Raw genomic sequence first — 70,497 nt, 5'->3', positions numbered from 1 at the left:
AACAGAAATTAGCATCGGCTATCGCCAATTCGCGGCAACCAAGCAGTAAGCAGTAAGCTGCTAAAAACTGTTTTAATTTTGGCTTTAGCGCTGTTAAAACGTGGCTGGTTAAATTGTTTTGGGGAGATTAATGTTGTCTCATTGATGAAATTAACTGTGGCAGTGGCATTAGTTTGTTTGAATGAACAGTGAGCAGAGCTGCCTCTGGTCTGTATGGGTCTGTATTTCTATGGGGAGTCCTCGCCACTCAGTCGCTCTGGTCGGCAGTCGGGGCAGTGTGTTTCACTTTTTCCTTTCTCCCGACGAGAGGCGACAGACTCGTCGGCCAAAGCCGTCGGCGTCGGGACGCGTCGGGAAGCGCCGTGGCGGTGTGTTCCTGGCTTTAGTCGACATGAGGGTGAGTAGATAATGAGTGAAATTTGAATTTTAGGTGAACTATCCCTTTAAGTACTTCTCAATGAGTGTCTGACCAGTTCGTTTGTTGATTGACCTCCGAGCCTGCCTTGTGATTTTGTACTTCAGCCTGATTTACTGCTTGCTTTGTGTTCAATAGAACTGAAGAGGATGTTGTTATGATGCCATGTAACGCCCTTAGAGACAAACTGTTTGTAAAAAACAGGCTATACTAATAAAATGGCCTTGCCTATACAGACTACGCTTTTGCCTGAACCCCGCTGTCTCTGCATTCTGTGTCCAAGCCTGTGAGTGCTGATCCTGATACATTCAAGTGGTTTAATACCTCAAACGACAGAGCGATCGTGAAGACAACAGCCCAGACGGTCATGAGGATGAACCCTCCCATCAGCATGAACCTCCGACCTTTGCGCTCGATCAGCAGGTTCTGAAAAAACATTCAAATATTTACATCAGACTGTGTTTCTGCTCTTCATGCTGAGCGATAATAGAACACACACAGAGGCATCAGAGAGCTCATTGTTAGTTTCCACCGTTTAACAGCCACATTGAACTTCTCATCTCGTTTCTTGGAAACTTCGCAGTGTGAAGTGATACCACATCATGTTTCAGTGCTCTACAGGGACAAAGCGTTAACACAGCACACAGCGCTGCGTCCAGCACAGAAACTACACCGTTAGTCAGTTCTGAATCTTTCAGAGGAATGCAACCACCGGCCTCCCGTCGCCTCCAGCCGCTTACATAACATGTGTTCCTCTGGCAGATACTTACACACATTATACAGGCTATGAATTCACATGTCCCGGTGCCAATGGTGATATACTGGATTTTCTCATCAGCTATTCCGGCCTCTTTAAACACGTACGATGCGTAGAAGTAAATCTGGAAGAGAGAAGATCATAAAGAGACGTGAGAGTCCTGCAGAGCAACGTTACCGGTGTTTCTACTGTTGCTAAGCTGATTAAGCATTTTGTACATAGAGTAATTGTGTTAATACCCAACAACCTTTCTAAACCTGTCAGGCATGTGGTTACAGTAAAAGCCTTGAAACACGCTGTTATTCGGTCAGCGCTCTACACAAAGCTCTGAAAACCAGTCTAGATGTGTGATGAATATTTATACAGGGTAAAAAAATGTGAAAGGAAAATGACAAAGCGCTTTAGCCATGTACTGTAGTTCATACTGCACATAAAATCATCTGTACACATCATTCACTGTGTATTACAGTGAGGCATGATGCTCCATCAACAGTATGCATTATTAATATGACCTGCAGGAACGTAAAGAAATCCAGACATGACGCAAGCCGCTGATGGATCATCTCAAATTTCTAATCAACTGTTGGACGTTGCCGGAGGAAACCGTGTCCAGGGAAACATCTGATACTGTTACTGTGGCTCGGTATCATCAACACTGGTCCTCTTGGGTTACATAAGACGATTTTCTATAGAGAGACCCCGCTGCACCTTTTGGACACACACACACACACACACACACACACACACACACACACACACACACACACACACACACACACACACACACTGTGTTCTGTGTACGGTGCGCTCCGATGACATTTACTGTGTTGTCAGTTCCTCTTACCGAGTCGTTGCCGCAGAGCTGCATGGCGCTGCTGATGACCATGACGGAGATGAGCTGCCAGCGGACGGAGCGGTCGCTGAACAGCTCCCAGGGCCGGCTGGGCCTCATTCCTTTGATTTCAGCCTGTTCCTGCAGGATCTCATCCAGCTCGCTGCTCTGGACCTCACAGCCACGGAGACGTCTCAGGGCTGAGCAGGGACAAAAAACACACAACCTGAGAGAGTCTCTTATATCAGAATCTGAATATTATTGTAATATTATTGTATTGAATAATATTTATTGATCCCCAGAGGGAAATTCTTTGGCTGCATACAAACTCCCAATGGAAAAATGTAAACATGAAACACCGTATGCATGAGAGTTAGATAATAGAGGTAGATTAAAATCCAAAATAAATAAATAAAATAAAATAGAATAATAGCAAATACTACAATACCAACCACTTAGAATATACATATACCCAATAGCAGAAAAATGTGCTTTCACCATTCACACTGATAAGCATATTTGCACATTCTATGAGGTTTAAAGCACGACCGTGCTTGGTTGATGGTGGTGGAAGAAAGATAAAAAAGGAAATTATTTCCCTGTGAGTTGTAGAGCAGTAAAAAGGTAACTAGAAAATATACAGTATATGTAAAAAAAAAAAAAAAGTATTGGTTGACTGTCACGGTACAGTACCCACCATTAATACAGGCCTCTTTGTCCCCCCTGTCGATGAGCAGGTATCTGGGGCTCTCTGGGAACCACGGCAGGGTCAGCAGCTGAATGAGGCCTGGGATGGCATTACTGGCAAGGAGGTACTGCCAGCACGGTTCACTGCCCAGGATCTCTCTGTACACAAATAAACCAAAGCGTTAGTGGAGTCTGTAACTCTAGCTTTGAAATCAACCGCACAAATTCTGAAGTCATACCTGAGTCCAACTACCTGACCCAACACCACACCGAACGCTGTAAAAACCGCAGACGACAACGAGATCGCCCCCCGTAAGTGCTGTGGTGCACTTTCTCCAAAGTACATGGGTTGCACGTTCATGCTGATTCCTGCAAGACAAACAGTGAGTGGCTTTACATTTTCTTGAATGCAGGATGGATATATGATTCAATTAGAGTCTGATTAGGAAAGTGTCAGAAGGCAAACATATAAAGTCAATCTACTGCCATAACAAACATACCAGCGTTGATTCCCACCAGGACCCGTGAGATAATGATCATCTCAAAGGACATGGCAGCTCTGCTGGCCAGAGCCAGGAGTGCACCGCTCATGAGGAAAATGTTGTTCAGCAGCAGACATTTCTTCCTATTGAATGGGAAATAGAACATTATTGATAAATTGTTAATAACTTTTAGAGATCAATTAAGTGTAAATAAACACAGAGTCTGTTAACTCATGTCTGGCCATGTTGCAGTAAAGCCATGTGGGAAAATGATAAATATAAACCCAAAACCAGTGACGAGTAGATCCAACAGGTCTAATCTGTATAACTCACATCAATGTGCTTCATTGTTGCACAGCATCTAAGACTGAATGTGATTGGTATTGATGGGTCCTGCTGGTATAAACTACAGCAATAACTTAATATTATTCCACCACTGAAAATAGTCCCAACAATTGTATGTTATTCCTATTGAAGTTGGCATACAATCACATTTTCCATTTTTTTTAGAAAACATAAAGCGATATGTTACGAGACAAAGTTGTTTTCGAGGTAAAATCATGCAAACCCGCTGATGCGTCAGGGGTTTTTCGGCAAGCAGTCTCTGCATTTGCCTCTAAAACAACTCTGTCTCGTAACGTTCCGTTATTATCTCATAGCGTGGTGAATGTGCAGGTCACAACTTGTCCACCAGAGCGTTTTGGAGTTGTTGGATTGTGTATTTGATGAGTTTGATGAGGGAAACCAAGAAATCCCATGAGCCTCCGTAGTGTAGCTCTGAGCAGCTCACAGCTCTGCTCCGCCGTTCTAAAAATAGCTTGCACCGACAATTAAAGGTAACGAACCTACTGCTATGACTATAGGGATTATGGCAATGGGGCAATTTGCCAAAATGTTGGACTATCTCTTTAAAGATTTATATCTTCAACAGGTACCAGTGGACCACAGGCAGGGTAAAGGAAGTCACAAAGTCCTGAGAGGTGAACAAACAAACAGTAATTCTTTTTATGGGATTTGTTGACAATAAGAAAAAAAAAATGTATATCTTTTGAAACCAGTCTTTGCATGTGCTACTTCCAGTCATAAGCCATACTTGCTGAAATTGCAAGTTTTTGTTATCTTAGTTAAAAAAAACGTATTTCTGTTCAAACATCCATGTGTGTCTTCTTTTATTTTGCTGTGGTGCTGGAGCCAGGCCAGAACAGTTTCTGATCCAAAACACAATCACCAGAGGTTTGTACACATGTACACGTGATAGAACACAGTAAATGAACAATCTCTACTGTATATTCATTTATACATGTGCGCATGAACGAGTTGATCATTGCCTCTCTGCATGCTGCCGTGTGTTAGTCCCGATTCTTTGTATTGGAAGCCCAAGAACAAACCAGAGAAGTCTTTCGTACAAAAGTAGTAACGTTTACTCAGGTCACAGATAAAGTACATCAGCGCTGGACTCGTAGTGACAGAGCTCTCGCAGGATCTCGGTCAGGAGTGAGTCCAGATTTCAGGAAATGGGTCACATTTATCTTCTTGGGCTGGGCCTGCCCCGTACAGAGGTTGGATCTCGCGCAATAGCAGATAATTGGCTAGTTACCCTTGACATGGACAGGCCAACCACTGTCCACGCATGTTCTCAGAATGTGATAAGCAACATGATGTGTGTGTGTTGTTGTTCAGGCGTGTATCTAATGCAACAAACCTAACTGACAGATTAAGAGAACTCAGCAGTTACATTATGTCCTTGTTTATCAGGCTAGAGTCACACTATCTGGCTTCATATATCTCAAAACATATACATCACGTCATTGAAGTATAAAAACAAAGTACATAACGTCCCAGAACATATCCAATTGTAACACGTGAAAATCTCAATTTTCTAACCTGTGCATTCATATACTGTATATATTCATATATATATATGTGATGCAGCATCTCACCTTCCAAAGCGTATGGTCATAGGTCCTGCTATAAGAGCCCCTGCAAAGCCCCCTAATGAGAAGATGGAGACAATGATTGTCCAGACTAGCGTCACCTGGTAATCCTCCAACTGCATGTCCCAACGATCCAGGAACGTCTCATTGATAAAGGTCTGAATGAACTGTGAGAGAGGACCAGACAGTTTATCATTACCTGCTGTTTGCTGCTCTTGTTTGGATTCCAGTGTGTTAATCTGTTGCCACTAGCACGTTGCTGCAGACTGTGAGTGTGTCCTGTTTTGTTTTGCTCATAATGTTTATAGTAGACTGAAAATGAATTGCCCCTCTGAAATGAATAAAGTTGTGTGAATCTTAATCAGAATAATTAAAGTCTAACTGAGTTCAATAAACACACACACACACACACACACACACACACACACACACACACACACACACACACACACACACACAGAGGAACAGTTAAAGCAGACAAATATCATCTCTCATTAATTTATTGATGAAATTCTATAAAGCGAGAGAGGCTTGACTCTGAATCTAAATCATTTGCACTGTTTCTTATTATTCTGAATGATCACTGGCGGAAGTTTGTGCTCTTTTTTCATCTTTATTTTGTGTGTGTTTGTGTTTGTTTTTTTTGCCATCGCTGATGCTCCTGTTGTTTAAACCCTGAGGAAAGATCCAGCATCCATTTCCACAGCAAAAATCACACTGGATACAGTGAGAATGACTAATCACTGACACAAGTAGCCTAATTCTTGTTTGTGCCAAAACTGTGACCCAAATATGAAATAATACTGATGCTGGTCTGCCCAGCTCACACTAGCAACACAGAACACACATGCAGAAGAAGCATCGCTGGTATTACGTAATATGCCACAACGCTCAGAACTCAGCTGACAGTTGATTGGTTGGACCAATAATGAGCTCTAATACAACTGGATGATCATTTTTTGGGATGTAGCTTGCAATGCAGGGAGTGTCTCTGTTATTTGGCCTATTGTGATTGATTGGACAAAATAATAGAGACACCTACCAGTATAATGCAGCCTCATGAGCTACACCAATCAAAACGACCTTTCTGGTGAATCAACACTTCTCAATTTACAATATTAATTACACTGAGCACCATAATCTTCATAAAGATAGGGTTTCATGGGGGATTGCTGAATTAGACTGCATTAGCTTTAGCCACATGCTGCTAATAACCTGCCAAGTGTGTGTCCACACTGATGGCTGCTCAGCTCTCTGAACTTTCACCTGCCAGCCCTATACTGTATACAGAGTCACACGTGTGTGTGTATACAGTGGATAAACGTCTCCCCTTCCACTCATAAAAACACAAAGCACACATTGACAAATATATTAGAAATGACAAACACCTACAACTGTGGGAGAATTCATTATGGCCAGGTTGTAGCCATACTGCAGAGTTCCTCCAATGGCTGCAGATGCAACCATGAGCACCAGTACCAGAGGACTGCCCTGTTGATACACACACACACACATACACATGCACTTTTCATTTACATTATATACAACTGCATCTGATTAAGTATTTGTTCATTTACTTTTGTACAATCATAAAGAACCTGTCTGTTTCTTAGTTTGCTGCATGTCTACTGTGTGTTTCAAAGGAGACAGTTACACCTGCAGTATGTGACACTATGACAAACAGTTTTTTGTGTTAAATCACATTTAGAATAAAAATAACTTCAAATAGCAGAGCAATTTCTAAGAACGACATATACACGATTCTGAAACAACAGGGGAGTCAAAGTGTAAAAGTATCCAATAAACCAGTGAAAAGTATAAAACTCCACTTTACCTTCTGTGCACCTGACTGGGACATTGTTAATCGGACGCGGTGGTTAAATAGAAGTTAAAAGTGACTCTTCTTGATGAAGTCCCGACAGCTGAGAGCCTCACAGGTCAACCCACCTCCACCAGATCCACAGCACACACAGCACAGGCTCGAACACGCGCCTGCTGAGCGCGCGTGAGATGTAGTTAGGCCTCTTATGATTGGCTGCATTTGCGCAATCCCCGGGCCGGTTACGCACAAGTGGTCAAACACCGAGTTGATGTCTCACAGGAGTCCTACCTGCAATAACAATGATTGACCGAGGGGAACCGCTCTGTGCGCACGAGAGAGTGTGAGCAGAATTAATGCCACATAGGTAGCTATGTTGTCTGTCAGTAATTAAGAACAACTACGCACGCGCATTCAGGTTAGTGAGGTTTCCCATCAATTTTAGGGGTGGTCCCTGCACGTGGTAGTTGACGTCACACCCTAAAGAAATAAACAGAGTTGTTGTGGTTCAGGCTGATTTTATTGAATACAACAATTATCTTTTTTTTAATTCATTTTTTAGACATGCATCACTGAAGCACCTTTAACACTCTCTCTATAAATTTATATTCTTATTTTCTGTTTTACTTCAGGTTTGACAGTTGAATAAATGCTTTTAAGCCTTTAAAAGTAACAGTTCTTTAAGTACAGGCACCACTGACAGACAGTATCACATGTCCTGTTAACAAGCAGCAGCCTGAGCCTCTATGCATTATGTATGTAGCAGGCAGCGCTCCTGCTACCTGGCTCCAAGACGTCTGTCTGTGTATGTGCATCATCAACAGGGCAGCTTACTGATGCTGGTGCTAATGGCTGAAGAAACTTTAGTAAATAGCCTCAACTTTGCTACAACGAATTGGCATCAACAGTTTTTATCTCTATCTATCTATCTATCTATCTATCTATCTATCTATCTATCTATCTATCTATCTATCTATCTATCTATCTATCTATCTATCTATCTATCTATCTATCTATCTATCTATCTATCTTAACTAACTACATGTATTTGTTGATGTACAGTAGGCCTATAACCATTTTCTTGAACACTGTTCTGTAATCTCCATCTGAATGTTAATGCTGTTATTAAGCTTCATGGAAACAAGTGTGATTGTGGCAAAGTACCTGCTGGTGTCCAGCAGATGGTGCTGGTTTGAAATGTTGGCAGGCTGCTTCAGTATGGAGATTTGATCTTTTATTATTTCTTCTGTGAGTGACAGATCAGAGACCGGCACTAGTTAAAGAGAGGCCTGTGATCATCTTTAAAGAAGGTACATCATTACTGAGGGATCAAACAGGGATTTCTGTTGTCTGCATTTTGAACTTCAGGTTATGAAATGATTTCACCTAGCCTGATATTTTGATTTGGAGTTTTGTGGAAAATTAAAACAAGACTTTATTGACTGAGTGTTTAAAGAGGGGGGAATGTAGATAACACTTAAAATTTGAATCCATATGTATATTTTCTTCTGTTAATTTACTGGAGAGATAGGACACATTTTGGATAATTGGGATAAAAATGATTTTTGACTGTTGTGTCTGAAGGAAATGTAGAGGAGACACAGAGAGCACACTGTTTCCCATCAGTTTGGGAACAGCTCCACTGGACTCTACCCAAAACACTTCACTGCTGCAGTTTTCCAGGAAGGTTTGGCAGCTCTTGTGGACCTGACAGAGGGCTCTGTGGTGGAGAGTGGCACTGAATGGTCCTTCAGAGCTCATGAATATCCACTACAAGCTTCATCTGGCAATCTGACCAAGTTTCGTCAAGATATCAGAATCTGGACCAAACTGTTTGGACAGATGGGGATGCATGAGCTTTTCTTAGGCCCAGCTACTAATAATAAGATACGATACAAATTACTTTATGAATCCCTAAAGGGAAATTAATTTATCCATAATCTCATCTACAATTTGCAGAAGGGGCCTGGTGGCTGTAGGTATGAAGGATCTTCTGTATCTCTCTGTCCTGCAGTGAGGAGAGAGGAGCCGTCCACCACTGCTGTTTTTTTATTCCATCAAGGTGTAATGAAGTGGATGATCTGAGTTGTTCAGAATGACCTCTAACATCTTCAGTGTGCATCTCTCCACCAGTGTGTCCAACCTGGCTCCAATCACAGAGCCAGCTTCTTATTCTTCTTTTTTTCCCCCTAACTAATTTGTCTAGTCTCCTTATGTCCTCCTATGTGATGCTGCCTAGTGCCTCCCAGACTGCAGCTAGAACAATGGCTTTTAAAAAATAATTTATTAATTTTAGAACATATATAGAAGATACTACTAATAATCACAATACTACTAATAATTATTATTTATAATAATAATAATTCAGCTACATTCATATATCTCAAAATTAAATTAAATTTCTACAACATCTTAAGTTGGACAAAAGCAAATGAAGAGTTAATTTGCAAAAGCAGATAAATGCCATTTTGAAAAAAATGAGCTGATGCTTTTGAATTATTCTTTATATAGTGTTGTTTTCAATAAAGCTTTATTTTTTGAGTTACATTTGTTTTTGTAGGTCTCTTCTGCTTGGTCAAAGCCACTCAACTTTGGTTTGACTGATATCATAATAATTTAAAAAAAAGAGTTATCTGCTTTTGCAAATGAACTCTTCAAATGGAAAAACGTGTCATGCAGTTTCCCAGTTTATACTTTAGACTTAAAATTAAACTTATTGTAGACTCTTGTGCATTTTAATTTAAATATTTATTATTATCCAGGAAGTCCAGCTAATTGCTAGAAGAAAAAAGTCATATTAAGGTCATAATGAGACGGTGCCCCCTCCTCCCCCCTCCCTCTCCGCCTCTAATTGGTCAGCCTCTGACAGGATTACACGAGTTTCCTCAATTGAACACAGTGAAGTTAGACGGCCGTCCGACCTGCAGGAGAGGAAGGAGAGAGAGGAAGAAACACACAGAGAGATAAATAGAGAGAAGGGGATCGAGGGAGAACACGGGTCGAAGTGACCTGCAGACCTCAGCGTGTCAACTTGTCACTAGATCACATGTTGGTGGACGGAGCTGCTGTGTGATTGAATATTTTCTGTGCTGATGGTCGCTGCTGCCGCCGCCGCCGCCGCCGCTCGTCCTGGAGTCTGCAACACTAATGACTAATGTGGATTCTCATCACACGGCCGCACTCCACTGAAGCTCCACTTCAACTTTCTGCTGTTTAGGCTTCGATTCCGTCAGGATGACGCGGATATTCTGGGATACAATTTTCCTCATTAGCGGTGAGTAGAAGAATTGAGCAGGAAAAATGATCAGATCTTATTCTGAGCCCACGTCACTTCAGGTTGAGATAAATGTAGAGATTAGAGATAAAGGTTCATAGAGTAGAAAGTGAGATGGGACTCCTCAGTGCTCATGATGTGATGTTATTTAAAATGAATGCAGTAGATTACATTACCACTTTCATTGCAGTCACAACAATACTCCCATTAAATTCAAAGTGCATTGATCTTATCAGTTGCATTATCCTTACTGTGGCTCATGCTTTTCCTTGATAGTGGTGTCAGTATGCTCTTGAGTGACTCCATTTATTTAAACTGAAGTGGCTGTATTATTCCAATGGGTTCATGTGTTGTGCTCTATGTTTCTCTGTGGTGGAAGGATTCTGTAAAAGAAAGGCATACTTCTCACTTCCTTCAGATTTCAATGATCCTTTTTTCCTCAGCCTCTATAGGTTGTGTGGCTTCACAGGACATTGTGTATTTATAGTGCTTGGGTTTCATCCTTTTAGTGGATGCTTGACCCTGTTACTATTGTTGGGTACCAGTTACTCAATGAAGCATCGATATCACATTGAAGAGCCGGTCACATGATCACAGCAGCATAGTGACATATTTTCTAGGTCCTACCCTCAGGTTGTTCATCGTATACACTGTAGCTGACACCTGGTGTCACGTTATGCTGGTCTCTTGGGGTGGGGTGGGGAGGGGAGGGGAGGGGGAATCACAATACAGTAATATATATTTTCTATATTCCTATAGGTACTTTTAGTATGTCTGTGGTACTCAATGGTGAGTTTACAGTGAACTTTCTGGTTTTTCTGTTATCATATTCCTGCAGGGATTTGTTGTTCTTCCTATAATTTCTCACATCGGGACCGTGCTGTCATCTAACAGATGTTTGCTTTGCTCTCGGTAGGTTCCCTCTTTACGTTCGGAGCAGGGCCGAGCAATTCAACAATCATTGAAGCTCGTATCTCCATTGATACAAACTCCACCGCTGGTCCCAACACCTCCACCAGCAGCTCCGCAACAACCAGCAGTGCGAGCACAGCGACCACTACAACTGACATCCCTACTGCCAAAAGTAAGTCAGACTGTATGAAGGGGTTGCTCATCAATCTCTGTAAGATATTGCTGCAGGGATTTGTACCTCTTCCTGTAATTTACCTATCAGGCTGTATGATATGTTAACATCTGTCTTGTTTTCCTCTGTGCAGATTCCCTCTTTACATTTGAGAACAATTCAACGATTATTGATGTTGGCATTTCCATCACCACAAATTCATCTGCAGCTCAGAACAGCTCCACAAACAGCTCTGCAACTCTCAGCAGAAGTACCATCGCCACAACAACGACTGCAGCTACCACTGCCAGCGTCCCCCCAGTTAAAAGTAAGTGTTCGCACAGTTGTGCCAAGATGCAGGGAAGAGACCAGTGTCATTGTCATCTCAAGGAAAATTCATGCAGACTGTGCCAACTGTCCTCTTTGCAGCCCTTGATAAACTCTCACTGCAGCGTTGCCTCCACAGCAGGAGTCCTCCATACTGTAAAGCCTCCCACTGAGCTGCAGTGCATCAACATTATGCAGACAGTGTGGCGCACACTGATAATTGATCCTGTTAGCGTGAGTGAGGGCAGCAGTTGTGGTAAATGAAAGATTATGAACAGTATCTTCAGCATTTCCACAAAAGCTGCACCTACAGTACTGGGTTATTATGTGAAAAGCACCTTCCTCGCCCTAAAGGCCGGTTTCTGTCTCAATGTTCTCGTTCGACTGCCAAAATCACATGGAATGAGAGAGGGGTTGGTAGGCAGATGCCTCAGGGACAACAGAGGGCTTTCACAGAGTCTGAAAAAAGGAGACAATACATGTAGGCTGCAATCCAAAAGCCCATTTACCTTTGGAATGGAGTGTGTGACGAAGGCTGTTGTGCAGCTATCTGTCTGGATGTTCATGCTCGTCCCACCCTGAATGCCACACTGTGGCATCTGTTTCGACTGCTTGTGGAACACTGACGTCTGTTATGTAAGTTATGTAGGAATTTGTCTGACTGTACAGCTTGTGCGTTTAAAAAAAAAAAAAAAAAAGTCTGGTTTTGTCTAAATGGTTCATTCAATCTGATATTTTTGTCCAGTTATTTTGTTTGTCGGAATGAAAACTAATATAGCTGCTTGGAAGAAAAAAAAAACCTAAGCTACGGCAAAGGCTTTAATTTCTGCTAAAGAATAAAGGATCCTTCAGGGATGTTCTCTCCTAATGCAGGTTGATGGATAGAGTTTTTGTTTGTAGTCCCTCGGTGGGAGTTTTCTTTGACTTTTCTTGACTCTAATTGCCCCTTCCAGGAACAATGAGAGATGTAAGCCATCACACATCCACACGCAACTGCCAACAAAAGGCTTCAGTTCACCGGTGGTGGCGTGGGTGTCAGCTTTAGGATTTAGAACATGTCGTTTCAGGCCTCTGCCAGATTAAGGCTATTTTTAGATTTATGATATTGACCGTCTCATGATCCGTACGCTGACAAATGGCTGTTGAATTACATTTGATCATCAAGGCAGAATTTTGTTGAGCGCATCATGATATTAGGAGATGTTGCCCCATACTCAGGACTTAAGAGAGAACTGGCCACACAGCTGCACCAAGATAATTTAATCTGCATTGGTTCCACTGAGAAATATTAGTAGCTCATGGTCTGAGAAACAGCAGAAACACTGTCCTGAACTTTCATAAACCTTTTATATATACAGTATGTGTCTCTGAAGATGTCAACAATGCCTTGTTGTGTGTCTTCACAGAGTTTGTGGCTGCGGCAGTTCGGTCTCATTTCGACGACTGCCCAGACTCTCACCGCCATTTCTGCTTCCACGGCACGTGTCGCTTCCTGATATTAGAGGAGACGCCTGCGTGTGTGTAAGTCAATACTTGTCCAAATATGAAATATCAGCCTTGTTTTCATTTCATTGTTCAATTTTGTTTGGTTTCTGAACCATTAGAAATGGATGCAAATTATCCTGCGTGTCATTCCCCCCCTCTCTGCCTCCCATTTCCTGTCTCTCTCAACTATCCTGTCATTAAAGGCAAAAAATCCCCCCAAAATATATACGGTATATAGCCTATATAAAAAAATAAATAAAGAAATGGATGCAAATAAGCTAATATGTATGTAAGCTAATAATATCTCTCATAATGAAATGTGATAGAGTAACTCCAACCTTTCACGTATACTATATATGAAATGAAAGTTCAACATTTTGGCAAATTGGCCCATTGCCATAATCCCTATAGTCATAGCAGTAGGTTCATTACCTTTATTTGTTGGTGCAAGCTATCTTTAGAACGGCGGAGCAGAGTTGCGAGCTGCTCAGAGCTACGATACGGAGGCTAATGGGATTTCTTGGTTTCCCTCATCAAACTCATCAAATACGCAATCCAACAACACCAAAACACTTTTGTGGACAAGTTGTGACCTGCACATTCACCACGCTATGAGATAATAATGGAACGTTACGAGATGGAGTCGTTTTAGAGGTAAATTCATGCAAAACTGCTGATGCGCGTTGCCTTCAGGGACAGTTTTTCAGCAAGCAGTCTCTGTATTTACCTCGAAAACAACTGTCTCGTAACGTTCCGTTATTATCTCATAGCGTGGTGAATGTGCAGGTCACAACTTGTCCACGACAGCGTTTTGGAGTTGTTGGATTGTGTATTTGATGAGTTTGATTAGGGAAACCATGAAATCCCATTAGCCTCATAGCGTAGCTCTGAGCAGCTCGCAACTCTGCATTGACAAATAAAGGTTAACAACAAACCTACTGCTATGACTATAGGGATTATGGCAATGGGGAAATTTGCCATAATGTTGAACTATCCCTTTAAAAACACTCTTTTGTGTATTTGTACCTAGAACTGAACAAGAGCTGTCCATTGTGGTCTGATTTTGTAGAATTTACAAAATTGAATTTACTGATTTCAAAAACTTTAAAAATGTTAAAAAAAGAAAATCTGAAGTTGAGTGACTGTGGTGTCTTATATTCCAATGACGTTAACGCGCTGTTTCAGTAGTAGGACACTGCAGTCGTTTCTGTTTTCAGCTCTTTTCCACTGGATCGCTCCCCTCACACATGTTGGTCTTTTATTGTGATGCTCTTAGATTGTGGCAGTTTTATCATTCCTCTGACTCAGCGTGTCTCCACACAGATCTGATTTGTGCTTCATATAAAACTGATGAGCCAGAGTTTCTGTCCTCAGACCGATCTGACTCTGTGTTTCAGGTGTCATCCAGGCTTCATGGGGATGAGGTGTGAGCACGCGGACCTGCTCGCTGTAGTAGCAACTAATCACCGACCACAGACCGTTGCCACGGTGCTGGTGTTGTGTGTCATTGGGTGTGTTCTGATCATGGTGTTGTGTACACTTTTACAGTGAGTAAAGCATATTTCAATTGATTCTTACAACAATATCAATCTCTCCATCCTGTGCACCAGTCTCTGGACACATGGACGGAGCAGTATGAGGCCCGTTGATTTTTGTAGGATTTTTTTTATTACTCAAGTCTTTTATTTTCCAGCTGCTGGTGGAGGCAGGACTGTCAGAGACGGAGACACGCGCATCACTACGTCACCGAGAAGCATGCAGCGTCCTGCTACCCCTCTGAGAGCGGTACCTTTGTTTCTTTCTTATGTTTTTTACAAAAAGAAAAAATTGCATGTGCACCGTTGTGTTTGTTTTTGTCTGCCAGGTTTAAATAAATGAAATGAAGGCCTAACTGTTGATAGCTTTATGGAATTTGACGAATGCTGCTGGCCCAGTGCACGCTTGTAAATACAGGTATGAGTAGAATAAAGAGCTCTACATTTCAGCCAAAAATCAACAATGTGTCTGTTTCTCTATAATTTCCAACTTCCCTAGTGTTCTGGCACTGAGCTGTTTGTCCTTATTAGACGTATAAATAGGTCACATAATCACACTCTCTTAGAAAACTGTTACTCCAGCAGGAGTTAACAATGCGATGTGTAGGGGACTACTTTCAGCGGTGGATTAATGCACATTTAGTGCACTGGTATTTATGGCAGCATGACGTATGTGGGATCTACTTAAAATTACCTACAATGGCCACATTTAGGGTGAACATGTGACCCAGTTAGATGTCGTAGCTCAGTGAAGTTTTTTTTTTTTTACTCTTTAGTTTTTAGACAATAGTTGAGATCTATTGCAGAGATAATATAAGGTAACACTTGTTAGCAGGTTTAAATCGTTTTTGGCGGGATAGCAGGGTTATGGGATTTGTGAGCAATAAGAAAAAGAATGTGCCCGACCTTATACTTAAGAGATCTTGCATCCTCACAGGAAAGAAAGAACTTACCAACTCATTATTTCCCTTTCAGTGGTTTGAGACATCTTGCTGGAACACGAGCTGTTTGCATCATGGCGTGTTTAATTTTCCTCATCTGTCTGGTCCGCAAACCCTCAGGATTGCATCCAAAGTGGTATTCACATGTTCTACCCAAGCACACCTGGCCAGAGGCAAAGAAGCACTATCTGCAGTGTGGCGGAGGTAGGCCTGCTTCATATGGGTGGGTAAATGTTCCATGAGATTTTTGTTTTTTAACACTGACAGGGACTTTTGGACTGCACCGACATAGGAACATGTTTGCTTCACTTCTTGATTCTGTGGAAACACACGCAGAACTGTGAACACTCAGCCTAAAGCTGAAAAAAAGCTGCTGCCAAATCCTACATTGGAAGAGCTCCGCGTGTCCTGATTCCTGCTTATGGCCGCTCCTGGAGGACGTGAGAAACGACCTGCAAGGCCATTAATCATCTGGTGCAGACGTTGAATAGGAGAGGTGTTTATTTTTGGGCTGTGGGACGATAACAATTCATTGACTTAAGTCAGAAGACCCCAATTCCTATCTTTGTCTTTTAATATCTTCGCACACTTTTCACAGAGGACATTTTTTTAAAGAAATGATGGTGGGGAAACTGATGCTTTAAAAACATTTTAGTGTCTTTGTTTTTAAAGAAGGAACTCACGTCACCTGACGGGGGTAGGAATTGTACCTGGACTGACTGCTAATGGATTAACACCCCTGGACATTCATGGACTTCCATCGTTATTACTACACACAAAGGTTGCAACTGAAAATTGTTTCAAATACGATTTTCATATGTGTTGGAGAGAAAAAAAAATCATTCAGGTGATATTTCAAATGGTTTGATGACTCCAGTTTTGCCGCTGAAGTGAAAATATCTGTCAGTTTATTTTTATTTTTGTTTTGTTTTTTATTCCTGAGCCGTACTTGAACATGTTCATGCGTTAGAGGTTTTTATTCAGAGCTATAACTGTATTGACACATGCACATCCTGGGTGGCCACACTGTTTTTATGGTAGGCTACTTGCACTTTTCTGCAAGCTTGCTTACTGTTCATAAAGAAACCCCCCTGCACTTACTGTACATTGTAGTCACTTGAAAAAGCGTCCACATACTGAGAGATGCCAAATACACGTGTTTCCACCTTTGCCTCAATGAGCACTGACGGGATGAGACCCACGGTTTGTACACATCCTCTTAAGCATGCATGCACTTAAATCACACCGTCTTTATTATTATCATCATTATTAGCACTGCTTCTGCTTTGAATATAAATACTTTTAAAGTGAAAAAAAAAACCTCTGAAGTTTAAAAATTGAAGATATTTAAGATTTCCTTTTAAAAAAGACTTGGAAATATAATTGGTGAAGGAATAAGAAATATTATTACAAACTGACACAGATATGAAGTATACGCATGCTTTGTGTTATGAGACAAAGGAAAAAAAAAAAAAAGATCCACCGTAAAACCAATGTGATGGTATTTCTATGCCAAACGATTCTGAGGGGATGATTTGCTTGTCTTTGTTTACAGTATGTGATGATATGTGTTAATGTTTGTTATTACAGCATTGATGTGTAAATATCAACACACAGAGATATTCTGTGTATATATGTATGTATGAATATATAGTGTCGATACAAAGATCATCAGAGGAGGGGATCCTGCTGATGATTAACCCTTTACTCTTGTCACTGTTGGAAAGCCTCCATTAATGTGTTTTCCAATGAAGAAATTAAAAATGCAAGTATGTGTTGGTGTCGCTGTATTTTTTATGAATACACTTATTAATAATTTCTCCATCTCTTGAGCCCTATTTCTTCCTCTTTTTTTGATCCCTCGCGTGACCCTCTTTTCACTTGTAAAGCTCTTTGCTTTTTTTATCTCTCTTCAAAAACCCTGATTTCCGGACACTCAGCTCTTCTATTTTGCTCCTCAAGACGGAAATGCCAACATGAAACCCTGAACCTCAGGCACAATTGAACAAAGAGCCCAACTCTTGAGTGCTTTTATAGCTGAAGGAAATATTAGTCCTCCTTTATATTGCCTTTAAGTTTTATTTATTTATATGTCATTTAGGATTTATACCTATTCATGTTAAAACATTAGCTCGCTGTCCAAGACTGCGTCACACAGGTCCCATTTGTTTCCCGTGTCCACTGTGTGCCGTTGGGTTGACGTCGTCCCTGCTCTTTCCTTTCGCTCTGCATGAGGAGCTTCGTTTTTTTGTTTCGCAATCCCATTATGTCTGCAATTGGATTTCAGTGGAGCCCTTTAGAGCCGTCTGGCTGAGCTACTAAACCAGCTTTGAATTAAGCAGCTCTTGTGGGTGCTTCCCTAAAGATACACAATAGCCTTTAACATACAAAGCAACACAAGGGGGAAACAAATGAAAGCAAGGCAAGACAAATCAAAACTACTGACTAATAAAAATGGGTTCCTTGGTTTCCATGTTTTGTTTTGAAGTGGCCGGCAGTTTTATGAACATCAGGGGAGTCTTTTGAGTCTTTAAATCTGATTTGGACAAGTGTCAATCCCTATTCCCTATAAGAGGCTGGGGCCCTGCTTTGGACTGCAATGCCATTCTGTTTTTTTTTCTTCCTCTTGTCCTTTTGATCCCCAGCCCAACATTCTCATTATCTGCCTCTGACCAGATGGTTTGAAATAAGAGTATTTACAAAGGTATTAGGGTTAAGCAACCCTGCCATGTTCTCCTAACTGCTAAGCACTGAAACAAATCATTAGGAACGATGAAAGCTCTGCGCCTTCAGTTAAAAGGTCACCTCATGTAATTTGTACTGGTAGCTGCTCCTGAGGGCAAGAGGTCACAAAACATAGCCATTGGTTTGTTTTTCATTAAATCTTCATATCTTAATGATTATAAATTCTTAATTATGAATTCATTTGCTCTTTTGAGTCAGTTATTATGAATTTATTTTGGTGTGCATTCTGCATCTCCCCATGCTTTCCTGATCATCTGGTTAACGTTTATTTTGTCAGAGTTGACTTTAATCACTAATGATGGCGACCACTAATCATTGTTGAATATATTTCTTTTTATACATAACAGATATTTTAAATAAATACAAAGCCACAAAATACTTGGAAAAAAATATCAAATCTGGTTAGAGTTACTGCTCTAAAAGCATTAGAAAATAATGAAACTAGAATTACTGCCAGTGCCTTGTGGTTTGTGTTCCTCCAGCACTGGTTTCAGATTACAGACCCATTTATCCAGAGCCATAAAAGATATTGACCCTCTGTGTGGAATTCTGTTTGAGTTTTGCCATGTGAAGTTTTGAGTAATGGCTTAAAGGTGTTCCATGAAGGCACCATGCCCCTGACCCCCCCGTCACCCCCCACCACAGACTCAGTTCATGAATGTTGGTTGGGCCAGATTTGATGAGGCTGTGTGAAGGTGTTACTGATGCATCACGGTCATGAGAATGGGATGGATCAGTTTCACTTTCACATAATTCTAAAATGACATCTTTAGTGTTTTGTTTGTTTGATTAAAATTTTACAGATCATAAGGTCAAGGTTTAGTTATTCTTCTTGTCTTATACTTTGCCATCAAACGAAGAGAGACAATTATTTGATGTTGATTGCTTCTAGTTTATTTACAGTAAAAATGCATGATAATTACATAGTTTATATATTACTCTGGATTTCCTGTACATGTTTGTCAGGGCCACTTAAGTAAATGTAGTGTATATATATATACTGTATATCCCTGCCATAAGGTCCTTAACTGCACCACAGTGAGACACTTGAGCTAATGTCTGTTTGGCTTTAGTCCATGTGCTGCTGAAGCCGTGATGGCAGCTCCTCCAGCGAGCTGAGTCGATGCTCTCGAGGAACTTCAGGTCGGTCATGTTTGCCGTGTCGGTCTAACAGGAGCCCGTGGACGCCCACGGACCGAGAGGCGAGGTAATCATTCACGTAGTGGTCCCCGATGTGAGCAACGCTGCCGGCTGCTACGCCGCACCTCTGCAGCGCCTGGTTAAAGATGACTGGACTGGGCTTTGCTACACCTGCTTCTTCTGATGTTATCAAAAAGCTGAAGTCAGTCAGCAGGCCACAAGCACGTAAGATAGCTTCTAAGCGGATGTCAAAGTTGGAGACCACACCCAGCTTCAGTCCCATAGAAGAACAGGTCTCCAGGGTCTTCTTGGAGTCTGGAAATACCTAAAACAAAGGCATGTTACACAACATCAGTTGCTATTTTCTGTATTATCGGTTCACGTCTGCAGACAGTGATCATGAACAATGAATGAATTAATGAATCTCTTATTTAGAACATGTAAAATAAGTAAACATGTTGGAAAACAATGAGCAAGTAGCTGCACTATGCAGACTTGTTTTCTCATGTCCAAAAAGGAGTGGGTTGGAGTTAAAAACTAACATAGTCCCTCAACTTCTCCGTAACTCAACCAAAATTGATTAATCTTTTGGCTTCCTTCAAATGCTCTGCCATTAATTAATAATAACATAACTAATAGATATCAATATTTGTTCAATCCATATCAAATCCATAAATTATTTAAGATATAAGTTTTGTACGCAGTAATACTTCCAGTATGTAGTAAACCAAGGAGGACAAAACAAAAACAGTAAACCGACTACATAAATATACAATAAGTAAGTTAATAAATAAATAACAGATAAACTAAGTTATCCAGTAAACAATGCAAATAAAATCAATTGCTGTCAGTTTGTTCACTGAAACTTGAAATAAAATTACATTACCATACCACAAATCAAATAAACAACTCCTGGATCATGTGATCTGTAATTTACCTCCCAGTTCTCTGCGTTGCAGAAGTTATGATAAAGGTTGTGAGACAGTGTGTTGAGCAGGGCTGGGTCTTGCACTCTGCACTGGGAGAAAGTGTCCCTCACCACCCCTATCCACCAGGACTGTCCGCCCAGGCCCTGTGCCATGCCGTAGTTGGGATATCTGCTGGAATATTTTCGATATGCGAGGCGGAAAGCGGCGTCCACCTCTGCTGGATTGAGGCTCAGGCCCATTCTTTGAGCCTCCTTGCAGTACTGTTCTCCCACAGACAGACGCACCTTCAGCAGGGTGTCCTTCACATCCCATAGCACCCAGCGTAGAGGAGCTCGCATTACTCCTGGACAGGTAAGACCGCAGACATAAAACAGACTCTAGTTTAAAATCAGTTTTGTAAACATTTCTGTTAACTGTTTGCTGTTGTGTTTCCTGTAGTCATATTCTGAATGTGTGCATTAAACTGAATATAGTGGAGCAAGACTGGAAAAAGGTCCATGACCTGGGTATCTAGTTTTCACACACACAACACGCTACACAGTGAGTAGTGAATAGTGAGTCTGATTCTCAAGGGTTAATCTGAAAACTACACTTTATTGTGTGTGCTGTGATTTGGTTTGTAGTTATTTAATGAATGAAAACCACAAAACTGGCTTAAAGCAGAAGTAAGCGATCCGGTCGTTTTGGCTAACTTCTTGTCAGCCGATGGAGTTAGCAGTCCCTGCCCTCATCATGGATCTATTGGTCCTCGTCCCTACGTCACCACATTCACGCGCATCCCTTGGCTGCACACACAGAGAGGACCGCCCCTTTATGCCGTTCTCTCTCCTCATTGGATAAAGATTGTAGGATACAAGGAAAGTTTTCTCCTCGGCTTACAGCAGAGCAGAGTGACTGACAGACCCGTGTTTCAGACCAAACACTCTATATAAGTGATTGCTGTCGGAAAATATAACTATTTAAGACTTATATTAACACAAACATTCCGCTTACTTCTGCTTTAAATAATAAAGACGTCAATGTGGAACCTCTGTTCATATCTAGTTTACATATTGGATATTTCTAAATACATGTGACAGCAGCAGACCTATCAGAGGGTTCATCTGACTATAGATGGTACAGTTTTGATACAGGCCTTTTACACCGAGTGCATTTTAACTCTAGGAAGTTGTGTGGTTGGACGAAGGATTTGTGATGACTTCAAGGCCAGCTGTTTCACTCAGCACCAGGATCCTGTCACTAAGGCAGCCATGTGGAATTTAACGGTCTTAGTATTTATATCTGTGCCTGTCCTACTGTGGCAGTGTTTAAATATCAACAACACTGAGCAGTGACCAATGACACCATATTTTATATTTAGTTCGGGTGAGAATGTGACTGTTCACACATTCCTTCAACCTCAACTCTCATCTGGATTAACCTCTTTATGGGGCAATAATTTGTTGTACTTTATTCCCACAGCCAAGTACAGAGCAAAAAAAAAAAAAAAAATCTGATAGTGTAGGCTATTTATCCTTTATAGGTATAGTAATAAGTCATGTCAGAAGTTGATTGTTACCAGCTTCTAAAATGTCAACACTTGTAACTTTTTAACTTCTTCTCTGGAGGAGGGTCTGGGAGCGAGACAACTTTTTGACAATATAAAAATCTAATCATGTGGATCCAAATGATACCAAGGGCTTGTGTGTGTGTGCGTCTACTGGGCAGTTGCTTACAAAGTAGGCAGTGTTGGGCATGTTAGTTTAAAAAAGTAATTAGTTATAGTTACATGTTACTTTTCCCAAACAGTAAGTAATTGTATTACTACATTATATAAATAACTAATTACCAGGAAAAGTATTGTGTTACTTTTTTAAATAAAATGCTCAAATATGTCAAATGACTTGGACTCTCCCCCCATAAGCCCCTAACCGTAACTTAACCCTTACCTCCTGTTTATCTGCAACTAACCAATGATACTCATGAGTGAGTTGGTTATTCATTTTTTCCAACTAGTTTGGCTGGATTGAAAAGATGTGTACTGTAACATACACTTATTGACTTATTGAGTCAAGTAACGGCGAGTAACGGCGCATATTATCGTCAGTAACGGTATTAAAACGGGGGAAACAGTAACTTTTTTTGATTGTTCGTTATTGAAAAAAGTAGCACTGTTAGTAACGACGTTATTCCCATCACTGCTGTTAGGTGAGTAATCAGACATGCCTCTACCGCCCTCTACCCATGGATTTATCAACATTTTGATGTATACGACGTTGCCAACGTGACCAGATGTAAATATTTATATATTTCGGACCCGCCAAAATTTATTAAACAATTATTTATATACTATTTTTTTTTTTTTAAATCAGTAAAATTAATACTTTTATTCTGCACCCCTCTAGACATTCTGTGGATGCATTATTTTTGAAAAATTAATCCTTTTCATGAAAAAGTTGTAGCTATAACCTTTAAGATAAACAAGCGCATGGTTGGAATCGTCACAGTTGTCAAAGTAACGACGTCTGACATTAGCTGCTCTATGAAATGTCTGCCACTAACGTTAGCTAGTAGCAGTGTGCTATTCAGTAATACTATCAGGTAACTGTCAGCACTTCGGACAGCTAGTCGTCCACAGAGATGTCTATCTACAAGAGCTGTACCACAGAAAACATTACCGAGGTCAAGTCTTCAGACAGTCAGTCAGCGGATGTACACTGTGTAGGTAAACAGTGCTCCGGTCAGTCAGCTGCCTCTTCCTCTTCTTCCTTCTCCGCTTCTTCTTCTTTGGGGTTTTTACTGCAGCCGGTGCCTTTTAGCGCCATCACGACTCACTCTGGAAAATGGAAAAATAAAAACAAGAACCTTCGACTTGAACTGCTCTTCACAACACACGAGACACGCGTTTATTATTATTTTATTTTATTTTCTGTTTAACTGACTAGTTGAACTCACCTACGGCAAAGCGTCGTAAACCTTCCATCCATACATCCGGTCCAGCAGGCGGCGGTGTAGCCCCGTTGAATGTTTATAACTAGTGTCAGCCACATGCATTGCGTACATGGAAGTGAATGGAAGACGAACTCTGCCTTGGCTAAACTAACCTAGTGTATGATCTAAAAATGACCAAATCTGTATTTTTCAAGAAGTCGGAATGACTTGACATTAGAAACGCAATGGCTACTCCCGCTGGTCGCATGTTTAGGAGGTTAGAGGGTCTATTTTGTGTGTATAAAAGCCCCGGTGTTCACTGGAAACTCGTCCGGGATACCATCGAGTCAAACCTCCTTAAAGGTGAGAATAACACACCTCCCCCTCTCTGTGTTAGACGTCTGTTTCGGTAGTGAAATGGAAACATACTGGAGCCAATGTGCGGATTATCTTGTCTAACACATTCTTCCCTGCAGTTCAACGTGGATTTGAACACCCGCTGACCTCTGTGTGTGTTGGTTTACAGGTCTGAACGCTGCACCGTCCCTGCCCTGTCCAAAAGAGGTCCGTTTCCTGTCCCACCCGGGGAGTGATGCCGAGGCACCCAAGGGACTCACCCTGTCTGCAGCCTCTGTGCCTGCATTGTCCAAAAGTCCTCTGGGTATGTGTCCTGCATGTGTCTTCTATAAAATCACATAGTTTTGATGTGGTCACCAACACTGGACCAGTCTAAAGGACACATTTTCATTCAAGTCATTCTGTTTGTAGTAGATTTACATGTTGCATTGCGTTGTTGTGTGAGTTGTGATGTTTACTGTAATTACCCAATACAATACCTCGATTAAAAAAAAGGGAATTAATTTCTCCCTTGATGATGGTGTGTTAGGGCTGTTTCTTGGAAAGCAGCAGTGTCCTCTGTAGTATCCATGCTCCATTATGCAATGCGCCATGATATGTGTATGGTCGCATAATGAACATAGACTTTAAAATGCTCCAGTTATTCCTCAAGGCCTGCAGCTGTGTGATTTTAAAGCTTGCAGGGTCACTGTAGACTCGGCCACGTCACTGTTATGTCTCCACCTGAAAGACAGCTCACACATCACGTCCTCTGAGATCTCAGTATTCACATAAAAGCTTCTTGTAACAAGGTCATCTTGATCTTTTTAAGCTTGATGTCACACATCCAGTCTGGTATAATTAACTTCACTCTAAACTTTAATATATCCTAACTCCAATTAGATTTCATTGATGTCACTAGCCAAGAGGCTGACTGCCCTTTTGATGACTTAATTATGTTTTAGTGTGGACCAAAACTATAATTGTGTGTTCATGGTTTAAAAAAGATTGTTTGTTCACTATCGTATTTACACATTTAACACGGTCTAGTAACTTTGTATTTTTCTCATGTATTTTCCTGATTAGATTCAGTTTTGGAGAAATAAAAAAGATTTAAGAGATTCTGACCTGTTAGAGCAGCAGAGGCTCAGTCAGAACAGTTATTAATGATAGTAATGTGTTCACTGATATTAAAATTCAACAATTAACTTGATTATATGTCAACGTGTGTGCTCTGGAAGAGGTCTGCTCAGCTTGAGCTTCACCCACCCAGCGTGGCCGGCCCAGAACCACTGGTCTAATTTAAAATAGATAACGCAGGAGATGAGGTCTGATGGCCCATTAGTGACGTCTGAAGTTTAATTACAGCCGGTGTGACTGAATTACATTAAAGTGCAGCTGTTAGGTTTGTGCACATTCCTGACTGTACGTGAGTCAATAGCAAGTTTTTTTTCTGTTTCAGTGACTGGACCGGAATTCCAGCATATTCGAGTCGGGGTGGGACATCGCCTGGATGCCTTTTCCTCTGGTGTTCTAGGTGGGAATGTTGCATATTTAGTTCCAGTCATTGTCTTGTTATTACTTGTTGCCTCTCACAATGGGAGCGTACCTCTGTTCCCCGTTTTTCCCCAAAAGGGTCCTATGTTCGCTGCTGTCCAGTTGATGGACTCTCTCCATCTATTTTGCCTGTCTAGCCTCTACCTGGTCTTTTTACTAAACTTGACCAACCCCTTTCTTCATTGCCTAAACCCAACCAATGGGGCAATTCCTCTTAACACTCAAAGTCACAACTCTCCTTCCAGGTATGGGACCAAAAATTGTATGTTCCCTGGGTGACCAGGGAACATAGGAGGGTCACATACACAGCGGGGAACATAGGACCCGGGGAACATAGGGATGACCCCTCTCACAATATTCACTGCATTTTTTTCTTCAGTTCTTGCAGTGGGTAATGGCAATAAGGTCCTGAATGATCTCTACAGAACACGAGTCACCAGGGTAACCCTCGATTTCCATTAGTTTCATGTGATAAATGGCAGTACGGTGAAATGGAGGCACAGTGTAAACGGCTTTGATTCTGTGTGATATACTTCAGGACTACACGCTGGAGGGAGAGTTTGGGACTGCCACGGATGATTTCTCCTACACAGGTCGTGTGGTGGAAAGGTCCACCTATGGTAGGATGCCTCACCTTTTCACACAGTTGTATTTGTAACGCTCTGAGGCACTGACCTTTACAGCTGTAGACTGTGGTGGACAGTAACGGAGTAAATTTACTTGAGTACTGTACTTAAGTACATATCCAGAGGATTTGTACTTTACTTGAGTATTAGATTTCTTTGGTACTTATTACTCTTACTTGAATACATTTCCAAGACAAATATTTTTACTTTTACTCGAGTTAATTTCTAGGAAGGCTGAAAAGTACTCATTACTTTCAGGTCTGCTCTTGTTTTTTGTTTTTTTTCTAAAATCCTATTGGACACAAGCTGTGTTTGTCAAAGAAGGAAACCCTAACCCCTAAAAGCAGCACATCAGTGCAGCTGGTTTCATTGTTAATTCTCAGGAACAAGAGTTAAAAGGTCCTTAAATTCATTTAGAAAAAATTATAGTAATTCATTGATGTGAAAAATAAGAAATTTACTCTTACTCTTACTTAAAGTAAATTTAAAAGCATGTACTTTTGGATACTTAAGTACCTTTAAAAGCAAGTACTTTTTTACTCTTACTCGAGTAACATGTCGACTGAGCTACTTTTACTTGTAACGGCGTAAATTTTGACCAGTAGTATTTGTACTCTTACTCAAGTACTGGGGTCGAGTACTAGTATCTCTGGCTGTAGACAAGTTGCAGACAAACTTGTCCTCTCTCTCCAAAAAAGTCAGAAAACCGCCCTCATCTGTTTATCGTCGGGGCAACCCCCTCAAATTGCCCTGGCAACCTCTGAGCCTCAGGCCAGAGCCACAGCTCAAGTCAATTAATCAGGGACTCCTCTGATATCTGCTGTTAACCTCTATCTCCCATACATTTATATGAAACACAGCCACACAGACCAACACCCACTTATGCATGCACATACACACAGAGGTTGATTGTTCCTGAATGCCATTGCTCAGAGAAAGATGATCAAGTGTCTTTCTAATTAGCTCTGTCTTGACCTTGAAGTCGTGGGTTTGATTTCCATGTTGACAGAGAAGGCAGCGGCCCCTGTGGCACAGGAAATGTTTTAGTTACATTATATTATTATATATTGACCTCCTTATAATATGTGATTAGTTGCCTTTTATCTAGTGTACATGTGCATATTATTTAGTGCCACTGTATGCATGTTGTTTTACTCAGTCTATGATGAAAAAGGAAAAATCCGCACACCGGCAAAAAGCTCCAGAGCAATAAATAATTTATTATCACCCAAAGGGAGTAACATTTCGGGCTCAAAGACCCTTCCTCAGACTAACACAGGTGAAAGCAGTGAGCCTCTAATATACTCTTAGGTCACATGATCAAACAGGTGACACATCTTAAGTGCACAATATTCCAAAAAACATTACATTATAAAGCACTCAACAAGAAAAAGAAAAAATAGAAAAAAATAGAAAAAATATATATGTGCACAAGCATGCTATGGCAACAATAACATGACACTATCATCAGGTATACAAAGCACCATCATACAGTCAGGTGATAGACAAGGAAAATAGAAAAATAGAAAGTTAGAAAAAATCCATCCGATGTCACCAAAGTAACAGGAAACAGAGATCTCGAAGCAATGGTACATGTGTAATTAAACCATAAACCTGGAGAAAAATGTTACCATGTACCACTAATACATCCCATTACAGTCACATATACATATATAACAATAAAAATAAAAAACATATGAGGGTAATATCGCCCCACATTCGCATCCACATACCCAAGGACATCAGATGAATTACAGTAACTGTATATATACACACACTCTCATATTACATCAGATCTAGGCAACCATTACCACATTTGAAAGATCACGGGTGTGATGATCACACATATTATATAATCACACACATTAAAGAGAAGGTCTCAGATCAAAATCTTCATTTAAACCTCTAGGGGACAGTGTGTCTAAAGTGTAGATCCACAAAGCCTCTCTTTTAAGTAGAAGCGCATTTAAGTCACCTCCACGGCTGGGTTGTTTAACCAGTTCGATACCACAGTAACTTAAGGTTGACACACTGTGAGAAAAGGTTGTAAAATGAACAGCTACTGGACTTCTACTATCATGAGTCCGAATATTAGATCTGTGCTCAGATATTCTAGTTTTCAGTGACCTACTAGTTTTACCGATATAGGCCAAGCCGCAAGGGCATTTTAGCATATAGATAACATTTTTAGAGTTGCAAGAAATGACGCCCTTTATGTTAAAGAGTTTGCCAGTGCGTGGGTGAATATGTTTTACTCAGTCTAACCTTGAAATATTGTTTATATTTTCATTGTATATGTATTCTTCTCTGTGGCATGTACACAGCGATGATAAAGCAACTTTGAACTTTGTTTCCATTCAACAGATCACATCACACTGGATAAGCTGAACAGAGTACTGGCCATGCTGCAGGGAGCCAATCAGAAGGCCTTATTCATGTATGATAACTACATCTCACATGGATTCACATTCCCTCATTTACTGCTTTTGTCCCTGACTTCCTCTTTTTTTTTTTCCATGCAGGTATTCCAGTGTAGACATGCGCTCACAGGAAGCCTATGAGCTGGCTGTCCAGGGTTTATTGGGTCCGGAGGGGAAGTCGGAGCCTATTCTGACAGGAATACGCTGCCTTCACTTCCAGCCCCCGAACTTCACTTTAGGTAAATAATCTTCAGTCAGATACACTTTAACATCTCATTTTACAATGTAAAAACAAATGTTTTGTCTCATGTTCCTACAGAGGTGCAGTGCCTGAATGAAACTCAGAAATATTTGTGCAAACTTGTGCACGAGATAGGACTTGAGCTGCGCAGCACTGCAGTGTGTAAAGGAGTGAGACGCACCAGAGACGGACCTTTTACACTGCAGGACGCCCTGACGCATCACCACTGGACTGCCTCTGACATCACGCAGGCCATCCAGCAATACCGCTCCTCTTGGAAACACAGGCAGCGCTCCAAATCCCAGACGACGACACTAGGAGTACAGCCACCGGAGGAGAAGATGTCAGCAAGTCAACACAGTGAAAGCAGTGAAGAAGCAATGGCAGCAGAAATTAAAAATTAAATGAAATTATTTGCTGTCAGTGTTACTTATGGGACTGCTCTACTGACTTTCTGAGGGAGGAAACAGCATCACTTTAGGTTTAGCTCAGATGAGAATGTGATCTGAAAGAGAAAGTATCTCTATTTCCTTACATGATGCATCTATTTAATATGAAAACTGTCTGTTTATTGTCTATGTTCCAGTACTTTCACCAGAATGTATATATATATTTACCAAATCTTTATGTAAGTGTTTCATTTTTTTATCTTGAAATAAACTTAAAAATAATTTAGCAAATCTTTACAATTTCTTTTAATTGTGTCACTCATCGATGAATGTGAGCAAACAGGACGTGGAACACACTGCACTAGTAGAAAGTGTCTGGCTCCATGAGTGAAGCACTAATAAAGGTTTGTAGATGAATATTTCACCTGCTTTATCTGCTCAAATACTCCCCCAAGTGGCTGAAAGTGAAAGTAACTTTTATTTCAGTGACTTGTGTGATGTAGTTTTAAACCAGTCATTTTCTGGACAACAAGTTGTCAACAAGTTCCCCCACTGTCTTCTGGGTAGGAAGCAGTGAAGGGGAATTAATCATTTGGAAGTTTACTAATTGATCACTGTCTCTGTTTTCCCTGTAGTTAGTACCACACTACATTGTTCTCTCCAGACATTGGAGACAAAGGGAAGCCTGTGGGCTTCATCCAGACACTCACCCCAAGGATTCAAATGCAGTTATTGGGCCAAGCATTTTTTATTTTATTTTATTCTTTTAAACAGGGAACACAACTGTCAGTTTTGACCCAGTCTGTCTTCATCAGGAGAATGAAAATGTGGGGAATTATTTGCGAAGTCCTCTGACTAATCCACCACAGATCCATTCAATAAAGTGGTGACAGGTTTTCTGACCTTGCGTATTTTAACAAAACAGTTCCAGCCTCAAACAGGATAACTGTGGCAAAGAGAATATATTTCCTGATGCATAAATATAACGAGTCAAGTCAGCTGCAGCCACTAGTATCAGATTTGGTGCAATCATCTCGACTGTCTGATGATGTCTCAGCGTTTCTGTTTCCCACAAAAGCTCCTTTGGGGACGGGATGAGGTTATTCCTGTGGCGCCATTGTTGCCGTGTCCTTCGCACCACTAAAGAACTTGTTGTTCCAGTGGGAACACTGTCGTCTTTGTCAGTCAGGAAAACACATAACTTCCACAAGGACACAAATGAAGTACGAGAGCGCACGAGTCATTGTTCTGGAGGTTCATTAAGAATGAGACAGGACATTAGAACAACCTGATTAAAGCTGCTCAGTCAAACAAGTCAGGGAAATCAACAAAAATGTAAAATTATTTATATTGGAAGTCCAGAAATAATTTCACTTAAAAGTATCTTTAGTTGTAGAAGCAAATTTTATTTATGATTATAAGGCCAACCTGGCAGCTTTGTGACAAATGCAATGTGGACACTACTCATTTGATATAAATAATCACAATAAATTGATTAAGAATTTTTGGACCTTGTGTACTTAACAAAGCAACAAAAATAAAAAAGATTTACATTTGTTCTCTTGGTGTATTGCATGTTTTAATATGGAATGCTACACACTGTAGCCTCTGAGCTAATATGACTGTTAAAATGAAGCAGAGAGCAAAACGTAAATATACAAACTGCATTACATGTAAGTTTCATGACATTAAAATGTGCACTTAACCTCTAAGTAAAATCATTGCAGAACATTCAACAGCTGTACAACACAAGATTTTTTTCTATCTCAGACGTGAGAAAGTGCTAAAGTATTAAATGAGATGAATAATAGAATCTGCAAAGGTCCTCTATAAATATTCACTTTTCAATTGCACCAGTATTACACTGCAAGAAAGAAACTGAATGTAAAATCAGGCCATATACTGCAAAATATAAAGTAGAATGCTGCAAGATTAAAAAATCAATTATTCATGTCATTGTTTCCATGGTTACAACAGTTAACTGATTACAGAAAGCCTACACCAGCTGTATAATATATACATCACTGTGTGAATACATATCGCCTCTGCAGATTTAACAGGATGTGTTTCGCAACTAAGTGCAGGATGTTCTTGATCTTACATTGTCTCTTGTAACAATTCAACTCAGCATTTCAATTAAATTACCACAAGAAATCAATAATTTAGCCTTGCGATTAAAGCTTTGGTAGAAATAATAAAATAGCTAAATGTAAAAGGAAATTTATATACATTTGTGTAACTTAATACAACACACAGGATATAAAGATTGGTTTGAGTATGTAGTTGCGATGTACAGCTGGTCCACAACGTCCACTGTGTGCAGGGATTTTACCACCTCTGTTCAGCAACATCCTGATCTTTTCTTCTTTGGGGGGTCTTTGTGTAACACCAGCTCTTCCTCTGCTGTGTCAACTTTTTGACTCAACATCCTGGCAAAAACACGACGACAACACCGCAATCAGCAGATATCACGACCAATCAATTTACAGCACAAACACTGATGTGACAGATGTCGCAAATCAAACAGAATATCAGTGAGAGTTTTATTACCTGGCGACAGTTTCCAAGGACTGAATCACATTTTCGCCTGTGGCGGCGCTACACTCCATGAATTCATAGTTGTATTCCTGCAGACGGAGAACAGATGTGGTCATTACAACTATTTACTTATTATCTGTGCTCATCAAATGAACTGTAAGAGTCAGAGTGTTTCACACCTTTGCAAGAATTTCTCCCTCCTGGGTTTTAACCTTCCTTTTTGCACAGTCAGACTTATTCCCCAGAAGTAAAATGGACACGTCTTCTGCAGCCCCCTCCTGCAAGAAATATGGATTAGTTTGATTATTGTTTGGATCACCATGCAGGCAGCTTCACAGTGACTCATCTGTCTTCATGGAGAGGGTCAAGTGTTTCTGATATGATTATATTGATTCTGGATATGTGCAGTAAATCCTGACAAACAAGTTTAAGATAGATAGATAGATAGATAGATAGATAGATAGATAGATAGATAGATAGATAGATAGATAGATAGATAGATAGATAGATAGATAGATAGATAGATAGATAGATAGATAGATAGAGTATGTACAATATGTGTGTGTAAAAAGTGATAAATGAAATGTTGATGTTTATAAGCATCCTTTGCTCATAATAAAAAGATCGTAGGACTGGAGCTGCATTAACATCCAAATACCTCCATGCTGCTCGTATGTAATGTCTGCCTTGTATTGAAGCCCCGAAATGTGAAATTGTCCCGAAACAAATTAAATAAGTCTATATTTCAAGCTTGTTTGTAGCGGAAACTCCTCTTCGGGTCCATCCTCTTCCCGGTTTGTCAAATTTGGACGAAGGAGCTTCCGCTACAAAACAAACTTGAAATATAGACTTATTTAATTTTTTTCGGGACAATTTCGCATTTCGGGGCTTCAATACAAGACGGACATTACATATGAGCAGCATGGAGGTATTTGGATGTTTTTTGGTGTGTCTTTTTGTTACGAAGACAGTTGGTATCCATTTGCAACCGTTATATGGACATGCACTGCTACGCCGAGACCCCCTGTAACTCAGAGAAGCCACAGATAACTCTGAAACTTCTCCCAGCCCTTAGTCGACATGAGGGTGAGTAGATAATGAGTGACATTTCAATTTTGGGTGAACTATCCCTTTAAAATCCTCTCTGTGCAATGACCAAGCCTGTGTTGCTGCATGTTTGTTCATTTGTGTTTTCTGTTGGAGTTCTTTGTTCATGCAGTTGCATCAGTTGCAAAGCTACAGTGAAATGTATAATTTACAACCATATAAAAAAGCTCACTATTGACAGAAATCAAACTGGGTGTCAGAAGTGTCTTAACTAAATCAAAAAAGAGAGAGAGATAGAGTTTTATATGGCATAATGATCATTTAAACACAAATGATGTCTGCTCCATAAATAAGAGAAATTAAAAAAGAGACATGACAGAGACATGATTACACAATTCAACAGTACACACACACAGTGAACTGAAATAGACTGAGGCTCTGAATACACCATACCTGAATAGAGTTTGCCCAGAAGCTGATTGCGGAGAAGCTCTGAGTGGACGTGATGTCATACATCAAGAGAAAAGCATGGGCTTTATGAAAAACCTGTCTCGTGATGCTGTGAAACCTTTGAAGAGAGTCGAGAAAGTGATGAGAGCCAGTCTGCACAGAGATTTCACATCCTGTCCACCGATTTCACAAAACTAGCACGTTTTAATGAGTGTTCATCACATTCACTGGTGAACCTAACACGTGTTGTAATGTTGTGAGAAACAGTGTGATGATGACTGGCAGCAGATTTAGAAAGTGTGTTTTCTGGTGATCTCATGCTATCTGTTGGTTAAGTCTTCTAAACCTTGTATGTAAACAACATGTCCACACACTCCACACACACACACACTGCTGCTGGGACGTCTGTTGTGACGATTCAAGCAAACCAAACACTGTTGTTGAGATGAGAGCAAAACCAGTTCTGAGACAGGTTCGAACCAGCCCCTCAAAGATTCATCAACACTTCCACAGTATTTCGAGTGCATTGTCATGGTGTGGTCTGTTCAGGAGGCTGCAACACTATCTGGCTACAATGACAAGTACATAAAGGTTACACAAGCATTGTCACGTGTGCTTGTCACTGTTCCTGGCCGACTGCCGAGGTGCTACACGCGCACGCCGCTGAGAATGTTGGATGTTGCCGTCGGACTGGGTGGTGAAAAAAGCCCTTGGGGCAGGAACACCCTGTCAGAGACAACCTGTCCTGAGTCACCAGAGTAGCTACCCACATCTGTACACAGAAAGTCCTCAGACATTTCCGGGAATAAAAAGACACGGTGCACTTGGCAGAACATTTAGGCCATCATAAACCACAAAATAACACCATGTACTTTTGACAATGATGCCATCTCTACAGATATGGTGAATGAGCGCCAGCCAGTCCAGCTTGGATACAGATACCTGGGCCACTGTTGAATTAATAAACTGTATACTTTGCTATGTGGAGGACAGTGAAAGCATCGGGCTTGACTTTAAAGGGATAGTTCAACATTTTGGCAAATTGGCCCATTGCCATAATCCATATAGTTTTAGGAGTAGGTTCCTTTCCTTTAATTGTCGGTGCAAGCTATTTTTAGAACGGCGGAGCGGAGCCACAAGCTGCTCAATGCTACCCTACGGAGGCTGATGGGATATCTTGGTTTCCCTCATCAAACTCACAGAGTTGTTTTCGAGGCAAATGCAGAGACTGCTTGCCAAAAAACTGCCCTCGATGGAAATGCGCATCAGCGGTTTTGCATGTATTTACCTCAAAAACAACTCTGTCTCGTAACGTTCCGTTATTATCTCATAGAGTGGTGAATGTGGAAGTCACAAGTTGTCCACAAGAGCGTTTTGGAGTTTGATGAGGGAAACCAAGAAATCTCATGAGCCTCCGTAGTGTAGCTCTGAGCAGCTTGCGGCTCTGCTCTGCCGATCTAAAAATAGCTTGCACTGACAATTAAAGGTAACAAACCTATTCCTATCTAACCTAACTATAGGGATTATGGCAATGGTCAAAATGTTAAACTATCCCTTTAACATTACTTTCCCAACTTTGTAAAAGGCTGTTGCTCTGTGTTTGTTGTCTAACGGCATGCTGCATGTGCTGCTGACATGAGATTTAGCCCGGGTCACATAAAACATAAAATCTAAGTGAACAGATCGGCGTCATGGAACGGCCACCTTATCTGATACCAGAACTAGTTATTTTGTCAATATCTGGGCCAGTATGACCTTAATACCGGATTGGTGCGTCCCTGTCAGAGACATCAGCAGAACTCTATCCACCCACATAAATCTGCTGGACCTCAAAGTGTCCCAGGCCTTGGTTTCAAACCCAGAATCTTCTTGCTGCTCCACTGTATCGCAAGTCACACGTGCTGTGATGTCACAATTAAGATCTCTCTCTTCATGCATTGTTTTACCAACGTTTCTACTTGTTTGCAAATATGCAAATCTTGACATGAGCAAATAAATCATAATGTGCTTCAAAGCCACAACGGCAACAGATCTGCAGCAACAAGCCAGGTCATCATGAAGGGCTTCTAGACATGCCAGGAATTAAGTTTTTCTTCTTTATTGGCAGCTCCAACATCCACAAGAATCTACCTGATCAGCAACAGACTAATAGCTGAAACTGTTATTATTAACAGTGGATGTAATAAGTTGAGATCTTCATTTATTTCATATTAAAAATGAGTCTGGACTTTGTAATAATTTTTGATTTGGTATTGGACGTTGCTGTTGGGAAGCCTGTGTCTTAAATGTCTTAAATATGGATTTAACTTTAAAAGATGATGTCATATCAAATGTAAAATTGTACCTATCATTTTGATCCTATCATAAAACATTATACATTATACATATGATATTCTAATTGATTCTCCCTCATGAAATATACAGCAAGACAATCACCTTTACTACATACTGTATGCAACATACCTATGTCGAGAAAAACAGGCTGGGAAACAGGAATCACACATTTATCCTTTATGATTGAGTAAAAAGGAAACATACCTTTCTTGACCTGCTGTGTCCCATATCTTGAGCACCACAGGCTTTCCATCCACTACCACAGTCCACGTGCAGGAATCAAGGCCTATAAAATACATCCATGTATCATTATTCTGTATGTTTATCCAGAGTTGAGCAAATAAGTGGATAAAGGTCAGGATCTTACCAACAGAGGCAGGTAGGTCTAAAGAAAACTTCCCACTCTGAGCCCTCTTCATGAAGGAGGTCTTTCCTACGCTGCTTTCTCCAACCATCATTACGTTGTAGCTTTTTGATCTGACGTCTGCCTCCGCTGAAAGGAAAACAAAAAACACTCACCTGTACTTGTCACACACCAAACCTTTGTATACTGGGCTGACTGCGATTAGTAATGTTCTTCTTACCGAATGACACCTTCTTCTGACTTTGTTGACCAAATTGGAATTCATCCTGGGGACGCTGAAAAGGATTCACCCGATGAGATGCCCTCCCACTGTGGAAAAGATGATCAGACTTAATTAGAAGACTTCTAAGACCAAAATTAAGCAACAAACACCAGAGTTTAAATATAAATATTAAAATATTATATTCCGTACATGATTGGGATCTGCCCAAAAAAATGGGTCAATGGGTTATTCTCTGGCCGACGCCCTTTACATCCACCAAGTTTTACTCAAACTGGTTTAGTACTTGTTTCTCATTTTTATTATCTAAATTATTAATCACATTGACCTTACAATGGAATTGATTGTACAATAAGGATATGTAGCAGATGCAGTAAAAAGCACAGAGACAACACGCTAATAGATGTTGTACTTGTGTAAAACTATGGGGAAAGAAATTGAGTTGCGTTTGCTTCAGAATGAAATGGCTTGAATTCTTGATGTGATCATCCTTTGCGCATGTTGAATCATTTTGATATAAATTAAGATTATTCTCTGAATACCTATAACAGATATAGGCTAAAAGTTAAAGGGACAACGAGGAGTTTTGGAAAAGCGAAGCGTTTTCACACTACATTTATGAGCCTCCACACACCGTAAAATTCTTTTGACCGGCGCAAGACAGACTCATGTTTTCATTCATCAATAATTAAAGTCAGAGGTTCAAAGAGGTTCACATACCGTCGTAGTTCCGACCATAAACGGCGATTCAGCTACGTTATTCTCATGACTCGTTGCGAAACTGAAAGTAAAGAAACGCTGGTCGGCTCGACCAGCATCTCCGCCACCACTAATAGTAACAAAATAACGATAGAGACAGAATGATATATTTATCGAAAATGGGCCCATTAACAAGTGTGGGTAGCAGAGATTCATCCACATTAACGTGAGACTTTTTTATAACCGATTAGAAACTCCTCGTTGTCCCTTTAAGTGTGCAAAGCTAATTAGGTATTTAGGCAAACCTCGGAGGCCGAGTGTTTGTATTTCTTTCAGTTGAACGTCAACATGTTGGACTCACCTGATGTTGGATGATGCTTCCTGTTTACTGTCACCAACCTGCAGACAAAAAAAAACAGTCATCAGGTGACTGAGCTGAGGAGGCTCTTGTCTGATTGCATATTTAATCTTGAACATGCTGTTTCCCACATGATAAAAAGGATAATGTCCAATTGAATTGGAATGTGTATTGTTTGCACTGATCAGTGATGTTACAAGCTCAACAATATGACATTTTGTCTATTGTGAGAAAAACATTTACACAAATGACTTATTGTGGTCCAGTTTTGCACGTAATGCTTTTAGATCATTTCACATCTTTACTGGTATCATCTTTACTGGTATCTATACAGTTGTGTCATGTAAGTGTGTGAAACTCAAACAGCAGCACGGAGATCCAGAGACAGATACACATTTATGTTCTCTTTTTCACTATGTGAAACCTGTTGTGCGGACCACATGTTCCTCATTTTGGTTCATTGTGTCATGATGTGCTTCTTGAAACAAACACTTGACCAGTGCACAAGAGGTTTTATACAAATAGGAAGTGCAGCACACTATACCAAAGAACACTTCTACTGCTTCTTCCACCGAGAATTGATAGATATTCACAATGGAGGAACAGGGAAGTGAATTAATAATGTAGTTAGACTGTGTGGTTTTTGGTTTTTGGTAGTCAAAGTTTCAAAGAGAAACTCTAATAAAAGATGTCAAGTGAGTTTACATGTCACAGAAATAATTTCTGCCCTCTATTCATTTATTAAGAAAATCTAGCACAATAAAAATGAAAAAGAAAGTGCAGCTAGACTCTAATTGTGAATATACACAAACGAATCACACACAAAACATTTTTTCTTTGCTGCTTACCTCCAATATTTTCTCCAGGCCCCCAGGTGCTGAGTGTTCTTCAGGTGCCAGGCTAGTGATATCTCTCCCTGTTTCTGCGTCTACTGTCCTATCTTTTCTCACACTTTGGTCTTCCAAGTGTTGATGTCCACGTGACTTGCGGTTAGACCCCATTTTTCGTCTTCTCCCTCCTCCAGCTGATTCTGGCACATCATGTTTTGGAGATGTTTGTGGTGTTGATTGGAGGTGATCTGGAGTTAGCTGAAGCTCTTTTTCTCCCATCTGAGTTGGAGAATCAGGTTTTTCCTCAACTATCTGGTGAGCCATAGGTTTTGACTGAGATTCACAAGCGTGGCTACTCTCCACTGCTTCAAATATTCTTTCTTTCCTTTGCTCGGAGTCGGTGTGAACCTGCACAACTGTTTTTTCGATTCCCGAGACGTCCTCAGTCAAATCATCCCCAATGATTGTGGCAGTTGCCTCATCAGCCACCTCTTGATTTTGATGTAAGTCTTTTCCATGGGATCGTGACCCAAGATTCCTGCGAGTGGAACCTAACTTTCTTCTCCTGCTGGTCACATTGAAATGTGGGTCTTCTGTATTCCCACTGTTTGGCTCTTGTTCACTTGCTTGGGCAAGTTCTTCTCCAGCTCCTCCTCTGAACCCACTTTTTGCTTTTTCCAAATCTGCCACACCCGCAATGAGTGCTTCTGTTGGTTTCAAAGCTTCGTCCTGCTTTACTTTTACGCTCTCTGGACTTTGCTCATCATGCTGTGTACTTTGTGCAGTCTCAGAACCTGCCAATGCGACACCAGATTCAGTGCTCGTAGCATCCTGGGTATTTGAAGGCAGATGCTGATTTACTGAGCGTCTGTTTCTTTTAGTGACCACAGAAGTTGTTTGCATTTCAGTGCTTGCAAAATCATCTAGCTGTTGTGGCTCAACACTAACCTCTACATTTCCCTCACGATCCCTTACATCAGTCTTGTGAACAAGCGCAACAGGATTAACAGCCTCCTCATTGTAGGAGGCAGACTGTTTTGAAAAGAGAACCATTGACTGATCTATGCCTGGTTTCAAATTGCTCTCTACAGTCTCCAGGTCTGAGGTACTTCTTTGTGGCATTTGTCTCTGAGATTCAGTTTCATTAGTTTTCTGTTGTTCCTCGTGCACATTTCTCAGTAATGGTTGTGCATTTTCCCCTAGTGACGCCTCTGTTGTTCCGATCAATAACTCTTCCACCCTGTCAAGACTTCTCACATCAACCTCAATGTCCAAGTTGCTTTCAATTGTTTCATCTTTGTTGTCAATTTCTTCATCTTGTTTTCTATCGAGTAGGGACCTACGAGTAGAGCCCATCTTCCGTTTCTTGTGTTTAACTTTTCCTTGCAAATTTTCACTGTTATCTACAGGTGTCCCCTCTTGTTTATCTTGCTGGCTGTCCCATGTGTCTGTGGGTTTAGAAATCCCACTTACCTCAGACATATCTATAGCTGGATTTGGTCCTAAGTGTTGATCAGTGGCAAAGGGAGCCCATGACTCTGTATTTCCCACGTCTTCACATTCTTCTCTGACTTCAACCTGTCCAGGCCCTTGTACATCCATTGATCTGTCTGCTGAAGCTTCCTCGGATTGTATCAAGTCTGTTTTAACAGTATCACACACTGTGAGCAGAGATGAATCCTCTGGCTTTTTTGTGTGTTTCTCTTCCTCCTGACTGACTTCCTCAGTGGATTTGAAAAAGCTGTTTTCATCTAACCTGAGAGGTGTGTCTGTTGTCACAGCTGCACTGCTGTCCATAAGATTCTGTGATGTTGTATCTTCTCTTGGCATATTTTCCTCTTCCTTTCTTCCATCTTGCCTTGTTGTCTCTGTTCTTGGTGGTATTTCTTCTACTTTCCAAGCTTTATCATCCCAGGTATCTTCTACAACTTCTTTAAGTCTGGTGGATGGGTCAGTGACAGAACCTGGCACATGTTGTCTTCCTTTATGCCTTCTGCTTGACCCCAGTTTTCTTCTGTTCCCTGTTGACTTGAATCCTTGAGGAGTTTCTTCATTGGTGCTCTGGGAATTGACTGAGGAATCATCAAATTGATGCATTTTCTTCATTTCTGTTGGACTGACCTCTTCTTCATGCACAGCATCCTCTGATGGCTGATCAAATTTGACTTCAGAGAGGCTAAAACTCTCATTTTGTTCCTCATTTATTGACAACTCCTCTTTTGCTGATGAAACTGTTGCTTGCTCAACACTGAATTCAGGCTCTGTATGTTGCCCGAGACTGCTATTTTCTGTGGTTTTCTCTGTCGTAACAGAGAACTCTATACTATCTGATTTTAAATTTGACTCACTCACCATGTTGATGGCCTGTAAAATTCCCCACTGCCTTAACAAGTCTGTGTCCTTGTCACTTTCTTTATTTTTTTCCTCCAGTGCTCCTTCCATTGCTTCATCAGACATCTCCACTTTAAAGCCAGCCTCCCTTTCATTATGGTTGTCTTGAGGATCTCCCATTTGTATGAAACTTTCCAGATCAGCCTCTAGAGATGTTGTTGTAGAAGTGTTCTGAACCTCAGAAGAATAATCAGACAGAGATTCTGTATTCAAAGAGCTGTCATGTGACACAGATATGATAATGTCATGCTCACTATTTTCCTGACTTATTGTCTGTGATGCTAATGATGGTGTTTGGAGGTCCTCATTGTCATTAATATCTCCTTCATCTTCCTCTACAGGTTTGCCGTATGCTTCAGCACCAGAACCTTTAACTCGCTGTCGTCCTTTATGTCTACGACTAGACCCCATTTTTCTTCTGTTCCCAATGGGGCTGAAGTCAGTGTCACTTTTGTCATCTGCTTTAACATAATTATCCTGTGGTTGTGAGTCTGAAGGTGCATTTGTTTCTGATTGCAGGGTTTGAAGAGAACTTTCACTCTCCTCCACTCCAGGGCCGAGTCCTTCCTTCTCCTGGTGACTTGTTTGTTCAGCAGAGGGTTTTACATCATCCTCTCCTTGGCCCTCATTCTCATGCACCTGACCTCGTGCAATGTCTGCTCTTTCTATTCCAGTAGTTTGCTGTTTTTTCACATCAAATAAAGGATTATCCTCATAGTTCTGGGCTGAATCCTCTTCATTTCTTTCTTGTGTAGGATGCTCATCCTGTTTATCACCAGGATCTGAAACTTCTTCCTTGGGAGCAGGATCATTGATATTTTCCGCAAGCAATTCAGGTTGGTGTGCTCCACTGACTTGGTCTTTCAGGTTTCCAGAGCAGGTATCAAAGTTTTCTGCAATATCAAGCATTACATTTTCAAAAGTGTAATCCATTGCTTGGATTTGTGTTGGTTTAACTTCCTGTTCATGCACTTCATCTCTAGTATCTTCTGAATGAGTGTCACTGACCTTTTCACACTGTAGAGAGTCAGATTTGTCCATTCTTTTCTCCTGTGCTCCTTCCATTGCTTCATCAGACATCTCCACTTTAAAGCCAACATCTCTTTCATCATGGCCTTCTTGGGGATCCCCCCCTTGTGATATGAAACTTTCCAGATCAGCCTCTGGAGAGGTTGTTGTAGAAGTGTTCTGAACCTCAGAAGAATAATCAGACAGAGATTCTGTATTTAAAGAGCTGTCATGTGACACAGATATGATAATGTCATGCTCACTATTGTCCTGACTTATTGTCTGTGATGCTAATGATGGTGTTTGGAGGTCCTCATTGTCATTGACATGTCCTACATCTTCCTCTGCAGGTTTGCCGTATGCTTCAGCACCAGAACCCTTAACTCGCTGTCGTCCTTTATGTCTACGACTAGACCCCATTTTTCTTCTGTTCCCAATGGGGCTGAAGTCAGTGTCACTTTTGTCATCTGCTTTAACAGAATTATCCTGTGGTTGTGAGTCTGAAGGTGCATTTGTTTCTGATTGCAGGGTTTGAAGAGAACCTTCACTCTCCTCCACTCCAGGGCCGAGTCCTTCCTTCTCCTGGTGACTTGTTTGTTCAGCAGAGGGTTTTACATCATCCTCTCCTTGGCCCTCATTCTCATGCACCTGACCTCGTGCAATGTCTGCTCTTTCTATTCCAGTAGTTTGCTGTTTTTTCACATCAAATAAAGGATTATCCTCATAGTTCTGGGCTGAATCCTCTTCATTTCTTTCTTGTGTAGGATGCTCATCCTGTTTATCACCAGGATCTGAAACTTCTTCCTTGGGAGCAGGATCATTGATATTTTCCACAAGCAATTCAGGTTGGTGTGCTCCACTGACTTGGTCTTTCAGGTTTCCAGAGCAGGTATCAGAGTTTTCTGCAGTATCAAGCATTACATTTTCAAAAGTGTAATCCATTGCTTGGATTTGTGTTGGTTTAACTTCCTGTTCATGCACTTCATCTCTAGTATCTTCTGAATGAGTGTCACTGCCCTTTTCACACTGCAGAGAGTCAGATTTGTCCATTCTTTTCTCCTGTGCTCCTTCCATTGCTTCATCAGACATCTCCACTTTAAAGCCAACATCTCTTTCATCATGGTCTTCTTGGGGATCCCCCCCTTGTGGTATGAAACTTTCCAGATCAGCCGCTGGAGAGGTTGTTGTAGAAGTGTTCTGAACCTCAGAAGAATAATCAGACAGAGATTCTGTATTTAAAGAGCTGTCATGTGACACAGATATGATAATGTCATGCTCACTATTTTCCTGACTTATTGTCTGTGATGCTAATGATGGTGTTTGGAAGCCCTCGTTGTCATTAATATCTCCTTCATCTTCCTCTGCAGGTTTGCCGTATGCTTCAGCACCAGAACCCTTAACTCGCTGTCGTCCTTTATGTCTACGACTAGACCCCATTTTTCTTCTGTTCCCAATGGGGCTGAAGTCAGTGTCACTTTTGTCATCTGTTTTAACAGAATTATCCTGTGGCTGTGAGTCTGAAGGTGCATTTGTTTCTGATTGCAGGGTTTGAAGAGAACTTTCACCCTCCTCCACTTCAGGGCCGAGTCCTTCCTTCTCCTGGTGACTTGTTTGTTCAGCAGAGGGTTTTACATCATCCTCTCCATTGCCTTCATTCTCATGCACCTGACCTTGTGCAATGTTTGCTCTTTCTATTTCAGTAGTTTGTTGATTTTTCATATCAAATAAAAGATGATCTTCATCGTTCTGGTCTGAATCCTCTACATTTTCTTCTTGTGTAGGATGCTCATCCTGTTTATCACCAGGATCTGAAACTTCTTCCTTGGGAGCAGGATCATTGATATTTTCCACAAGCAATTCAGGTTGGTTTGCTCCACTGACTTGGTCTTTCAGGTTTCCAGAGCAAGTATCAGAGTTTTCTGCAATATCAAGCATTACATTTTCAAAAGTGTAATCCATTGCTTGGATTTGTGTTGGTTTAACTTCCTGTTCATGCACTTCATCTCTAGTATCTTCTGAATGAGTGTCACTGATTTTTTCACACTGTAGAGAGTCAGATTTGTCCATTCTTTTCTCCAGTGCTCCTTCCATTGCTTCATCAGACATCTCCACTTTAAAGCCAGCCTCTCTTTCATCGTGGCCTTCTTGGGGATCTCCCCCTTGTGGAATGAAACTTTCCAGATCAGCCTCTGGAGAGGTTGTTGTAGAAGTGCTCTGAACCTCAGAAGAATAATCAGACAGAGATTCTGTATTTAAAGAGCTGTCATGTGACACAGATATGATAATGTCATGCTCACAATTTCCCTGACTTATTGTCTGTGATGCTAATGATGGTGTTTGGAGGTCCTCGTTGTCATTAATGTCTCCTTCATCTTCCTCTGCAGGTTTGCCGTATGTTTCAGCACCAGAACCCTTAACTCGCTGTCGTCCTTTATGTCTACGACTAGACCCCATTTTTCTTCTGTTCCCAATGGGGCTGAAGTCAGTGACACTTTTGTCATCTGTTTTAACAGAATTTTCCTCTGGTTGTGAGTCTGAAGGTGCATGCGTTTCTGATTGCAGGGTTTGAAGAGAACTTTCACTCTCCTCCACTTCAGGGCCGAGTCCTTCCTTCTCCTGGTGACTTGTTTGTTCAGCAGAGGGTTTTACATCATCCTCTCCTTGGCCCTCATTCTCATGCACCTGACCTCGTGCAATGTCTGCTCTTTCTATTTCAGTAGTTGGTTGATATTTCATATCAAATAAAAGATGATCTTCATCGTTCTGGTCTGAATCCTCTACATTTCTTTCTTGTGTAGGATGCTCATCCTGTTTATCACCAGGATCTGAAACTTCTTCCTTGGGAGAAGGATCATTGATATTTTCCACAAGCAATTCAGGTTGGTTTGCTGCACTCATTTGGTCTTTCAGGTTTCCAGAGCAGGTATCAGAGTTTTCTGCAGTATCAAGCATTACATTTTCAAAAGTGTAATCACTTTCGTGCACTCTTTGGATTTGTGTTTGTTTAACTTCCTGTTCATGCACTTCGTCTGTAGTATCTTCTGAATGAGTGTCAGTGACTTTTTCACTCTGTAGAGAGTCAGATTTGTCCACTCTTTCCTCCAGTGCTCCTTCCATTGCTTCATCAGACATATCCACTTTAAAGCCAACATCTCTTTCATCATGGCCTTCTTGAGGATGCCCCCCCTGTGGAATGAAACTTTCCAGATCAGCCTCTGGAGAGGTTGTTGTAGAAGTGTTCTGAACCTCAGAAGAATAATCAGACAGAGATTCTGTATTTAAAGAGCTGTCATGTGACACAGATATGATAATGTCATGCTCACTATTTTCCTGACTTATTGTCTGTGATGCTAATGATGGTGTTTGGAGGTCCTCATTGTCATTAATATCTCCTTCATCTTCTTCTGCAGGTTTGCCGTATGCTTCAGCACCATGACCCTTAACTCGCTGTCGTCCTTTATGTCTACGACTAGACCCCATTTTTCTTCTATTCCCAATGGGGCTGAAGTCAGTGTCACTTTTTTCATCGGCTTTCAGAGAATTTTCCTCTGGTTGTGAGTCTGAAGGTGCATGTGTTTCTGATTGCAGGGTTTGAAGAGAACTTTCACTCTCCTCCACTCCAGGGCCAAGTCCTTCCTTCTCCTGGTGACTTGCTTGTTCAGCAGAGGGTTTTACATCATCCTCTCCTTGGCCCCCATTCTCATGCATCTGACCTTGTGCAATGTCTGCTCTTTCTATTTCAGTAGTTTGTTGATTTTTCATATCAAATAAAAGATGATCTTCATCGTTCTTGTCATCGGCTTTAACAGAATTATCATGTGGTTGTGAGTCTGAAGGTGCATTTGGTTTTGAATGCAGGGTTTGAAGAGAACTTTCACTCTCCTCCACTTCAGGGCTCAGTCCTTCCTTCCCCTGGTGACTTGTTTGTTCAGCAGAGGGTTTTACATCATCCTCTCCTTGGTCTTTATTCTCATGCACCTGACCTTGTGCAATGTCTGCTCTTTCTATTTCAGTAGTTTGTTGTTTTTTCATTTCAAATAAAGGACTATCTTCATCATTCTGGTCTGAATCCACCACATTTTCTTCTTGTGTAGGATGCTCATCCTGTTTATCACCAGGATCTGAAACTTCTTCCTTGGGAGAAGGATCACTGATATTTTCCACAAGCAATTCAGGTTGGTGTGCTCCACTTATTTGGTCTGTCAGGTTTCCAGAGCAGACATCAGATTTTTCCGCAGTATCAAGCATTACATTTTCAAAAGTGTAATCACTTTCGTGCACTCTTTGGATTTGTGTTTGTTTAACTTCCTGTTCATTCACCTCATCTACAGTATCTTCTGAATGAGTGTCAGTGACCTTTTCACACTGTAGAGAGTCAGATTTGTCCACTCTTTCCTCCAGTGCTCCTTCCATTGCTTCATCAGACATCTCCACTTTAAAGCCAACATCTCTTTCATCATGGCCTTCTTGAGGATGCCCCCCCTGTGGAATGAAACTTTCCAGATCAGCCTCTGGAGAGGTTGTTGTAGAAGTGTTCTGAACCTCAGAAGAATAATCAGACAGAGATTCTGTATTTAAAGAGCTGTTATGTGACACAGATATGATAATGTCATGCTCACTATTTTCTTGACTTATGGTCTGTGATGCTAATGATGGTGTTTGGAGGTCCTCATTGTCATTAATATCTCCTTCATCTTCCTCTGCAGGTTTTCCGTATGCTTCAGCACCAGAACCCTTAACTCGCTGTCGTCCTTTATGTCTACGACTAGACCCCATTTTTCTTCTGTTCCCAATGGGGCTGAAGTCAGTGTCACTTTTTTCACCGGCTTTCACAGAATTTTCCTCTGGTTGTGAGTCTGAAGGTGCATTTGTTTCTGATTGCAGGGTTTGAAGAGAACTTTCACTCTCCTCCACTCCAGGGCCGAGTCCTTCCTTCTCCTGGTGACTTGCTTGTTCAGCAGAGGGTTTTACATCATTCTCTCCTTGGCCTTCATTCTCATGCATCTGACCTTGTGCAATGTCTGCTCTTTCTATTTCAGTAGTTTGTTGATTTTTCATATCAAATAAAAGATGATCTTCATCGTTCTGGTCTGAATCCTCTACATTTCTTTCTTGTGTAGGATGCTCATCCTGTTTATCACCAGGATCTGAAACTTCTTCCTTGGGAGCAGGATCATTGATATTTTCCGCAAGCAATTCAGGTTGGTTTGCTCCACTCATTTGGTCTTTCAGGTTTCCAGAACAGACATCAGACTTTTCTGCAGTATCAAGCATTACATTTTCAAAAGTGTAATCACTTTCATGCACTCTTTGGATTTGTGTTTTTTTAACTTCCTGTTCATGCACTTCATCTACAGTATCTTCTGAATGAGTGTCACTGACATTTTCACTCTGTAGAGAGTCAGATTTGTCCACTCTTTCCTCCTGTGCTCCTTCCATTGCTCCATCAGACATCTCCACTTTAAAGCCAACATCTCTTTCATCATGTCCTTCTTGGGGATCCCCCCCTTGTGGTATGAAACTTTCCAGATCAGCCGCTGAAGAGGTTGTTGTAGAAATGTTCTGAACCTCAGAAGAATAATCAGACAGAGATTCTATATTTAAAGAGCTGTCATGTGACACAGATATGATAATGTCATGCTCACTATTGTCCTGACTTATTGTCTGTGATGCTAATGATGGTGTTTGGAGGTCCTCATTGTCATTGACATGTCCTACATCTTCCTCTGCAGGTTTGCCGTATGCTTCAGCACCAGAACCCTTAACTCGCTGTCGTCCTTTATGTCTACGACTAGACCCCATTTTTCTTCTGTTCCCAATGGGGCTGAAGTCAGTGTCACTTTTGTCATTTGCTTCAACAGATTTGTTCTGAGGTTGTGAGTCAGCCTCTCTTTCATCATGGCTTTCTTGAGGATTTCCCCTTTTCTGTATTAAACCTTCCAGATCAGCTTCTAGAGACGTTTTTGTAGAAGAGTTCTGAAACTCAGAAGAATAATCAGACGTAGATTCACTCCCTTGAATTTCTTCTTCCTGGTTTGTTGTCTGTAGTGCTAGTGGCGTTGTTTGAAGGGGGGCATTGCCTGCCTCAGCACCTTCCTGTTTGGGTTTGTGGTATGACTCTGCGTTACTGAGTTCGGCTTGGTCTGTCAAATTTGCCAATCGAATTTCTGTGGCATCATTTAATTCACTCATAGAGAGATAATCAGTGAGATTAATTTCTTGAATTTCTGTTGGCTGATTGACACTGACACTGTCTGATACCACACTTGACACGTTCACTGAATTGTTTGCCTGTAACATTTCCCCCTGACTTAACAAGTCTCTGTCATGTTCTCTTTCTTTTCTTTCGCTATCTGTTTCAGAATTCACACCAGGAAATTCCTGACACTGCATTGCCTTGACATTTGTTTGATTAATTAGTCGCTGGTCACCTAAGAGAGCTGGATGTAAAGTTGAACCTTGTAACTCAGAGATGTTCTCAAAATGTGGAATTTCTTCGATCTGACCAAGTTTTTCAGTTTGATGATATTCTGACTTGTCCATTCCTTCCAGCATGGATGTCACTGATGTTACCTGCACTGTCATGTCTGTTAGTAATGACATTTCTGTTGTTTCAAATGACTCAGTCTCTTCTGTTGCAGAGTATCCACTCATAGATTCTTCTGGTACCTCGCTGTGGTCTGACTGGACCATTAGCTGCTGATCTAGGGTGTGACTTGAAAGTACACTTGAACTAATTAAGTCAGAGCTCCCAACAAGATGTGCACTTGTCTTAACTTCCTCACTCTGAACAATGCCTGACTTGTCCATCACTTCCAGCATCGTTTCCTCTAATTTACAATAATCAGACTTCACTTCACAGTCTGTCTTATTTACATTTTGGTCTGTATTTTGACGGTGGGGTATTACTTTTTCAAGGACATCCTCTGAGCTTGTTGTGATAGACATCTCAGTCTCATAAGAGTAGCCAGATGTTATGACAGAATGCGCAGAGTTGTCATGTGTTGCAGTAATATCCTGTCCCGTCCCTTTACTTAAGTCTTCCTGCCTTACTGATTGGGCTTCATTACCCTTGGTGTTTTCCCCTACTTCCTCTCTAGGTTCATGGTGTGATTCAGTTGCTAAGTCTTTTGCAAGTTGTTCTTTCTTTTTTCGTCTAGACCCCAGTTTTTTTCTGTTCACTGTGAGGTCTGGTGAAGATGGATATTGACCTTCAAGTTGCAAACTGTCATGAGTAGACAAGACACTTAATGACTCAGTATTTTCCTCTGCAATGTGGCTTTTAGCTACAGACGTGCTGTCCATTACATGGAGCTCATCAGCCTTGGGAGTTTCATTTTGTTTAGTTACCCTGCGATGTGAACCAAGTCTTTTTGTCTTTGTTCTTTGAGCAGACATGATTTAATCTTCTTTCCTAAAGCATGAGGCATTGAGTTGTATATGTCAGTAAAATTCAGTTCTACTGCACATCAGACACAATTATCTAAAGGAAAATGAAAAGTCACGTATGTTAAGCCTTGGTTAACTGCTTTGAAACACAAAATTCCCGATAACCAACATATAGTAAATGACATGTAAATAGTTCTGAGACTTAGTTTTAACACCAGATTATAAAGTCACTATTGAAAAATGTTCAACTGCTTTAAGAAGTATACATTTCAACAATTTAACTTTAAGGCAAATTAGATAAGCATTTAAAATTAAATATATGTTTTCAGGTCCTTCAGAAAATTGTTACATGTGCTTACCACCCAAATCTAGCACCGCTGTCCTCCTCCCTGTATAAGCTTCTCTGCAATGACAAGCCTTCAAGTCATCTGCCTCTACACGGTTGTTAGATTTCACACATGGAGGTGTTCCTATACTGCATCTGTGACGAAAACTTCCTGTGTGGGCCACATATGTGGGCTTCATCAGCAAACAGAAACAACATGCACTTCCTGAATTGAGTCAAGCTTCATTTACTTTGAAAATTTTATTTGATTATCTTACATGACATTTTTAACATAATAATAGACATAATGGCATAAGAAACAGTTACTACTACATAAAAAGGACAGTAAAAGCAGATCATTTCATATGGAAAATCATTTATTGAACAAGTTCTTTAACTGCATCAGCACGAATTGCCAGAGTGAGAAACAAGCAAAGTAGAGAAGATGCCCTCTTTCACAATAGTGACAGGTAAAAAACAGAATTACAGATGTTCTAGGCTTCCCAATGACTGCCTGCAAATAACAGCATCAGTATTTACAACATTTGCTGAGTCTGCCTTCTGTCACTGGCACAAAGTATGCTCCTCCTACTGGTGATGCATATCAGTGTTACCCATCAAAAAAGTAAAAGTCATTTAAGAGTTAACCAAGAATGATAAAAAGCAAACAAAAACATTACATACGTATTTTAATTCGGTCAAGCAGTTAAAAAAAAAATTACAGGGTGGTGATGCAAAACTGAATTCAGTATTCAATTTCAGAACATGCAGGGAAAGATAAAAGTCCTTTCATGTGAACACTAAACTCAAAAGGCAAAACAAAAAAATATTGTAGGGGGAAAAAAAACCCACATGTCTTGTTAACAGACTAGTACACCATATTTAACATATTTGATCTTAGAGTGCCGTGAGCTGGCTAACAAAATCTAAAAAGAAAAACATGACTATAAAAATTCATATTGTCAAACTATAGCAGGGTCCTGCAGATGAACCATCCTTTGAGGTCTTCATTTTCTCTCGTTAGACCGTGAACGACTGTAAAACACAGGAATACAAATGAATACACTTGAAATCTCAGTTTAAGAAGATTTTCATAGTCAGCTTTAAGTGTCAAACGTACCTCCTTGACTGTGAGAAGGATCTTGAACGCTTGCGATTCTTGTCTCTGGAGAGAGACCGATATCTACGTCTGTCTCTTGACAGAGACCTGGTGCAAAAAAAAAAAAATTATAATTTTATTAACATGGCTTTTTACTTATCATTAACAAACAGAATTTCAATAAAAACTGCCCTCAGACTTACCTGCTGCGACTGCGACTGAGACTCCTCCTCCTAGGTGATCTATGTTGTAGGTGAAGTTAAAAAAAACAACAAAAAATTAGGACAGAATTTAACCTCTCCTATTACTAATGAAGCCTTTAGTGCTCCTGATGTCTATGGCTATATGCAAGTCCTTGTCTGTTTATAGATGGATCATCTGCAACAAGTGGGGAAAACATATCCTTAGATCATCTGTCTACTACTATGCTTCTATAAAATTGGTTTAAACAATGCTGGAGGCAAGCAGCTTGTGCAAACAACTTTGACTGAGATTGGTTTCAGTTTTACATCAAAGAAACATGTATGAGGGACATATCATGAACCACTACTAGGACTAGTTATTTAGCACCGAAGCCATTAGCAACCTCCATGAGTTAGCTCTTAAGACTGATGCAGAACAACATTGTCAACACACAAATTTTGATTTTTTTTTTTTTGCTCCAATGCTCTCAAATTGAAAAGATGTGTTCACTGAAAGGGGAGCTATAATTAACTAAAACCAAGGTACACTTCTAATGATTATCACTCATGACTTAGAGCCATGAAAATAAATTTTGTGCTGTGATCATCTCATACATGTAGTTTGCAACTGAAAACTAAAGATTGACAGCAAATTTCATTAACCACAACTTTTAAACCTTCAGATTTTCGCAACGGTGCTCCAAAATTGCTCAAATGCTCTAACTGCTGAGGGAAGAATGTCAAGCAGCGTTGAAAGCTAGATTAAGCATAAAATCTATAAAGAGCAGGATAAAAGAAACTTACTATTTTGGGGGATTTGGACAACATAGAAATGACGCAAGGAAGCCAGACTGATGGTGAGGGAGGTCGAATTGCAGAGAGGATTTACCACATGATGCAAATGTTGGCGATATGAAGTTGCTTGGTGGCTGGTTGGAGGGGGTAGTTGTAGATTTTCCCTGCCTTTTTGGGGGGGTGGGTGGGTTGGGATGTAAGCCAAGGGCTGTTCCCGTTGATACAGTAGTTGTGTGGAGAATAGAAAGAGTAAAGACGCTGATTGGTTGATAATGTGAAGTGGACCGCTGTCGATTGGGTTAAGGTTGGAGGAAGAAGAGGAGGGTGCTGAACTGCATGCTCAGGAACCAAAAGGTTGGTGGAACCTGACGACTGGCGGTGCGCCTGGGTCATGTGACAACACCAGCCAAGCTGACTGGGGCTCGCTGGACAGCAGTCACATGATGCTGAAAGAGGACTAGTTGACTGACTCAGATGGTGAGAAGCGTGGTGGTGACTCTGAAACGGGGTTCAGTTTTATTAATAGATGGCAACTGAACTCAGAAAGAAAACAAAATTTACACCTGCAGAAAGTACCTATGAAAATGTTTGATGGATGATGAAATGCTAACCTCTTAAAATGTCCCCGTAATGCAATATCACTCTGTTAGAGCTGGGTGTTCTACAGGCATACCGCTTTAAGAGTTCATAAATAGTCAAGGACTGACATAAGTTGCCTTTTGGACTCTGCTTTCAAACTTAACAACATTGACATTGATAGAAAAATACACTTCACTGCAGTGAATATTTAAAATTTGTTTCAAGTGTCACTCCAGGTAAGTAAGGATTAGACTTTTTAAAAAAACAAATTAGGAAAATCAACACATCAACACATCACATCCTGAAGCAGCCAGATTCACAGATTTCTATTTATGAACTCATATTCTGTGTGCTAATAATAATAATAATCACTATAATTCACTAGGTCATAGAGATAATCAGTCAGAAACTTTACTCCGTACTTGGCCATTGCTTGAAGGTTAACTTGAACAGGTCTAAATATCTAAAAGATTTGCCTGTGGGTGGTTGGTAAATGGCTTCATTAAACTCATATTTTGAAGGAATCAAATGACTAATGCTTACACTGTGTGAGGAATGTAAATCTGCTCTGCTATTTTTGTTTTCACACGACATTGCCACAGAGACTGTAAATAAATGGTAAAATTAATTATCAAGTGGGAAAATTCATACCTGCGTCTGACTGGAGGACTACGTCTCCTTAATTCATCGCGGGGGCGTCTACTCCAGGATGGGGGAGGGCCACGGCTCCTGGAGCGCTTTTCCCCAGTGGATAACTCCACACGCACTCGACAGCCACACATGGTTCTAAACAAAAGTTATCAAAAACAGGAATTGAAAAACAACAAATCCAAAACAAAACTAAACATTGAAAAAAAAACAAAAAAAACACTAGAGATGTGCAGAAGACATTACCTTCCATCCAGTTCTCTTACAGCATCAGATGCATCTCTGGGATCTTCAAACTCTACAAAAGCAAAACCTGGCGGATTCCTGGCGACCCAAACACTTCTTAGAGGACCATAATACCCAAAGGCCCTTTCCAGTTCTGTCTTATTTCCATTATTTCCTAGATTTCCAACATAAACCTTGCAGTCAAGGGGACAGTCTCTGTGAAGAGCAGGGTCTGAAATGAGAAGAGTCAGAAACTAACATGAAGCATTTTCTAAATGTGGCCTGCAAAGGATTTAAACTCATTCTGCATCATCCAATTGACAAGTGTCTCTGAAGAGGTTCTTTGTCATTTTCCCCCATTTATGCCTTACTTAAAGGTGAATGTATGTTTTCAGGAGCTATCTATCAAGAAGTTACAACCATCAGTTCCTGCAAAAGCATGAGGCTTCTACGCAGCCATTTACTGCACAGGGGACACGGCTTAAATTTATTAGTTTGAGAAATATGACGATGCATTGAGTCCAAAAATGTAGTCACTGTTTATATTGAAGTAGCTAATATTACAAAATGTTCAGTGCTGTTTCATGACCAGCCTTGATTTACAGGAATTGTGTAACCATATAATCAACTCAGTTGTCCGGGTAATGAAAAAAAATAATGTTGTAATTCATGTTACATTAAAAAAACTAGTATTATTAGGGACAACAATGAATATTTGCAGCAAACAATGAAGTGTGAGAGAGCAAAACTGCTAGCCTGACAAGCCAGACTATATCATTAAAATGTAGTCTGGCAACGACCGGTAGACCTCGGCTCAATCCAGGGGGCGGGATGAAGGCTGTCTTTCAAACTGCCTCTGCACGCAATAGGGTAGCGCTACGACCAATCAGAGCAAAGAGCAGGATGACGTTAGCCTGACAAGCCAATTAAAATGTATGTCGTCATCGCGTTAAGCCCACCCAACGACTCTCTAAACAGATAGAGTGCTGTGATTGGTGAACACAATCAATTTGTTTATTTCGGGCATGTCAATTTAAATAATCATCATCACACTTCATCTTAGTTCAAATAATACAATACACATGGCCGAAAGGGAAAGCGGGAGAAGCAAAAGCTTATCTAGTCCCGCCCCCACCTGCGGAGCAAATATATTTGCTGCCGCTAGGGTGGCAACAAAACTGCCACATCATACTAACAATCACGCACAAGGTAAGAGCACAACTTCCTTTTAGATCCAGCATGGAAAGGTTCCATCAGTGACTTGGTAAAGTAACATGTTAACATACCTCCCATTGTACCAGATATCTCTGTCCTTTTTAAAGAGTTGTTCAATCAGATACACCTGAAAGAAAAGAAAGAGTTATAGCCACATACCAGCGTTCAGTGCAATGCATGCAGTGTGTCTACCTAAAGGGATATTTCAACATTTTGGCAAATTCGCCTATTGCCATAATCCCTATAGTTTTAGGAGTAGGTTCATTAACTTTCATTATGAGTGCAAGCTGTTTTTAGATCGGCTGGGCAGAGACGCAAACTGCTCGGCTAACGCAACGGAGGCTCACGGTATTTCCATGTTTCCCTCACCAAACTAAATACACAATCCAACAACTCCAAAACACTCTTGTGGACAAGTTGTGACCTGCATATTCACAACACTATGAAATGTCGTATAATTAAGTGACATTACGACACATGAAGCAAATACTCAGAACTACTTGCTTCTGAAATCACTCCAGTTCCGGCTACGCATTTGCCTCGAAAACAACTCTTGTCTTGCGATGTTACATTATTATCTCATAGTGTGGTAAATGTAGGTTACAACTTGTCCATGGGAGCGTTTTGGAGTTGTTGGATTGTGTATTTGATGAGGAAATACTGCGTGCCGTGCAGAGCTCACGTCTGCCCCGCCGATCTATAGGGATGGCAATAGACGAATTTGCTAAAATGTTTAAATATCCCTTTAAGGTTGTTGAGTCCATCTTCAAAACACAAAAAAACCCTAGATACCTGATCAAAAGCATATTTAATACATTTCTAGGTTTTGCTTCACACCTGGAGCACCATGAAGCCTCCTCAAGCTGTACAAATACTGGTCTGACTGCCTTTCAAGCTGCATTTCACAGAAAGAGCTGACTGTGCAATGACAGCAATGAATGGAACGCGATTATACAGGCGAGGACCAATCAATGCCGTCTAATGCAATAATTCTGCACTAAACTCTTGATAACAATAAAACACAAAATGAATCATCTTGGTAATTATAGAGGAAGGGTGTAGATTGGTAGTTAAACTGTGTTGTATTACACTAATTGTCGTCGGTTGTCAGATATTTTGGAGTGCATTTATATCGAAGGGTAAAATTAAGCACAGAAATATCAATCTGTGCACTGAAAACAGTTCTTTAAAATGTTCGCACAATTGACGCAACACCTCTATAAAATGTTTATAATAAAAACTGAGCATATAACGGCTTATTGTCAGAAGGCTTTATTAATGAACCGCATTGTTTTGTTTTTTTAGGTACCTCTGATAAACTGGCCACAGAGTATAACGTTAGGATTTATCGCTCTTGTTATAGTCAGCAGTCGGCACCAGCTCCACTCAGCCATGCTAACGCAAGCTAGCTCGGTTTCGTTAGCATGTGCGTATCAGAAGCGTGGGTAACGTTAACGCTTTTATAAATCGCACGGAATTAATTTAGGACGCAAATGTCCCCGGTGTACACATTAATTATATCAAGTTATTAATTAAGTCAAACTGCCACACCTTTAGTCAGGATTCACCACCACCCGCAGACCATGGTAACATTATAGCTAGCCTAGCCCGCCCACAATGTAGCTGCATTCAAAGTTAGCATCCAACACGACGACATCGTTATACAGAGATATCCCTTCGAGGCTAACAAGAACATTGACCAGGTTTGTGTGATATATGGCATGATAAGATCAAGCAGATTGAGATTCAACAAATATAACTCACCTTCTTTTGAAGCTACAGTGGAATAAAAATGTTAGCTGCGGTATCCACGCCCCCTGTCCCAGCTGCTAGCTTCACTTGTTGTTAGCACCGGCGGCTCGGCGGAAGGAGGCGACGACGAGTCCTGCTTCTTCGCTTGGTTAATTAGCGCTCACAGAGGTGCGTCACATCAAAGACCGCCCCCCGCTGCGCCGGAATGGACAGTGGACCATTATACACAAAACCCAGTGCATCGACACACAACCCCCCTGTCCAACTTCAACCAAACATTATTCAAGAAACGTTTTTTGTGTGTGATATCTTTCCAAACTACTCTTATATGATCCCAGTCTCCTGGAAGAGTGAGTCGAGTCGGTTATGAATTGTTTTTTTTGGAGAATCAGACATGGGTGGATTTAAATGAGCTTAGGAGCGCAGAGGTCCTGTTGGAACTCTCTGTCAACTCTGATAGTATTACCTCAAAAGAGAAGGCCATCACAGAGTGAAACTAAGCCCTGATAATGACTGCAAAGATTAGCACAAACTACAAAGACATTTAAATGACCACAGGGTGACACAAAACATCCAAAGAGACTCAAGACTCAAAATGACAACACAGAGATGTAAAATGTAATAGACAAAAAATAAATAAATTAAAATTACATTACAAAAAGTACACAAGATGACTAGTACAAAGGCCCCATTGAATGACTACAGAGAAACATCCATTTAAGTTACAAAGAGAAAAAAAGACTACAAAAAGCAACTCATTCTTATGTTTTTTGCTCCCATATAGAAAGAGTGAGAATCTTTGCCAGTGTTTCATAAACCAGCCTGAAAAATTCTCAGTATAAGAGATCTCAGTATAAGAGAGAGAATGGTCGGCATACCATACATACAATTACATTGTAATTTATGAAGGTTATCACACAGTTAGGAGAATCTGGGCAATCCTAGGCCTACGGTGACCATCCCCCTCCCACAATTTCCCAGGCAACCACATTTTCACCCATCTCCATCGCCACCTCTCTGTTTGAGTGCATTATTAAACCTGAAGGGAAATGTTTGTTACAACACCCACATGTAGCTGATTAAGTCATATAGCCTACATCACAAAATAGAAGAGATAAAAACAACTAGGTTAGGAAGGCAACAGAATTCAATAGAAGATATGGACTTGAATAACTCTGGGATAGAAGCGTAACTCACTGTACTGTATGTAGGCTTCTGTATGTATTGAATGTACATTACTGTGTTTGCGACACAGTGATAGACTTGGTGTCATTGCAAATTGGCATAAATACAATGTATGATAACCATACAGAAATTGTGTTTGGTGGTTACCATCCCCCACCTTTCTCTGTTGTGTGCTCTCATCACTGATTACTTTCATATCAGACCTTTTCTTCAAGGCTGGAGATTTTTTTTTTCACAACCATGCTCTTTCCTGCGCATTCCATGATCTTTTGTAGATATTTTATCAAATTGTGTGAAGACATGATGTGACCTCGAAAATCCTCCTCTCCTCCTCTATGTCAACATGATGTTTTAAAACACAAAATGTAGTGTATTAAACTTTGTCATTATGAAAAACAAACTAATTCAAACCAGGAACAAATAGGCTATGTTTGATAAAGAACACAATAGCTAAGAGGAAGCTGTGGAATGTAACCAAATACAACTTGGCTACTTGTATTTATATTTGTATTCTACATGATAGCTACCATTACTATTGCACTGCAATTCAGAATCAAACACTTTATTCGGTAACACTTTACAATAAGTACACACTATTAAGCATTAGTTAAGCATTAATAAATACTGAATTCTTTCATTTATAACGCATGAATTCTCATTAGTAGTTTATAAATATATTTAGTGCTTATCAATGATGAGTAAAACATTTTTAACTGTGTTTATAATCTACATATCATACTATATTCATGTGTTATAAATGATGAATTCAGTATTTAATGCTTAACTAATGCTTAACAGTGTGTACTTTTTTAAAGTGTTACCCTATATTCTAGTTGGGATCCCTTGGTAAATGTTTTTTTAACCCCTCTCTTTGCTCCTTTGCAGTATTTCACAATAAGGCAAAGTAGAGACCAAAGTACTTGTCACTCTTTGTGTGACACTGCTTTTTATCTGACATTTAGAAAATGACTACATATACTTGACTGTATATTTAATAATATTATTTTGAAGAAGAACGACTCTCTCCTTCCTAAACAACAAGCCTGAACAAAATCCCTATCATACATACAACACGATGAGTACAGACTGTATGTCCTCCAGTTATCATGTTTTATGTCGGCAGGAAATACAAACCTTTCTCACAGTTTGACCTTAAAATCACAAAACAGTTACTGCCTGCCGTTTGCTGGGCAGGAACTAGAGTAAATCAACAGAGCTGGAGGGTTATTGCTCAACAGGAGGCAAGACCACAAACGACCCCTTGTAAGAGTTCAGGTGGGTGGTTATACACTGTCTGTGCACTTCCCGTGTATAGACACATTTAAGCAGTGTTGAGCAGGAGGGGGGGGGAAGTGAGTAACAGACGTCTCTGTGCGTCTCTGACCATGAACCTAACCTCAGGACACTCTACACACTTCAGAAAATGACGCAGACAGTGAGATGAATGAACACATTTTTGTTTCAGGGGGAAAAATGTTGCAGCTGACTTTATATTAAAGCATTTCTTTTGTAAACCAAACTGTCTCATGTCTTGTTTGGGGTAATTTTGAGTTAGTCACTAATCTGTTTGGACAGGGCTCTAACTGCCATTGTGTGGAGAAAAAGTAGCGATCGAGCAATTACTCTAACATGTCTCGAGTGTTGAAAAATGCCTGTCTGACTTGACAGATGTTATTACCCCATACGGCTTCCTTGTAACTGATGCCAGATCATCTAATAGAGCATTATACCCTCCTGTTACACTGGTTTGATGTAAGTGTTGCGCTCAGGAAGGAGATTTCAAATTTGACTGAAGTGTTTTGTGGCTTTACTTCCCCATTTTATTTGGAGTCACAAACCCCACTGCTGTATATGCAAAAATAACAATGGTAATAATAACAGCAACATCAACCAATTTTTTCTTTTTCCGTATGCAATTTTATTAAAATTCAGCATGTAAGGAACAGGAGTGGTGGTAACATTGTCCTCAACCACAAACAAAAAACAAGTGGAAGTAAATATAAAGCATTACAACAGAAAAGAAAATATGTGCTGTTTTAAGTTTTATTGGAAGCAAGTGTGAGTACATTGATTAGTCACACACATCAAAAATGAAACAACAGCCTTGTAATAATACATGTTCCATTTCAAAAGTGATAATGTTCAGTATTTGTTGAAGGTGTCCGTTCAGCTGTAGGCTACGATTATTTTGGAGGAGGTACTTTGTGGTGCTGTCGGACTGTCTTGCATAATGCTGCTGACAAGAGTTTATTTTTTTTGTCCACCCCATTTATGTCAGTGGAAGACCACACAACAGATACATCTCAAGCCAGAAATCCAAAGAGACTTATTTGGGATTTTTTCCGGGGTAATGCTACATAAAGTTACTTCAATCACTACCAGACGCAGAGCAGACTCACTGTGGTTAATCATGTTTTACAGCAAAGTCTGTGAGGCTACAAACAAAACCGAGACATGTCATTAGTTCAAAATCAGCTTTTTTTTTTCATAAACCGTGAAAAAGTCATTAAGCATTCAGGTGATGAAACACTGTTAAGTGCGCCCGGGGATGACAAAGCATTAGAGAAAAGTTTTTTTTTTCAAATTATTATTATCATTTTTGTGGTTGTATCTTAATAAAGACAGTTTGATGAAATAACAGTCTATTTTTACACAATGTGTTTTACACCCACAGTAGTGTGTGTGTAGGGGACATTCACAGTAAAGCACCTAAACTGAGATATCATGTCACAATTATAATCATAATTCTAAGTAAGGACACTCACACTTATATATATAGGAAGCGCTTAATCTTCTTTTAATCCCACAACAGTATACATGAGAACGATTACAGATTAAGATTTTCAATACATAACAGCAGATTATCACTTTCAGCAATCATCCAACAGTCGTTCTGTTTGCATAATATATATATAACGTTCATTTCATTTTCAGTACTTTGAGTGCATTTCTCCATTTCACACTTCTCTAGGTTTGAATTTTTGAGTGTGTTAGTTTTACCAGTGTTGGAGCGTTTAACGTTGCTACTGAAGTAAACATTATAAAAACCTCCAATAGATTATTGTCGTGCCATAAAATCTGATGTTAAAGAAGTCAGCCTGCGTGATTTTCTAGGGGAATAAAATAAGCACACAATATGTTAAAAATTAAAATAGAGTCATTTTACTGCCCAGCTGCTGTGATAACATAGATCCCTCACCGCTCCACTGTGTTTGTGTGTTTCTGTGTTTCTGAGTGAGGGATCATTTATTTAGGGTGGTTGGCAGACACAGCAGTAGAGAACTCTTGTCACAGGTCACAAAAGTTCAGGGATAAAAGGGATCACTCAGGAGATTACTCCCATCTACGTAACACGGGCGCCTAGAACACAAACAAAGAGCATTATGTTGCTCAACTTTATTTTAGTCGTAGCATGCGTGTTTGTGTTAGAGCAAGTGCTCCTCTAGCCTTATTTTCACCACTGGGCTTTTATACATCACCAAATGAAGAGTTAAGCTCAGTTTGTTTTCTTTGTGTGTATCCCCCTGCTGCCATAGGATTCTCCTTTTAGCTGTTTAAATGAAACATCCTTTTTTTCATGCATCCACTCAGGGCAGTGTTTTTCAATCAGATTAGTACAGCACATTCTGTTCTGTTTCACTTCCTGATGACTGTGCAGCCTGTATCCCTGTATGAACTCACCCGCGTGCTTCTGGTTACACCAAGACACTCATTCAGACAGACATATTCTAGCAACTGCCTGTTAGATTTTAGTACCACATACAATATTTAGTGAACGTGAGTAGCCAATTATCAAGAATACCTACTGTTGATTGATTTCTTATGAAGAAGAAAACAAGACTTTTTAGTAACAGCTAGAACTAAGCTGAACTAAAAACAAAAATGACCCAAAGCATAACTCACCCTGCAGCAACGCATCTATGTATTCCTTCCTTGCATATTTAATAAATATGATTATTATATGTCAAAGCAGCATTTAACCTTCTGACCGTCTGATTTTCCTGTTTCCTACCAGATCTGTGCTTTCACCACAACAGAAACAAGATGTTCTTGGTGTTTCAGGAAGGAAGATAAAACGCTCAGACTATGTGTCAATATAGAAATCTATTCATGCATTTCAGTTCAGCAGTGTTTCACTTTTGACCTCCAGACAGTGCCAACAAAGCTACCAGGACACCACAGTTCAGACGAGGTTCGGGAAAACAAACACATCCCTGCCCAAGCTGGAGACAACTGCTTTGGCAAGTTGAAAAAAAAAAAAAAAAGTCTGTATATTTATTGCTAAAAGCTTCAGGTGGGTGTACACGCTCAGGGCCGGTTGTGTTTTTAGATCACAAGACCACAGTTGTTCTGCTTCTGTGCCGTCTTTTGCTTTCAGTGTGAATGAAATGTTCTAATACGAGAGTGTGTGAAACTACTTTCTTCCAATAAGTGATAGCTCAGAAGATTACTCAGCCGGTTGACAACATCCCCGGGGCTTTGCAGAATCAGGTTCACTTGTGTTGTTATGTCACCTTTATAATTAACGGGATCATCATGTTCCCTTCAATAACTGCCTGGCCGTCTGCCAGCGGTCTGGTCAGACAGTGTCCTCACCCCCCTGTGATTGTGGGATTCACCCACCAGGAACCGACGTGCTTCAAAAACCGTCTGAGCACCTGCACTTCAACCAAGGAGCAACGACGACAAACAGGTCTTGGTTAACCTATTTATCAGAGACCACACTCACATCCTAAGGTTTTTAAACGTTTCAATTTCAGCATAATATGATGATGAGTTTATATACATGCCGCAGCTATATAAAAAAAAAAAAACTGTATCGCAAACATGGTGTATGGATGTGATAACATACAAGTGCCAGTTCAGCTCCGACCACAAAAAAGCGCAAAAAGCAAAAGCCATAAAATGTTATGAGTTTTATGGGAAGTTCAGCTGCTCTTGCACACACCCACAGAGTATACGTTTCGGGTTCAGTGAAAGTGTGACTTCATCAAAGAGATTCTGGGCATGGGTTTTCATTTCTAAACATCTCAGCTCTACTGCCAACAGTAAACTCTGTGTTAAAGGCATAAAGAAACACATAAACCACTCCCGCTATCTTACTACATCACAACAGGACTTACTGAAAAGAAGAAAACAAGATTTTATCAACATGCAGCAGGTGATTCTGGGAACATCAGCTGTCTTCTCAAAGAAAGTTCACATTTAAATCAGAGCTTGTTCATCTGATTCATTTGGGTCACAATCAGACCTCAGCTACAGTAAAACCCAACCAGTGTGACAGGTTTGATCAACCAGCTGCGCAGCATCTTTGAATATGTGAACACATGAGCTATGGTCGCGCACACCAATCACAATCAGCCGGTCTCTGAGCTTTTCCCTTCACTTCCCAATTCAAAACAAATCTTACGCAAGTTTTTCCAAACAGCTGAGACAATGACGACTCAAAACGACTCTGTTCCATTGCGCACTCTTTCATGTGTACCTCCGTCTCTGTTTAGCTCGCCTTAACTACGCTTTCATACAGTACGCCGGCGTGGTGACCCCTCTGGTACATCAGTGACCTGGTGACGTCTTTAAAGGCCAAACCAACCCTCAGACCACAGCAGCTCCATCCAAACGCACCAGTCCAAGCTTTTTGAGAATATTTGACACTTTCTATGGGGAGAGGATGGTCTGATATGGTTGAATATTACTCTGTGACCTGGGGAGAGACTTTGATTTTGAAGGTCACTGATTACTAAAACCTTAATTACCTTACTGGTTTTCTAGAAGAACATAAAACAAATGTTGTCGTTTGGGAGAAAATGTAACTGATCGCAGGTTAAACTTTAACTTATTTGACTAGTCACATAGGAATGTATTAAGTAATTGACCATAGTAAGTATTTGAGTTTGCTGTTCATTACATTCAGGCTGAAATTAATTATAGACAACAAATTTTAATTCTGGGTCTAAGATGTCTATACTTAGCACTTGTCCCATAAGAAACCTCATATTAGCCTCAACATAGGAAGCAAAAACTAATTATTCTCACTCTAATGATAATCTTTATCCAATTCTACGGGTCATTATTTTCTCAGAAGTTGAGTTTTAATACAAAGGCTCATGAGGTGAAACCAGAGATAATTAACAACTTCATAGGTTTATTGCTTTCAGCTGTCATTTTACACTTTGACAGGGACTATACCTAACATTAGGTACTTTTAATTTCAATTTTTTTTTACTGGTCATATTAAAACCTTTAGTTAAAATCACATTAAAATCATGGATTGCTGTAATCTATTCATCTATTCTATATCTATAAAACAAATTATATTACTGTGTCTGTGGACTAATATGTGTTTAAATCTTGCAAGATTGGATAGAATACATGCAGTACTTTTACTTTTACAACTCTTTCCGTGCTTTGATGCTGCCAATGTAGAAAACTTAAACAGATTTACTTGTTGAGCAGTCATATAGCCTATTTTTCCACACCCTTTTCATACACCCACTTATGTGTGTTTTACTGTGAATATAGCTGCACTGTTTTTTCTTTGAATACTAATATTTGATTTGCAAATCAGATACTCATAAAATACAGCAGAATGCATTACACTACTTCCTAACACTACACAGATGAAACATATGTCACACAACCTTATTACTTGTATTTAGGCTACTTGTGTATCACTTTGAAAGAGATTTATATCTATATCTATCTATATACAGGGAATCATCCCAGTGAGTACTGTTAATACTTCCTGGTGTTTTCTTATAGGTCAGGCCTACTGGTCATGGGAAACATTTTATTACCTATTATACTATTAAGGTTTGACTTGCAAATCAGTCATGCATTAAATCTCCCCGACATTACACGAAAGTATATGACACACAACCTGCACCAGGTGATGTGAATCAGGAACCAGGTTTACAGGTTTACCTTATCATTAACACCCTGACAGGGAGTTCCTTTCACTGCATGTCCTTCAATATTTACTTATAATTCATTAATGATGGAATGGAAAATGTGATTAGGCTACAGTAACAGATTGGATAATAGGGTAACTTATTCAGGTTACTGCAAAACAGCTGCCCAATTTTCTTTGCTGATTAGGATTTGACTTGCAAAACAAGTGGCTAATAAAAAATGATACATAACACTTCTCAAAATGTCAACAAGCAATTAAAACGTCCACAGATATGACAAGAACCATCATTTTTAGTGAGTATAGCTCATCTTGACTTTTTACTTTTCCCTAAATGGTTTGTTTACATTGAATTTGATCAAAGCCTGTGATTTATATACTTGTGGTATTTTTTCTTAATTATAGACTTGCTGTTTCACAAAGCCTGGAGGAGTTAAATAACTGTTCCACCACTGTAAACAGCGCAGTAATGTAAACACTGTTGTTTTGGAAAAAGAAAAAAGTCACAAATCACAATAGCCTACCGGAAAATTACCACCAGTGCTGCTGGGAAATAAGAAACAGTCAACATTTATATGCGCATATGTCGAAATCCCTACCTTCTAAGAAGTTATAGAAACGTTACAGCAATTGTAGGCTTATACTTTAACCAACAAATTGTCCGGAAAACAAAAATTAAAAAAATAAATATAAAGGCGCGTTTTTTTTGTTTTTTTTACCGTCTCTTACAGAAACAGTAATCCGTCTCACCGCGCGTCTTACCGGGCATGGAAGTGAGCTTTTATTTCGGTGCTCACGAGTCCCGTATGTGCGGGAGGCGGTCGGGCTGGGGCTCGGCTATTACACAGCACTGTTGATGATATGTGTTGTCAGCTGAGCGGAGAGGACAGCCTGCTGCGGTACAGGCTGTTCCCGGCCTGGCTCGGCACGGAACGGGTTACAGGTCAGGGTGTCTATTGGAACACAGTGTTCTCATCAGCAGCGGCAGCGGTACAGCTACAGTACAGCCGGAACATTGTGTTACTTTGTGGCTGCTTTCCAAGACCTGCCCTTAATTTTACACTAAACGCCCTCCCACAACTCCGCTCCATTCTACTCTCTCTCTCTCCCTCTCTCTCTCTGTTTATCCCCACTGTGTCTCTCTACCTCTCCTCGTGAACACTGTCATTTTGAAGTCTGAGCTCCATTCGGCTACGACACCGGCACGTTCAGAGCGCGAGCGAGAGGGAGAGAGGGAGTGAGAGAGAGAGAGTGAGAGAGAGAAAGAAAGAGAGAGAGAGGGGGGGATAAAGGTGGGGGGCAAAGAGAGAGAGAGGGAGAGGGAGAGAAAGAGCTCTAGGTTACATAGACAGCCCGCACATGGCCAGAACATTTAGTACCCTGGACATGAGATGAGGGGCGGGCTGACTGCTGAGGACTAGACGCGGTTTTAGTGAGAGCGGGTTGTTGCCGCAGGTCGCCGGCTGTTTGTGTGGGGAACACAGAAAGAAAGAAAGAAAGAAAGAAAGAAAAAAGGGAGCAGAGCGAACGGAAACGTGAGTGTTTGAATTTTCCTCTCTGTGTATTTAGACTTCATTAAGGAGTTCATTAAGACATGACGCTTTCTAGTGCTGTCCATTCACGCCTGGCTGAGTTAAAGGGACACTTGTTATTCATATGGAAGAATTGTTTTATTATGTCTTTTTAAAAATATCTACATGAAAACCAGTCTGATAAAACAGTTGAAAACAAAAGATGTCCAGTTAAAGTTGTCTTGTTAAGTGTATGCCATTATAGGATGGATGTTATTTATTTATTTATTTATTGCCATACATCTGGGGGCATTTCAGGTTTACAGCTGTATGTCATGGGTGTTCTGGAAAACTAGGGTTGATAAGACTCCTTGTGTGTGTATGTGTGTTAATAGGTGAGTGTGTGTGTGTGTGTGTGTGTGTGTGTGTGTGTGTGTGTGTGTGTGTGTGTGAAAATGTGCCACTTGGCTTTGGCTCCTGATGGAGGCGGATGAGGACAACAGTTTACATCCAGAATCCCTCTAGGCTTAGGTGTATCTTTAAAAATTACAGGTTGTATAAGCCAGTTATTTCTTTTTAAGAAGTACTAACATAAACTCCAGCGCAATCTTCTTACTCATTTTGGTCCTTGTTCTACATCACATGATGAATAATGTTGAATAACTTGAAATATATAAGGTAAGCTTTTATTATAGATGTGGTTTGGATTTAGATGAGATGCAGAGCCGGCCTGCTGACGTAAGTTGAGGAGAAGAAAGAGACATGAATCAGACCTCTTCAGGGACACATTTAATGACAAGTGATAACCTCTAACCCAAATACAGCAGAAAAGGTAAATGGGACCAGCTCTAGTTGCAAATTCAAGATGTTTGCAAAGACATTTCATGTTCAAAGTGTGCACAGCATCCAGATGTACCGTGGTAGCAGCATTTCCAGAAAGTGATGCCCGTAAAAACAACTTTACAAGATTTCCCTGCATCCCTCTTAATGTGCGGTGTTGTATTTGAACAGGCCCAGGGAGACTGAAAGGGGTTTGAGCCTGTAGGTTTCTCATGCACGCCGTGTGCTTGCATGTTCACATATGAATCAGCAGCAGAGATGTACGGATGTGAGACCAAATGCACTGATCGTCTTGCGTTCGTCTTTTAGTCTGGTCTTCATTTCATGTGTTCTGCTCCTGCATTCCTTCGTGGGGTATCTAAGTTTAGGTACATTCAGCCTACATACCATATTAAATGTGCTGTTACTGTTTGCAACTACTGTTTAATGTTTGGTAAAAAAAAAAAAAAAAAAAAATCTATTTTCCATAAAGGAAAAGCAAAAAATGAATTGATAGAATTGATGGAAGTAACTTTAAATCCAGTGATTCTAGTAATGATGGTAAATTGCTGCACTTGCTTGTTGATGTAAATGTAAAGGTATGGTCACTTTGACTGATGAGGATCTGATTCTTTTCATCCAAAAAAATTGAAGCCTTACGTGAGGGGGTCCGATTGGTGAACAGCATCAGGCTTTGCCAGCAGGGAACTGTGAATAGAAGGAACACTGTGTTCAGACACACACACGCACACACACACACACACACACACACACACACACACACACACACACACACACACGCACACACAGATGCACGCACGCACAGACGGACAAGGAGTTGCATCTAAAATGAAATCCGTGAAATTGAAAAGACACAGGACAAGGTGCAGCTTTAGAAGAGAAGGACATTTTGTGCTGACTTTTGTTTAAGAGCCACGTAATCTAACACTTGGTCTCAATGACACAGAATTGAAAAACAGAAAAAAAATACTGAGCAGATATCAGCAAGCTACATCTTTATGGTTTGACCCTGTAGGCTGACGACGTATGGGTGGATGACTTGAGCTCGTTCCTAAGATCTGACTCAAAACTGAGAAAAAGGAGCTAAACTTGCCCAGATGATGCATCTTAGACCGGGCACATGAGCTGAATGGTCGTATTTAACAGAACTGTTTAAGAATTTAGTCACCACGGCACAGCGTCCTAACATTGGCACATGAACGTCAACAGCATCTGGGATGTTGTGAGAGACAGAACAAAGAAAAAACAAAAAAACATGATGCTGAGAATAAAGACTCACGTTCCTCTCTGTCAAAACACACGGCCCTTGAGCAAAGCCTTAACCCATCTCTGTTGAAATGTTAAGTGGCCACAAAACTGCTGTCTGGTGTGACGTGTCCTCTCACACTCACATTACAGTCTAGCCTGTGCAGTAAATATGTGTATGATTTTTTTTTTTTTACATAATTATGAATTAGATGTGTTTTGTGTGGTTTTAGAGGGAGAAACAGACCAACTGTACTGTTACTGTTACTGGTGACTAACTGGCATATGACCAGCAATTTAAACAACAGCATCATTTTCTGACTGCGATATAAAGTCTATTGTTCGCTATCTAATCTGCCAATATCTTCTTCTGTGGAATGATATAAAATTATAATTTTATCCAATAAGGAGCCACTGTGGTTTTCAATTAGGATTGCTTGTGCTTCTTTCTCTGCCTAACATCTCATTGTAGGTATCATATTTTAATTTGCCATTGTTACTTCACAACCATGTTCCAACATTAGCAACATCCTGAGATGGTTCCAATCTCAACAGCTGTGATGCGATGCTATGTGTGCAAGCGTTAATGTCTCAGCTGTCGCATGTGATAATAATCGCCAAATAGCATTAAACAGCATGCCAGACATATCTATGCAGCTTTTTACATTGTCCACAAACAGCAACATCACAGCGCCAGGGCGAGCTGGAAGTCCTCGCAGCCACGTTTATTGAAGCAGCAACAATGTGTGTCGACAGTGATTGCTGCTGTGATGAGAGAGACAAGATTTAGCAGATGTAATGCCAACAGGTTGTAACAGTTTAGTTTCTGGCAAAGCTGCTGGTGAGTTGTTGTTTTTTTTGCCACATTATGTGTGAGACGGAGGCAGCTAGCATGAAGAGAGAGAGAGAGAGAGAGAGGGTTGTACATCATCTGTCTGTCTGTCAGTCTGTCTGAAAACTATCCAATTAGATTCACAATCATGTTTACATTCTTTTTGATCAGATAATAATAAACTGATCTTGATTTCATTCAAAATCTGTCTAGTTTTTCATTCAGGAAAAGCCGTTGTACGGGCAACTCCGGAATACTTGAAAACTTCGGCTGTTGAAAAGTCAAACAAGACATTATGTTTCCCAAACTACCGGAAAAGTTCTCCGGCAGTTGTATCAGTTCCGGTACTGAAAAATATGCACCCCAGCTCTATTATACACCACTACTGCAAATGACTCAGTTGGAGTATTGATGCAGTGAATGAAAAATAAAAATTTCGTCCAAGTAATAATCATGTCTGTAACGTCTGGTCACACGAGTATCCTCCGTCTGATGATATGTTTGTTAGAGGCTTGAGTTGAGTTGAGTTGAGTTGAGTACTTTATTTTCTTGCATCCCAAACACTTGTTTCTCATAACAAAAAAACATTACAAAATATAACACAATATAACACCAAACAAACAGCAGACAAAACGTCACATCAGACAATAACAAAAAGGTTGATTCCCCATGACCACTGGGCCCCCAAAAAGCAATACACCTTTTTTAGTGCGTAACTTCTGTTGATCCCTAGAGAAATCCTGCGTATACAATTACCCTTAATTGTTGTTGTTGCACTTCAAATTGTTGTTGCACATTGCTGTTGCAGTTTATTTGAAACCAAAGATAAAAAAGCAGATGACGTGTTTACAGCAAATGCATCGTCTATAAGTTTATTTTGTTACTTTTAGTCAGCCTAGTTCACATTCAGTATCTCACTAAAAACATGCCAGGCTAGGATGATGATTCATAATGACAGATGAGAAAAATTAAGTTTGTAGTAGGTGTGTAAATGATCAATAATGTTTGAAAAACTGCATTACATTACATTGACACAGCCTGAAAGACCCAGCAGTGATGATATTTAAACTATAGGCGGCTAGGTGGAGAGAAATAACCAACACAGATCCCACCTCAAGGTGCACTGCTTGGTAAGAGCATCCAGTCATGCTTGGTGTAAGAGTGCCGAGCAGGCCTGGGCCGTTCTCATTTTGTATCAAGGAGAAGATCTGTGACTTTGCGAGAGAGTTCACTGTTAGGGCACAGACACACACTGCTCACTTGGCTGGCGTGTCACACTGTGACATCTGCATTTAAATCTTTAATGAAGTAAATCGTGTTGGACGTTGCGGTTTGACATCAGACGTTTGGATGCTCATGCATTAGGGTGAGCGGAGCGGCTCTTCCTCAGGTGATGGAGATGTTCAGCGTAGGGCATGACGGGCGAGAACAGTCTGTAGACAATTACACAGAGAAGGATATTATAGTAGGGTTGAAGCGCATAAACCCTTTATTATGAAGATGAAAGCACATTTGAGAGTTCAGTGCTGAAAACACTGTAGAAACTGGTCTAGAAAGAAGTAGAAATACATATGATATAGTCAGATGAGTTATCCTTGACTGTATTCTCAGAACTCAGCAGGTGCATGGGTGGTATTCATGAACTGAATGCTATAGGCCTGGATGGTGAGGGACAGTGGCGGCTCTGTTATTCTGGGGACATTTGCTGACGTGGTTTGGCTCCACTTAGAGAGAAAGGCCACTGCAAATCAATACAACTAATCCAAACAACAAAGTTGTTCTGCATGATCACCTTTATCCCATAATGAAACACTGCCAACCTGATGGGAGTGGTTTCATCCAGGAGGACAGAACGGTTAGATCTAAATCACACGTGCTATGGCCTTTGCACCTATGGGAGACTGTGGATTTATATGTTTGTAACATGTTTTATCAACATCATCAAAACACTAAATGAGGGAATATCTTAAAAACTGTGTGACCTCCCTCCTGTACACTGCAGATTTGTAGACTTACGGTGAGCTGAAGGTATTCTGATGGCTTACTAAGGCACTCTATGTTGGCTTTTGCTTTAAGGCGAGACACTACAGGCAAAAACACTCTTTTTTCATGCACTGATCAATTTTGAGATTTTAGACTATTGTGTAAGGTATAAATTCTGTTTTTTAGCATATTTTGGGGGCTTTTTTATCCCTTTATTAGATAGCACAGTTGAGTGACAGTACTGGTGGCAGTATTTTCTCATTTACAGAGTGATAAAAAGAGATATCCAAAATCCCCATCTGTAAAAACTTCTGCCTCTAATATGTCAACAAAATAAAACAAGACCTTTGAATGGGACTTTATCCATTGTTCAGATTTCGGGGTCTGGTAATGTATGCAAATTAGTGCATTAGATATTGCGCCATTTACACATTGCACCATTTACACATTTCAACATAAAATTTGACAAAACTTGTAGTAATAAACTTGGGAAGTTTCATGGTTATATCTGTTAGTTAACATTTTTACATTATGTAGCCTCGTATTGTGATATCACATTAGCGTATCAACATTGAGCTGAGGACTCGTGATTAAATTCAAGATTTTCCCTGTCTCATTACAAACACTGAGAGAGATAAAAAATTATCTGCTTGTGATGGCGCAGCTTTATAAACATAGTGTGTGTGTGTGTGTGTGTGA

General features: G+C 40.4%; 8 protein-coding genes across 9 annotated transcripts in view; 3 read left to right on the top strand and 5 right to left on the bottom strand.

Annotated features, from left to right (window-relative positions):
* Positions 1-7,103, bottom strand: part of LOC146987851 (solute carrier family 2, facilitated glucose transporter member 11-like) — a 12,365-nt gene extending 5,262 nt beyond the window's left edge. Inside the window, exons 1-9 of the mRNA XM_085777260.1 lie at positions 6,942-7,103; positions 6,500-6,598; positions 5,114-5,274; positions 3,192-3,316; positions 2,931-3,060; positions 2,702-2,850; positions 2,017-2,204; positions 1,186-1,296; positions 740-841 (exon numbers count right to left, since the gene is read on the bottom strand). Of these exons, the coding sequence (XP_085633386.1) occupies positions 740-841; positions 1,186-1,296; positions 2,017-2,204; positions 2,702-2,850; positions 2,931-3,060; positions 3,192-3,316; positions 5,114-5,274; positions 6,500-6,598; positions 6,942-6,965 (1,089 nt within the window). The 5' untranslated portion in view covers positions 6,966-7,103. The remainder of the gene's footprint in view (positions 1-739; positions 842-1,185; positions 1,297-2,016; positions 2,205-2,701; positions 2,851-2,930; positions 3,061-3,191; positions 3,317-5,113; positions 5,275-6,499; positions 6,599-6,941) is intronic.
* Positions 7,104-9,832: 2,729 nt separating this feature from the next.
* On the top strand, positions 9,833-17,325 carry tgfa (transforming growth factor, alpha). 2 transcript variants are annotated; one of them, XM_085777252.1, is made up of 8 exons: positions 9,856-10,200; positions 10,960-10,989; positions 11,117-11,284; positions 11,418-11,591; positions 12,997-13,111; positions 14,473-14,622; positions 14,769-14,860; positions 15,586-17,325. In XM_085777252.1, the coding sequence occupies exons 1-8, from the start codon at positions 10,161-10,163 to the stop codon at positions 15,591-15,593; spliced, it is 777 nt and encodes a 258-aa protein (XP_085633378.1). In that variant the 5' UTR covers positions 9,856-10,160; the 3' UTR covers positions 15,594-17,325. The 2 variants fall into 2 exon arrangements, with proteins under 2 accessions (XP_085633379.1, XP_085633378.1); XM_085777253.1 differs by lacking the exon at positions 10,960-10,989 and having other exon boundaries at positions 9,833-10,200.
* A 1,877-nt stretch (positions 17,326-19,202) lies between these two features.
* On the bottom strand, positions 19,203-23,114 carry hdhd3 (haloacid dehalogenase-like hydrolase domain containing 3). Its single transcript, XM_085778088.1, has 3 exons — positions 23,023-23,114; positions 20,374-20,708; positions 19,203-19,761 (listed from the first exon to the last, which is right to left on the bottom strand). The coding sequence occupies exons 2-3, from the start codon at positions 20,701-20,703 to the stop codon at positions 19,366-19,368; spliced, it is 726 nt and encodes a 241-aa protein (XP_085634214.1). The 5' UTR covers positions 20,704-20,708; positions 23,023-23,114; the 3' UTR covers positions 19,203-19,365.
* Positions 23,115-23,400: 286 nt separating this feature from the next.
* On the top strand, positions 23,401-29,149 carry trub2 (TruB pseudouridine (psi) synthase family member 2). The gene is given in 9 exon segments (XM_085777259.1): positions 23,401-23,638; positions 23,802-23,936; positions 25,074-25,148; positions 25,548-25,609; positions 25,707-25,788; positions 28,159-28,231; positions 28,317-28,453; positions 28,534-28,728; positions 28,731-29,149. Coding segments are annotated over 9 exon segments (966 nt in total). The 5' UTR covers positions 23,401-23,520; the 3' UTR covers positions 28,820-29,149.
* Positions 29,150-30,085: 936 nt separating this feature from the next.
* On the bottom strand, positions 30,086-44,872 carry rab44 (RAB44, member RAS oncogene family). Its single transcript, XM_085777256.1, has 9 exons — positions 37,703-44,872; positions 36,858-36,895; positions 35,798-35,886; positions 35,581-35,706; positions 35,418-35,499; positions 32,883-32,997; positions 31,562-31,660; positions 31,395-31,471; positions 30,086-31,273 (listed from the first exon to the last, which is right to left on the bottom strand). The coding sequence occupies exons 1-9, from the start codon at positions 44,843-44,845 to the stop codon at positions 31,186-31,188; spliced, it is 7,857 nt and encodes a 2,618-aa protein (XP_085633382.1). The 5' UTR covers positions 44,846-44,872; the 3' UTR covers positions 30,086-31,185.
* LOC146987846 (uncharacterized) lies at positions 44,861-48,952 on the bottom strand (the record flags this gene model as incomplete). The annotated part of the gene is made up of 2 exons (XM_085777945.1): positions 48,822-48,952; positions 44,861-48,489 (listed from the first exon to the last, which is right to left on the bottom strand). A coding segment is annotated over exon 2 (3,621 nt), but the record flags the coding sequence as incomplete, so codon positions are not given.
* Positions 48,953-49,155: 203 nt separating this feature from the next.
* srsf3a (serine and arginine rich splicing factor 3a) lies at positions 49,156-55,390 on the bottom strand. Its single transcript, XM_085777257.1, has 7 exons — positions 55,305-55,390; positions 53,612-53,667; positions 52,347-52,557; positions 52,104-52,238; positions 50,100-50,138; positions 49,918-50,004; positions 49,156-49,832 (listed from the first exon to the last, which is right to left on the bottom strand). Exons 2-7 carry the CDS (start codon positions 53,616-53,618, stop codon positions 49,805-49,807), a joined length of 507 nt encoding a protein of 168 aa, XP_085633383.1. The 5' UTR covers positions 53,619-53,667; positions 55,305-55,390; the 3' UTR covers positions 49,156-49,804.
* Positions 55,391-64,466: 9,076 nt separating this feature from the next.
* fkbp5 (FKBP prolyl isomerase 5) overlaps positions 64,467-70,497 on the top strand; it is a 15,990-nt gene continuing 9,959 nt past the window's right edge. The window contains exon 1 of the mRNA XM_085777255.1: positions 64,467-64,922. The gene's annotated coding sequence lies outside the window, so the exon portion shown is untranslated. The remainder of the gene's footprint in view (positions 64,923-70,497) is intronic.

This window comes from Trachurus japonicus, chromosome 5 (assembly GCF_045865225.1).
Source record: "Trachurus japonicus isolate A0001 chromosome 5, Traja_1.0".
NCBI classification, from domain to species: Eukaryota; Metazoa; Chordata; class Actinopteri; order Carangiformes; family Carangidae; genus Trachurus; species Trachurus japonicus.
The sequence above is the reverse complement of the archived record's forward strand: the minus strand, read 5'-3'. Positions and strand labels throughout refer to the sequence as shown.

Coding starts and splice junctions, on each gene's coding strand:
- tgfa (XM_085777252.1), top strand. CDS start 10,161: ATGACGCGGATATTCTGGGATACAATTTTCCTCATTAGCG. Junction 10,201..10,959: donor TACAATTTTCCTCATTAGCG/GTGAGTAGAAGA, acceptor ATATTCCTATAG/GTACTTTTAGTATGTCTGTG. Junction 14,623..14,768: donor GTGTTGTGTACACTTTTACA/GTGAGTAAAGCA, acceptor TTTATTTTCCAG/CTGCTGGTGGAGGCAGGACT.
- hdhd3 (XM_085778088.1), bottom strand. CDS start 20,703: ATGCGAGCTCCTCTACGCTGGGTGCTATGGGATGTGAAGGACACCCTG. Junction 19,762..20,373: donor GCAACGCAGAGAACTGGGAG/GTAAATTACAGA, acceptor CCTTTGTTTTAG/GTATTTCCAGACTCCAAGAA.
- rab44 (XM_085777256.1), bottom strand. CDS start 44,845: ATGAAAAATCAACAAACTACTGAAATAGAAAGAGCAGACATTGCACAA. Junction 36,896..37,702: donor GCCTGGAGAAAATATTGGAG/GTAAGCAGCAAA, acceptor TTTTGTCTGCAG/GTTGGTGACAGTAAACAGGA. Junction 31,661..32,882: donor TCTGGGCAAACTCTATTCAG/GTATGGTGTATT, acceptor TATTTCTTGCAG/GAGGGGGCTGCAGAAGACGT.
- srsf3a (XM_085777257.1), bottom strand. Junction 52,239..52,346: donor GTAAGAGAACTGGATGGAAG/GTAATGTCTTCT, acceptor ACTTTTGTTTAG/AACCATGTGTGGCTGTCGAG. Junction 50,139..52,103: donor AGTCCTCCAGTCAGACGCAG/GTATGAATTTTC, acceptor CCTACAACATAG/ATCACCTAGGAGGAGGAGTC.